This window comes from Phoenix dactylifera, chromosome 15 (genome assembly GCF_051530095.1).
Source record: "Phoenix dactylifera cultivar Ajwa chromosome 15, Ajwa_hap1_PhDact_Kaust_v1.1, whole genome shotgun sequence".
Lineage (NCBI taxonomy): Eukaryota > Viridiplantae > Streptophyta > Magnoliopsida > Arecales > Arecaceae > Phoenix > Phoenix dactylifera.
This window is the reverse complement of record NC_143204.1, coordinates 15,255,950-15,326,820: the sequence shown is the minus strand read 5'-3', so window position 1 is coordinate 15,326,820 and position 70,871 is coordinate 15,255,950. Positions and strand designations below refer to the sequence as shown.

The 70,871-nt window shown below is 41.8% G+C and overlaps 4 protein-coding genes across 7 annotated transcripts in view; 3 read left to right on the top strand and 1 right to left on the bottom strand.

Annotated features, from left to right (window-relative positions):
• Nucleotides 1–12,584, bottom strand: part of LOC103707411 (signal peptide peptidase 2-like) — a 13,905-nt gene extending 1,321 nt beyond the window's left edge. Inside the window, exons 1-12 of one of the 3 annotated variants that reach the window (XM_008791884.6) lie at nt 12,396–12,519; nt 12,192–12,294; nt 11,468–11,665; nt 10,827–10,942; nt 10,588–10,739; nt 10,385–10,470; nt 8,494–8,621; nt 7,364–7,414; nt 3,866–3,952; nt 3,689–3,758; nt 1,523–1,659; nt 1,327–1,404 (exon numbers count right to left, since the gene is read on the bottom strand). In XM_008791884.6, the coding sequence (XP_008790106.1) occupies nt 1,327–1,404; nt 1,523–1,659; nt 3,689–3,758; nt 3,866–3,952; nt 7,364–7,414; nt 8,494–8,621; nt 10,385–10,470; nt 10,588–10,739; nt 10,827–10,942; nt 11,468–11,507 (945 nt within the window). In that variant the 5' untranslated portion in view covers nt 11,508–11,665; nt 12,192–12,294; nt 12,396–12,519. Of the gene's footprint in view, nt 1–1,326; nt 1,405–1,522; nt 1,660–3,688; nt 3,759–3,865; nt 3,953–7,363; nt 7,415–8,493; nt 8,622–10,384; nt 10,471–10,587; nt 10,740–10,826; nt 10,943–11,467; nt 11,666–12,191; nt 12,295–12,380 lie in introns of all 3 variants that reach the window. The other 2 variants (XM_008791883.6, XM_008791885.6) reach the window with 2 other exon arrangements.
• Nucleotides 12,585–46,115: 33,531 nt separating this feature from the next.
• On the top strand, nt 46,116–52,562 carry LOC103707770 (protein RBL-like). The gene is made up of 6 exons (XM_039121735.3): nt 46,116–46,238; nt 46,616–46,738; nt 46,897–46,995; nt 50,778–51,868; nt 51,941–52,202; nt 52,305–52,562. The coding sequence occupies exons 2-6, from the start codon at nt 46,720–46,722 to the stop codon at nt 52,526–52,528; spliced, it is 1,695 nt and encodes a 564-aa protein (XP_038977663.1). The 5' UTR covers nt 46,116–46,238; nt 46,616–46,719; the 3' UTR covers nt 52,529–52,562.
• A 1,885-nt stretch (nt 52,563–54,447) lies between these two features.
• LOC103707771 (FRIGIDA-like protein 3) lies at nt 54,448–60,484 on the top strand. Of its 2 annotated transcripts, none has more exons than XM_039134032.3 (4): nt 54,448–54,661; nt 57,614–58,654; nt 58,883–59,040; nt 59,727–60,484. In XM_039134032.3, exons 1-4 carry the CDS (start codon nt 54,481–54,483, stop codon nt 60,282–60,284), a joined length of 1,938 nt encoding a protein of 645 aa, XP_038989960.3. In that variant the 5' UTR covers nt 54,448–54,480; the 3' UTR covers nt 60,285–60,484. The 2 variants fall into 2 exon arrangements, with proteins under 2 accessions (XP_038989960.3, XP_038989959.2); XM_039134031.3 differs by having other exon boundaries at nt 54,503–54,661; nt 57,578–58,654.
• Nucleotides 60,485–62,069: 1,585 nt separating this feature from the next.
• LOC120113233 (uncharacterized) lies at nt 62,070–68,744 on the top strand. Its single transcript, XM_039134033.3, has 8 exons — nt 62,070–62,780; nt 67,065–67,151; nt 67,267–67,311; nt 67,407–67,502; nt 67,630–67,731; nt 68,096–68,182; nt 68,349–68,416; nt 68,510–68,744. The coding sequence occupies exons 1-8, from the start codon at nt 62,190–62,192 to the stop codon at nt 68,589–68,591; spliced, it is 1,158 nt and encodes a 385-aa protein (XP_038989961.2). The 5' UTR covers nt 62,070–62,189; the 3' UTR covers nt 68,592–68,744.
• Nucleotides 68,745–70,871: the final 2,127 nt, after the last annotated feature.

The window sequence follows — 70,871 nt, the reverse complement described above, 5'->3', positions numbered from 1 at the left end:
GGTCCCTCCGCGCGGAGGCTCCCCGGCTTCCGCCGGCCAGCCCCAGCCGACCTCTCTCTTCCTTCCTCTCCCTCCCTCCCCTGCTCTCTCTCTCTTTTCTTCTCTCTCATTCTCCCTCTCCCCCGCCTCTATTGCATCGGTACTAGGCCGGCATCGCATAGCGTGGGGCCATACCAACCCGTGCTGCCGGACAACCGGTACAGCCCAGTATTAGCACAGCAGACGTTATAAGTGATAGTACAAATGGAACACAAATGTCCAAGAAAAAAGAAATGAGATATGAGTCCACAAAAGTGACAAAAAGTCAGATGAATTTATTTTGGACAATGGTGTTCAATTATTTTCATATCACATCCCTATAATCGGCTTTGATTCAGGTACCTTGTGCATAAGACAACCAAGCAATTCACCTCGTCATAGTGAAAATTCTAACTCCAGTAAGTGATGCAACATAGGAGGGAAAGAAAAAGTGATCTATGTAACCTTTCCACTGAAAAAATAATGCAAAATAAATATAAATGGAGCAACTATTATCTTCATACAACACCAATAAACATCATTACTGCGAAGTCCATAGATGGCAGGATATGATTTGAACCTGAAATAGAAGTGATCAAATTCAGATACTAATTGAATACTAGTGATGTGGATTTTTCAACTACTTAAAAGAACTCTTGATATAGCTTTGATTTTGTTTTCAATCTTGAACCTTGCCTGCAAGTTGACTTAGCAGTTTTATCGATATGAGAGTTTGAATAAGTAGTTCTTGCTGATTGCTGAATATTCTACTTAAAAAAGGTTACCTCTGAGAAGTCTAGAAATACCAAGAACAAGTTTAACCTATAACCACCACTCCAGTCATCTGGTGGTACATACATAGAACTTACGTAAGAAGAATCACAGGATAAAAGGCATAGTTGCAGCTTTCAGCTTGCCGGATTGACGAAACTGAGAAACAGAAATCGAGATAGATGGTAGTCCCCCAATCAATGAACATATTAAACTACTATGTTCATTTATACACCTTCAAAAGATTGAGTGCATAAATAGACCCACTTAAAAGCAAATCAACAATTAACAACATCTCTTTTCTATTTAAGTACAAAGATCTTTAGTCAGAGAAACAAATTTAAGCAAATCTACACGCTAATATGACAGAGCCTACACTCCGTTTCTGGCAGGCATATTCAGTTTCACCATTCCAAAAATTAAGTCCCTATACCATTTGCTATTCAAAGGAGTTAAAAGTTTTAGTAAGTCAGTAAAGTGCATCACAGAGAGAGAGAGAGAGAGAGAGATTTAAGAGAAACAAGATAAAGAACAAACCGGTTTTACTTCTCCATTCCACAGGCAGTGAACAGCCATAGATCCAATAACACCAGGTACTATATAAAGAAGAGCAGGCTGCAAGTGATGAAGGCCACAAGGTACAGCAAATGTTGAATATTGAGCCCAAAAATACAAAAAATAATACAAACAGGCATAGAAAGAGATATTGAGAAAGATGATATGATCTATTCACCTGTGCAGCTTGAAACCAATTCATTACAACAATAGTAACGACCAAACCAAGTGTGTATCCAAAAAATGCACTATTAAAATAGCGCTTTTGTTCTCCTCTTGATACGTCAAAGCGCAATGCCAATGCTACAAAAATCCCTGAAGAAGAAAAAGGCATAATTTTCAGCTTAACATTTAGAAAAAAAAAAGTTAGCCACTCTCTAATCCATTTGCTAAAATGATCAAAGCAATTAAACATTAAACATGAATAACTTTTAATGGTTTTCTGGTTCAAGCCCATGGTTAGCTGGTTGACACAGAAAGTAGGAAAATTGACAGTAAATCAAGCTTACAATAGTCACACTCTCATCCACTCCAAAAAAAGAAGAATGAGAGCGTTTCGGTACTACCTAATTCCTTATAGTTGTTAAAAGCAACAATGAAGTATAAATTTCTTCATTTTATATATCCTAATATGCAACATCTCCACTCATGTTTGAGAGTTTCATACTGCTCTGGAGATGCATCATAATGTAACCAAGAAAAAGGGAGACCAAATATTTGATGAAATTTCTGAGAAATGAACTGGAAGAACTTTTTTAGAAAGACTTGCCCTAAGTACGAAAAATTGTAGTAGGATCAATATAACGCCACCAGTTGATGGAATAAAGGTGGTTGTTTTATATATCTATAAGTACAATAAAGTTTAATACATTATGAGAACATGTTCCGAAAGGAAAGGGCTCAACTGAAATAAAGTCCTTGATAACCATGTATATATTTGAGTGGTAACAGTCCAGTTTGCCTTAATCAGATAAAAGGCAGGAGGCTGGGACCAGAATTGGTGCGAAGGACATATTTTAAGTTGGTCACAATTCAAAGTGGTACAAGGAATATGTGCAGAAAAAGAATGACGCAGTTGAGGAATTAGTTAGCTTTATAAATCAATGAGCCTCGCTGCACAGTAAAATCAACAAGCCTCACCACAACTTCTGGAATCTGCTATATGAAAGCTCCTTTATCATTATTTTTCTTTTGCTTTTTCTTTTTTTGAGGTGTAAGGAGGGATAACTATCCTACCATTATATTAGAAGGTTTTAAAATACAAAGTAGGGAAAGAGAAAAAGAAAAAGAAAGGAGGATAAAAGTAAGAAATAGAACAGTGGGGGAAAATCAACTACAAAGGCTCCTGAACAGTTTCCGGGCACTTTGACAACTCAGCTTGGCTTTGCTGCTATCCAACAGACCACTCCTTAAACAAGTGCAGGGTTGTCTTCAATGTGGACTGATGAGCAGAAGATTTCCTCAAGAAAACTGGCATTCCTTTCTCTCCACGGTTTCAACTAACTGCCAGTACTAGCTGGCTTTTTAACTCTTCTATTTTTCCATGCTGTCCAGAAAGAAGGTAAACTTCCTGATAGCATTATTATTATCATGGAAAAATGCATTATTGATGCAAGTCTTTCCAAACCCTTCCTCACCTTCCATGCAGGCTGTTTAGGCGTGTTCTTTCCTATACCTTTTAAATAAAATTGAGCCACTGTTTACTTTTTCCAATCTTTGATGCCAAATGCACTCATTCTTACTCAAGAACAGTCTAACATGTAAATTGTTGAAGGGAAATCTAACCAATCAAACAAGCCCAATCAAGGTAACATTTGGGCTATGGTCAGCTTATCTGGTGCTATCACAACGTTGATCCTGCATGTATTGTTATTTACTCACAACTGGAGAGTTTCAAAGACTTGTTGTCTCATAGTAATTTACATACTATTGAAAATGAACTCACCTTATCCACTTTAAAATGGAGTTAGGTGGCTTTGCATTTAGAAAGCGTAGAAATATCATGATTAAAATCAACAATCCATATCAATTTGTTTCTTAGGGCTGAACAAGCCTGACCTACGTGTTAGAGACAAAATACCAATAAAAGAATCTGACCATAATACAATTAATTATTTTAATGGAGACACTCCAAGTTTCCACTTCCTAGTGGATTCCAAATTAATCGTTTCCCCTCCTTCACCTAAATTCTCTAACCGATCACCTAGACAGCACAACTCCTTTAAGGATGGCATCAATATATAAAACAGAGAAACAAGAAGACAATGTCTTATTGGTAAGATAATAACAATAAAATATTAAGGAACAAAAAAAAGACTATTGTCATAGAAATAAAACCTCTCACCAGGAATCACAATATCACCAAGGCCAAGCATTGAAAAAGGCCGTGCTGAATCAGAAGTTGGGAATAGAAGCTGATGTTGAATGAAATAAAATCAGAAATTTCATATTAAAGTAACCACATAAGCATATCAGCAGTAAATAACTCCACTAGTTCAATCAAATAAGTAGAAAAACTAACCTTTATGGGAGCATCAAAAGATTTAGCAACACTAACCATCACGGGAGTAAAGAACACCCAGAAGATATCATACACAAACAGTCCAGCCTATAATTGAAGAGAATACAAGACATTATAAATTAAACAAACATCTCCTAAATAGCGATCAAATTAACGCATAAAAAATTATGTCCAGTTCATAAATGAATGACCAAAATAATTGATAGAAGCAAAGAGAACGCCAAGTATCCAAAGATCAATGAACATGCCTCATCAATATAAACTAGAAAGTGATATCCTCTACACTTTGATCAACACAAACATAATAGAAACTAAGACAAAATCTTAGGGCCTGTTTGTTTTGTTGCTTCTGGGCTGTCTTCAAGTCCAATTGCAGCAACTTAAAGTATTTTAAACAGTTGGATTGCTGCAGCTTATTGGGATGCAGCAACTCTAGATAACAAAATGGGCTGATATGCCACAAGAAGTACCGCACCCAAATTGGTTGCAGGAAAAAATGCTTCAACTCGAGTCACACGAGCTTAGGGATGGTTGCCCGGTTTCAAGATTTCTCAGCCTATTCAAATCCCCACCCTGTTGCCTCTCCCAAACATGCATCCCATCTTTCTCGTGTTCCCCCTACGCCATCCCCACCCCTCCACCCCCTGCCCCCCACCCCTCTAGGGTGCAGTCCACCCCACCAACCCACCCCCTCCCTCAGCAGACAACACTCTTCTCTAATCCTCCTCTCACAAGTATCATTCATTCCATGCATGCCATCCACTTCTACTCTGCCTCTCCATGGCCATCCCTCAACCACCAACACTTTCCCCACATTCCTGAAGCCTGCCTCCCTCCTTATCCTCCAAAAAGACCGGCAGACTCATGCCCAGACCCTAAAAGATTATGTCTTTAACATTCTTGAATGCAATGCCCATGATGAAATGTTAGATAGAATGCCTGAGATAAATATGATACTTCGACCTCTACAATTTAGCCCATGAAGCATTGGACCTATTCCACAATCTCCAGTTTGCTAGCTCCTAAGTTATAAGGTAGCAATGGTGACATTCACTCTCTTTGCACCAACATGGGTAAGCTTGGGACATGCGCTATGCATGCCTCCATGGAGAAGCACGAGATGGATGGTCGGATCAGCATCAAGACCTACAAAAGGCTGACAAATCCAGGGACATGCCTTCGAATCTAGCCTCAGCTCTGAAATTCTCACCCGCAACGTGCGTGCGGGAAGTGTTCGATAAAATGCCTTAGAAAGGATATGATAACTTCAACCATAATGATTAACGGTTATGTCTAGAGGTGCCAATAAGCCAAGCTGCTCAAGCATATATATTTTTAATAATATTATATTTATTTATAATATATATTATTAATCTAATATTTTAAAATATAATATTTTGTTATATTTTAATTTAATCATATTTTTTAATTATGACAAACGCTCAAATTCGAGCTCGAACTCGAGCTTGAGTATGGTGCGATTGATATTCGAGTCGAGTCGATCTCGAGTGTTGCTTTTTTTTTATCGAGTTAAGTTCGAGCTTGGATATTAAGGCTCGATTGATCTCGAGTTGAGTTTCGAGCTCGAGTATTTTAAATCGAGTCGAGCTCAAGCCTTTAGCTACTCAACTCGGGTCGGGTCGATTGCGCCCCTAGTTATGCCAGGAATAGGTTGACCCACTTGGAATCTCATCCTTTGGATGACCATGATTAATGGGTCGATGATAAAGCAACAGAGTTCTTTGATCGAACGGTCAATTATAATGGCATCAGATCAGATGAGATCATGTTCATCATGTAGCCATGGAGGACACCTACAATATCAATCCATGATAAAGGTATATAAAATATTATCAGTATTTTTTTTCATTTTAATATTTATTTATCATTATACTAATAATATTTTAAATTGGAAATAAGCATAGGGATGGCAGGTAACATTGCAGTCCTAGTCATAAGGTGAAGATATCTCTTCTAGTTGACCAATCATGTAGATTTTTCTATACTAGCAATTCCTAGTTGCAACTTTCCAAACAAAAAAATCAAATATATTCAACTACAAATGCTGCAATTTCTCTTGCATGAAATTCATATTACAATGTATCTCTAGTTGCAAGGAATCAAACAGTCCCTTACTGTAATTAATTAGTTATCGAACCAATCACTACTACAACAAATACTGAGTAACATAATTGAGACTAACTAGGACCATCAACCAAAACCAACAAATCTTACCATGCTCGCATAGGTCAAATTAATGTTAATTTTCCACCATCTATTCTTACATAGTCAAACAGCCTCATTAACAAGCTACAAATTAGAAAACAAATAACCCCCTATAGTTTGTGTACATGCAAGATAATTGTGATAACAGAAAATATTCTGAAAAGGGGAACAAAATGTTGATGATTATCAAGATGGCCACCACCACAGATTACAAATATGGGAGATGCAGAATATCATCCCTCTGCAGTAAACATGAATTAAATGATCTAACCCAGTTAATCATACTTGAAATGTATACTAAAGAAATGAGATGGCAGAAGAAAGATTGACACAACATTAATCATAGCAGCCAGGTCTGCCAGGCAATACTTGGGTTGAAATACCCCTAAACATAACAAATATACCTTTATCAACTACTATGGTCATCCAGATAGTATGAGGAAAACTCTGGACACCCACAATATTTTAACTTATAAAAGATCAAAATAGATTATAATCCATCAGCTTAGGTCAAGGGATGACCCAATATTTACAAGACCCATAATGTTCCAACAAAAAAACATATGCTAATGCCAATGTCATATCCAGACCATTAGGTAGCTAGGCTAGAGTTTATTGTAGGTACAACTGTTGAGCAGCGTCTAACTTTGAAGGCCTCACGGACTGACCCAGACAACTGATATGCCTGAACACTTGCCATATGGTCTATCACTAATGCAGATATTCCATTTCTAGATTATAAATAAAAAAACAACAGTCAGTTCCAACCAAGTGGCTTTTCCCAATAACTCTAAACCTTTGATTACATTAGAAATCATATATGCTAGATACTCATAAATGAAACCTCATAAAGATGCACCTAGATTTTATTAGTATAGATTTGGAAAAATATATATTTATACTCAAAAAAGAAAAATATATATTTATATCTTTATATTAGTGATTAAATACCAAGCATAAGTTGTAAGGTATGTCCATTAGATTCCAAGAATGCCTAGGAATCAAGATGTACATCTAAGCCTGAAAGGTAGAAGGTAATGCTTGAAAATTGATTTAATAAATGTTCTAGATCAAACATAAACAATGATTATGCACAGGTAGGCATAGGAGAAAGCAACTGAACATCAATGCACAAGCATTACAAGATAACGGCAATGACAACAAGATAACTGCAATGACAACAAGATAAGGTGGCAATAAGCATTTCAGGTACATAGTAGGCGAGAAAGAGATGTATTCTTCAACAAAAGATAAAGCTTCATTATCTCTTACCAAGAGAATTGCACCAGTTTTAAAAGAACCCAATGATAACATTTCAATTCCCTACAAAATATAAAATGGTTTGTTAAATGAATGCTATGGATGCAACAAGTTAAAAATAAATGTATTATATAAACCCCTGTAGATCCTTCAAAAAAAAAAACATCCCATAAAGTTTGAAATAAAATGCAAAAAAATCACAACATCTTGTAGTAGATAAGAAAAACAATGATGGAAGGTATGGAACAACCCAGATGGCCACTGCAAAATCTGCGGCTACCACATTGTTTAGAAAGTTATAGCAGATGAATCACATACTTTCTGAAGTCTGAACATAAATATTAGCTTGATATCACACTGAAGATGCAAGGAATGGATAAAAAGGCAATTCAATGTGTCCATGGCAAAAGTTCCATTTGCAAGCAATAATGGGCATGAAAATTAAAGGAAAAGGAACCAGAAGTCCCTTAGACCTGGTCCTTAAGTGATGACACAAAAAAGCCTAAAAACAAATATGGCAAAACCAAAAGCACAAAATCTTAGTCATCTTTTTTCTTGCTAAAACTAATCCTACTCATCTATAAGCATTTTCTGGCCATCTGTGTTGATTCGGACCTTGTATAGGGTCCTATAATCATTTAACTAAGAATGCATCTAGTTGATTAAAAGCTAAACCTTGTTTTAGTTAAAACCAAAGGTTCAACGTCAGTGAGTGGCATTCAAGATATCAACTGGGAAAATAAATATACAACACAAATAGTATAGTACTACAACTTACAGGTGATATTGATGATTCGAAAACCTATCCCTATATAAAAGTACAAAAGAAAGTATGGAAGAAAACATAGCAATAAATTTTCTACTCTAGACAAGATAATGAATTCTACATCTTTTAACATTTCTTTAAAGCGCAGAGGAAAGATAATAAAAATTGTCCACCAAAAACAAAACAAAGAAGAATACAGGCTAAGGGTTAATATTTTGCAATAAATTCTATATAAAATTTCAAAGGAAACATTGGGAAAGAGACAATACAAAACAATAACTTCCAGTTCCATAAGATAATGCAAAAGATTTTAAAAAAAAATAGCAGAATATATCAAAACCATCAAAATTCAATTATTTGGAAAGCTAAGGCTAACCTGAATGCAGAATGAAATCCCCAAAATATTGTTAGCAAGCCAATGCTTTTGTGAAGCATACCACACACAGAAAAAGGTTCCTGGAATTGAGGCAACAATCTGAGACCTGGTGAACTCCACTGAAGCAGCTGCATGAAAGGAATATTACAAAATAAGCATCATTCCAAATCAAACTGACACAGAGAAGGAAAAAACATAACAGCTCAACCTGCTGATTAGAAACAGGGGGCAAATATCAGTATTAGATCCTTCAAAATTTTTATCCATCCTAAACTTTCACCACATTTTACCTGAGCTTGGTGCAACAAAAACATTCAAGCATACACAGAAAGAGATACCAAAGAGCTCATGCAAACAATAAATATCACAGAAACTTGAAAGAAAAAGCTGATCCATGGACTGCACAGACTCAAGAAAGAGAGTAGAAATCTGGATGCAATTAGACCCACCTGTATAAGCAGAGATACAAGAAACCATGGATACAATTAAATTTCATTGGTGCAAACAAACTGGACTAATGGGACTGGATCGATGCTTCTTTTTTTTTTTTGCGGAGAAGGGGGGTTCTGCTGGTGGTATCTTAATTCACTGGGATTCTAGCTGGTTGAAATTGAAAAGATCCATTACAAAAATGTTTTTGATTTTGGTAGAGATATAAGATTTAAAACACACAAGGTGGTTTGGATGTTTATGTGTGTTTACAGCCCAAACGATCACAGCAAAAGACAAGAGGGAGCTTCATTGGACCCTAGCTTATTAGAGGGGATTTTGACCTTACCAGGATTTCAAGTCAAAGAAGAATGATCCACCAAGGGCAAATTTGTTCAATTTTATCAGAAATTTGGATTTGTTGGACATAATGAAGAGAAGAGACTTTACTTGGTCTAACAACAGGGACATTCCTTCTACAGCTCGCCTTATATATTCTGATTTTGGAATGGATTACTGCTTTCCACTACCTCTTCAAGAATCACTGCCTCATCCATGCTGAGATCATGCCTCAGTTAGGTAAGCACCTGCTATGAACAACAATAAGAATTATATTTTCCGTTGTGAGAAATGGTAGTTGAGAAGAAGGTTGTGTGGATTTAATTCGGGAGTCTTGGCAAAATGTACCGAGTCATGATAATGTGACCAGAAATTAGGTGGAGAAAATTAAAGCAATTTGCAACAATCTTAAGATCTGGAGCAGGAAAATGAAGCAGGAGAAGCTAACCTTAAAGATGGAACTCTTGAGCATTGAAATGTTATACGTTAAAAAGGAAAAATAAATCTTACAGAAGGAGAAAGAAATGACAGGAGAAAATTGAAAAGGCTATTGGATGAGATTTACAGCAAAGAGGAGACTTACTGGACAATAAGATCAAAAGTTAAATGGATTGCTGAAGGGGATAAAAATACTCTGTTTTTCACAAAATAGCCTAGTCATCGGAGTAGTAGGATAATACCTTAGAAAATCAAATGCTTTCTCAGAATACTTTAGAAGGATGATTTCCCTCATAAAGAATGTAGGATAAGTGTCGACAGGGATAGATTGTATTCAAACACTAATGCTGATATTTATATGTTGGTAGAGCCTTTGATAGATTTCACTAATTTACTAAAATGGTTGATGCCAAAATTGAAGTAAATGGGAGTTTTAACCCAAAAAAAACATTTTTGGTTAATTTTCATAAAACTGATTTAAAAACACAAAAGCCATGTATAAGTTCAAATGAGATGTGGACCTAAGAAAGTAAATGTACAAGATATAAGATGCTGACAGAACAGTGACTAGATAATGGAGAAGACCCTGAATAAGGATTGAGGAAACGCGAGACATTCAGAACAAAAAAAATCTAATATTTTGTGCAAAAAATATGTAAAATAGATTAAAGAATAGCATGCATACAATGGAAATACGGAGCACGCCAAACAATGAGGTCTTCATTCCAATGTTTTGGAAGAAAATGCTTTATCGAAGGTAACAATGTTGCCCTGCACATACAACGCAACAACATATTAGATGCTGCAGCAACTGATTCTAGCATTAGTTATAATAATTTATATAAAAGAGAAAACTTCATTTCAATAGACATGGGGAATAGTACATACGAAAGAGCGATGATCCCAAGGACAAAGAAGTAACATGTAAGAACAGCATTCACCAAATCTTTTGAGACAAATTTGAAAAGCAAAAACAACGATAAGAGCATTGCACTCCCAACAAGAGGAAAGCGCATGGCATGTTCATTTGACATTGTTTCCTGCATGAAGTACAAAGGAAAATGATGGTGATGTAGGTCTACCAAGAAAAAAGAGATATTGCAATTCACAAAATTAAGAGCACTTACTGATGGTGGTGTTGGTTTGACTGACCGAAAGCAGCCCACATAAACAGTTAGGCATGCAGTCAAAATTACATTCCAGTTGGGATTTACCCTCAGAACAAGTGGTGCAAATGTTAAACCTACAAAAAAGTGAACCTGAGTGATAGACTGTCTCTCAATAAACTCTATCCATAAAAGGAAACAAGACCAACTATGTCATGAATTGATTTCATAATTTTCTCTAAAGCAAAAGTAAATAAACAAATCACAAAATACCTGCAGAACAAATGACAAACCTAAGGCATATATACACGAAATATAAATGAAAGAAATATGCTATAAAATATGTATGTTTTTGCTTTTAAACATTAAAAGACCAGCTAAGCTACAAATAAACAACCATACATGTCCTTGGCTGAGGTAACAAATCAGTTCTCACCAACAAAATTTACTTATCACTATATACAAGAATCATGTAATTAGCTGCAAGAAATTTTTATTTCTTGGAAGGAGGATTGATTTATTGACATATACCAATACTGCTAGACTGCTTTCTCATTTTCAACTATAAGAAACAGCTCTTCAACATATTTACATTCTTTGCTTAGCAATTCCCTTCTAATATGCAAGCTAAAAGCTTTTTAGATAGTACAAATAAAACGCACCTAGAAGAGCAAGATTTGCAGCACGTTCATGAGTCTTCATATCAGCAGACTAGATAGAAACAGAAGAAATTTGCAAGAACACAATAAAGCAACAGCAAAATTGGATATCTATGAAGGACTTGAAAACAGAGACAAAATTCTCAATTGCCTTCAACAATCCAGAGATGGATCACGCGTATAAACCCAACCAGCTTAAACCTGCCGAAAGTGCATAACAATATCAACAATCATATGAAGAGGGATAGACCAAACAAACTTCCAACAGATCATAAAGAATAAATATCAATATTCAGATAATTCAGAGGAAACAGAAAAGTGGAACGAAGACAAGTCTCAGAATACGTAGGAAAACATATCACATAGGAATCCTTTGCACAGAAAAGGCCATATCTGTAGAACATGAATATCTAAACCTTTTTTGGTGGGGGAAAAAAACTCTTCTTGTTCATGGATAAAAGGGAGCGCTTTGTGATGAGAATTTAAAGGAAAAATGCTATTTTCATTTATGTACTAAAATCAAGCAGAAATGACCCTTCCAATACATGCTGACTCCCCAAAGAAAATAAAAAGAATAGGTAACAGCCTTCAAAATGATCAAAACATGAAAAAAGTTCCTCAATATGATACCAATGCTTCTATTAAGAGATGAAGAGCGACTTTAATTATAATCTACTTCAAACTTTTTGCTCCTGCGGACCGCAAACTACATCAGATTTATGTATACCTCCGATATCTATAGTCAATTCGTAAACAAGATCGCCGATCGACGCCCATAAACAATTTGTCAACCTAAATCTCGTCCTTCAAAAACCGTAGAACCTCAATCCCTAGTTCCGAGCCGCAGAGCAAATTGAGTAGAAAAGAATTGAGTGAATAAAGAATTAAGAAAGAACAAATCTACGAGGATTCGGACCGTATCTTTTCTGACCTAAAACCGAGGGAGGTCGGAAGCCCCCGGATCCGGGACGGAGATATTTGGGATTCGACCTCCAAAAAAATCCTAGATCGCGTACTCTTTCTCGCCTCTCCTCGCTCGAATAACTGGTGCCAGAGGTTTCGCACGTGCGCATGCCGTTTCATTCATACGCGGACTCAAACGTGCCGCATTGGCTGTTTTGGACACATGGAAGAAGGGCCAGCAGAGAGTGCGTGCGCCGTCTCGGCTCGGCTCAAGCTTGCCGTGATTTGGGTCGGTCCAGACCTCGACCCTGGCGAGTGAATGCCAGCCCATCTCATTTGGTGCTGTGCAAGTTGCAAAAATTTTCCAACCCGTGCTATCACGTTTTCTCAGAATGAATTGCGACGGTAGTGTGAGCGAGGACAGAAGGGGGTCGGACGATATTTGACATCTCGGTCTTTGGGGCCGAGATCAAAGTAGCATGAAAGGAAGTCACCTATGTGAGACGGGTTCTAAGGACGGACTGCATCCTTCTCGAGAATGACTCGGCCACAGTAGTTGAGTGAATTCGGGGGCGGGGTCGTGATGCCAACTTCAGACTGCTGCTACGCGACATTCGCAGGCTCTTAGTCGAGTCTGGTCTATATGGAGCCACATATATCTACAGGGAGAAGAACAGTGCGGATGAGTGGGTGCATTCGCCACCTACCATGCTGGAGGCTTCATCTGGGATGTTCGTGCAGTGGTGCCTCACGCTTTGGGTTATTTTCTTTCTTCTGATTTAGTTGGCTGCTCCCATGTAGGTGAGCTATCGTTATATCAAAAAAAAAAAAAAAAAAAAAAAAACAATTCAGTCACGCATAGGCCAGGAATCGAGTCCAGTTCGGGTTGGGTGTAGTTTCTTTCATATCCTCGAACAATTGTAATTAAAAAGATTTATAAGGATATAGGATGGAACTCCCCACTCCTCTAGCATCTCATAATCTTTTCCCTAGGGAAGCTATCCGTCTCTCTCCATCCATAGCTACGTGATATACATTTGGAAAATAAATTATCAATTGATCCAATATAAAGTTTCTAGCAAATCGATACATAATTTCTAAAATGTGGTTATACAGTCCATGGCCACACGGTATGTACTTGAGAAATTAGTCATTCGGCGACCTAATATATACATCCAAACAAATCAATGCAAAGTCTTTAGAATATGGTATTTATCAGCACACCGTTCATAATTGTTGCCACAGAATTTCGGATCGGGGTCGGATCTCAGGTTGGATAGCTTTAAGGTCAGTGAGAACCAAACTGTACAGGCCAGCCGAGGTGTGGAAGAACAGGTCTCCTTCGGAGAAGACCTGCAAAAAGTCTGCTTGTCGGAAAGTTTTCGGTGGGGGACCTTCCAATGCCTAAGTCAGAATAATAGGCAACAATGTGAAAGAAAGAAATTTTTACAAAAAAGAGTCTCTGAATGAGCTTACTTGAAGACCTCGGACTACCTCTTTATCTAGGGTAGTCAATCGATCCGTTACCTGATTTGGCGCAACGTATCTTTAATGGCCAAGCAACGTCCAGGTCCACATTTACAACATAGAAAACGTTCTGCGTAGGCAGCGTACGGTGGTAATCACGCTGATCGTGCGTTGATAGCAGTGTTGCCATAATTGCCGGTCTTTATTAGGTCATGCAGATTGGCTCCTCGGCTTTTGCCAAAGTTGCTTACCTTGGTTAATACTGAGGTGAAGAAGGTTGGTCTAATCCGAGGCCGAGATGTCCAATATTTCATCATCACTTTCCCCCTACTTCCAAGGCCAAGCTGCATCTTAGTTCGGGTGACGGAAGTCATATCATTATCTCGATCGAGGACAAGGCTTCTAGAAGGGAGCATTAATGTATCGATTGATCTTCTCGAAGTATCACCATATCTGGGCTATCCCGAGGCGCTATTATTGCAGTGATCTTAGTGAATCGCTCATGTCGCATCTCGAGCTGACATGTAGATAAATCAGCTCGAGTAGTTGAACCGTTGCTTTGATTAAGGTTGTCCATAGCTCTATATAAAAGTAACCCCCTCCCTCATTTCGCACTATTGCTTCTTTTGCAAATCTTTCCAAGTGCTTAAGCACTCTCTCGAGTGGTACTCCGGCGAAGCTCCCTTTTTTCAGCTCAAGCATCCTCTGTGCTCCTATCTTTCGGTGGGTGTCTGCTCTTGGCTGCTTAGATTCTTTTTTTTTGCTTCCTCCTTCGCCTCTTTTCTTCACTTTTTCTGCCACCTTGAATAATGTCAAAGTCAACACCTTGGTGGGGAGTTGGTCGTTCGACAATTCTCCTCGAGCTCAGCAGTCCTCACCTCCAGGAGAGGCTGAACTGGAGGTCCGTTCCGGGCTAGACTATAAAGTGTCTGTCCTCATTTAAGAAGAAATGGGCTTCATCTAAGCTCAACACCTCATACCTTCCGAGTTCACTTTTGAGCTCACAGGTCCCGATGATTGGGTAATAAATTCTTCTCCAGCTCGGCTTGGCGTATATGAGGAAACTATCAGGGTCGGGCTGAGATTACCTCTTCACCCTTTCTTCGTTCAGTTGATGAAGGTTTACAGCCTCATTCCGACCCAACTGGTTCCGAACTTCTAGCGGGTCATCATAGGTTTTCTTTCTCTTTGTTTTATTTTGAATATTTAGGCCTCGGTTTTCCTTTTTCGAGGATGCTTTACACTGAATGATATTTTTATCCTCAGAAAGGTCGTTAATTGATCCGAAGTACTTTCTCTTCCATTCATGGATGGAAAGAAAGATTCTTTTTTATTCTCTAAGCAGCCATGGCGGTTTGAAACTCTATGGAGGACACCTCGAAGATCTTTGAACCGACCCCGAGGTTGTCTAGCGATGATCAAAGATTCTTGGACACTCTTCTTAAAGCCAAGATTCTTGCTTCGCAAGAATTGTTGTCTAAAGAGACACTAATTAATGTCAGTCTGAGCCCAGCGACCCTCAGGGTAAACTTCTTCATAATTTTTTTCTTTCTTTTCCCTTCGGGATCATGTTCATATCTAACTTAATCTTTGGCTTTGTAGCTGCTGCAACTATGAAGATTGACCTTACACTGATTTGGAAGAAGATGCGTAATAGGTCAGCTACGGCATTAGAGGATGAAACTCCCTAGAGAAAGAAGTTGAGGGGAGAATCCTTCTCGGTCCCTACCAAAGCTGCTGCTGAGGCTTCGGTCTTGAAGTCTCCACCAAGGTTTTAGTACCTCGGGCAAAGAATGTGGAGCTTGACTCTAAGGTCGAGATTATATCGCCTATTAGGTCGGCCCCTCCAAATGGAGTCGTCCTTGCCCAGTCGTCCACCATTGCCGCGTCTTCTTGTCCATCATTGTCCGAGGCTCATACCTCGACACAGACTAGCCCAAGTTCGTCTGCTCCAGCCGAGGACAATCCTTCAGCCCCAGCCCACTCTTTCAGGGTCTACATCCCAAGGTTGTCAATCAAAAAGTTTGATTCGGCTTTAACGACCCTCGGGATGACGAGGGACGTGGTCCGAGCTATCCAACTTTGAGCCAACAAGAAGATCATGCGCTCCTTCCCCGTCATTGACCTAATGGATGGGTTTGTCTCTTTGGTTATCTGAGGAAGCTTCGATTTTGCAAATTTTCACCATGTCTTTCACTTCAGTCACTGGTTTTTCTTATTTTCAGCATGCTCATGAGGTCAGCTACATACATGAGGCGATTCTATCGCTCAAGAGGCATGCCTTGACCTCGAGATGAAGTGGCAGGAAAGAGTAACCGAGGTCAAAAGAAAGTCAAAGGCTAACCTCAAGCGGGTGGAGGAGCAGGCTCAGCAAGTTAAGGAGAGGGCAAAGGAGGCTGAGGGTAAGGTCAAGTCGGTGGAAGCTCAAGCCTAGGTCGCACGAACCTGCACCATGATTTCAGACAACCATTTGTCCAAGGCCAGTGAGGCCTTCTTAGCCACTAAGCAGACAGTTGCAGAGCTATCCACAAAGCTTGCTTAGGCCGAGCAAGAAGTTGTCATGGCCAAGGAGAAGGCCGCCAAAGCAGTTGAGGACTATCTTTCCTCGAACCAATTCAAGGAGGAGTCCATCGAGAATGCGACTAATGCTTTCCCGAAGGGCTTTGAAGAGTTCTGAGGTCAAGCCCTTCGACTCTTCTCGGGGATGGACTTCAGTAACCTCCAGATCAACCTCAGTGACAAAGAGAACAATGACGATAAGGATGAAGATAGTGGCGGTGAGGAATGAAGTTTTTGTTTCTTTTTTGTTTTGTTTTTGCTCGGATAAACTGAGCTCAATGTATCTTTTTTTTTTTTGGGTCAGGTATTCCAAGCTCTATGAACAAACTTAAAAGTAATGAATATGGAAAGTTTTCTAAGTTCCTAACTTCGTTTGTATTTTCATGGTTTACTTTCTTTGCTTGAGTTTGGTTCATCATATCGAACTTTTCTTTTAATGCCTCTTCTTAGGCTTAATTCCAACCAGAGGATCGGCAAGGGTCCCCAGCCAATCTTGGGTTCCTCAACTGATTTTCTGATAATTCCAACCAGGACATCGATGAGGATTCCTAGTCAATCTTGGGTTCCTCGTATGATTTCTAGAGTTCATCTTCAAATTTACTTCAAATTCTGAGCGAGCTCGGCTTAAAGAGGTCTCGGACATATCTGATGTGTCTCCATGGAATTAGCCAGTTTTGTTATCGAACTATCGTTGACCTTGGAGGTCTTAGGTCGGGGCCTAGGTATTTTTGGGGTGTTCGTTATTTTATCCGAGTCGAATATGCGTGTCATTATTGTCTGACCTAAAAGATAGATGTTGCTGGAAATTGGACCCGGGGGCTGCCGCGAACCGAGAGGGGAGGAGCTCCGCTGCCGGGACGGTGGGCGGCGGCGCGTCGGCTGGTGGCGTCCTCCTGGAGAATCCTGCAAGAAAGCCGGTGGCCGGGCTTTCCGGCGCCGGCCCTCCGAAGCTTAAGTCAGAGGGGGCTAATATGTGGGGGGTAAAGGAGAATGTTTTGCTTTTTTGTGTCTCTCTCCCTGAGTGTGTCTGTCTGAGTGTTTTTGTCTGAGTGTTTCTGTCTGAGTGTTGTGTTTCCCTTTCCCCCAGGTTCTCTTTTATAGGAAGATATTATGTTACCTGGGAGGTGACAGAAGAATTTGTCTTCTTTTGTGATAATTGGGCACGATCACGCTCATTAATGGCATTGTGGAGAATAGGGCCGGATCAGGCCGGAGTCAGGGAGTTGTCACGGTTGATTGGACCCGTTGGGGTGGTTGAACCGCCGGCCGTGGCGGGCTTGGAGTTCGTAGATGGCAAGTGCATTGATTGCTGAGTGAACCGGTGGTCAGGGAGAGCCATACGCTTTGATGGTTCAGTGATCCGGAGATCATCTTGAGCCGTGTTCATTTAATGGCCGAGTGCATCGGAGGCCTGAGGGGGTCTCATGCATTAATGATAGGGCGTGCCGAATGCCTGCGGAGATCGCATGCCTTGATGACCTAGGAATGGTGGCAGATTGTAGTGGAGTCATGTATTTAGTTGTCAGATCCTTTAGAGGATTAGGTGGAGATTGGATATTTGGCTAAGGTACGGGCCCGGCACGGGTGCCGAGCCGAGCCGGTTGCTTAGCAGAGTATCCTGTGGCGGGGTTGCTTCTCTTGGTCGACGCTCCTTGGTTGAGCGCCTCTCTTGTCGAGCGCCTCTCTAGTCGGCGCTCTTTGGCCGAGCGCCTCTCTGGTCGGCGCTCTTTGGCCGAGCGCCTTCAGACTGGCACGACTTTGGTTTTTCCCCCAACACTACCCCCCGACTTCCGAGTTCCAGCTGGCCACCAGCTTGAGCGCGGAAAGTAGTTTTAGTTAGGCCATTATGAGTTAAAAGGAAATTTTGAATTATCGCGCGTTTCAAATTATCGGGCGCTTCGAGGTGCCTCTAATGGGCGGCGTCTCTTCTTTTCCGAAAATGCCTCATTATTGGGACGCCTTCTCCGAAGCGTCCTCGCGTCGTGGGCTCATGATGGGGCCGCATGATCCGACGAGGCGCTTCTGTGTTCGAAGCGTCAGCCCGAATTAAATGTAGCGCTCCGTCTTTTGGGTCGACACGCGTGGTGATCCGAACGGGGAGCAGCATTTTTTCTTGCTGATCTGGGCCGTTGGAGGGATTTATATAAATCCTCACCTGGCCTTCTGCTGCTTTCTTATTGTCTCCTTTCTCCAGCTTTTCTCAGTCCGAAGTTTCTTATCTCCGGCGTCTTTCACAGGTCCCTCTCTTTTTTTCCTATCCTTCCAGAATCCTTTTTCTTCTTCCTAATGGGTTCCGGTCCGAACGAAGTCGAGTCCACCATGGGTGTGCTGGAGGTCGAAATGACCGAGGAATGGTTTTTTCCTCTACATGGGTTCCGTTTGGAGCCCGCCAGGTGGGGGGATCGGGTAACCAATCCTCCGGTAGGCCGGATTGGAGTGTACTTAGAGGCACTCTGGGCCGGCCTACGATTTCCTCTTCACGGGTTCGTGAACGAGTTGTTGACGGAATACCAGTTGGTTCCGGCGCAGCTCGCTCCGAATGCTTGGAGGACAGTGATCGGTTTCCTGTCGCTGTGTTTAGCGTATGGGATTCCGACTTCTGTCAACGTTTTCCGGCGACTTTTTGTGTTGAAGTCGAATCCGGGAGACGGAGAGTGGCTCTACATTGCCCTTCGGGCGGGCCGGCCACTCTTCCAGGGTGCTCCTTCGTCCATTAATGACTGGAAGAAGAAGTTCTTCTTTCTAGGTTCTGAACGGACATGGGGGTTTGACCCTAGGTGGGGGCCGACCCAACTCAGGTCCGTCAACAAAGTCCCCAAGCTTTCTCCGCGCGAGCAGGGGATCATCGACACCATCCGCAGCCTCGGGGACGGTATTTTACTGAGCGGCCTCATAAGTGAGGACGCTCTAGTGAACGTTGGCCTGAGCTCGGCGCGTCCTCAGGGTAAGGGTAACAGTAGGGTGTCTTTTTCATTTTGTTACAGTTCTGAATTCTAATCCTGCTCGTCCTTGCAGATATCGCAAAGATGGTGACCAAGAGCGAGATTTTATACGTCCGGTTCCAAAAGAGGGCGGCCGAGCTCTCGGGAGAGCCGACCGAGCCGAGAAAGAAGGCGAAGGTCTCGGCGACCACAGCGGTCGAGACGGGCGCTCCTCGCCCTGCGCACTCCGAAGCTGGTCGGAGGGAGGGCGCGGGTTCTAGGGGCGCGGGTTCTAGTGGAGCTACGGCGGCGCTCCCGTGCCCGGCGCCAATTTTACAGATTCCTGGTCGTCAGGAAGCCCCAACTGCCGACCAGGGAGGGAGTTCGGCGGGTCTGGCGCTTGCGCGCCCCGCCTCGGTTGTGCGGCAGTCAGATCGGCCGCCTGTCCGACCCCAGCCCTCCAGTTCCGAGCCGGGGAGCAGCCAAGGAGCTGCGGGGTCGGCTCCGCCCAGGTCAGCCGAAGTCGGCCTTCCGGACCCGTCGGGCTCACGGGAGCGGGTGCCTTACGCTCCCGTCTGGTCGGTCTTCGAGGGCGATTCGGCCCTCGATAATCCCCAAGTGGCGCGCGAAGTATTCCGGGTCGCGCTACTTCCGGCCGACCAGGCCAAAATACGGTCCATGAACTACGGCACCTTCATGGACTCCACTCTTTGCTCTGCCGTCCGGGTAAGTTAGTCTTCCTGTTTGTACAGTTATGCAAGCTTTATTTAGTTTCTCACGTCTCTTTACAGCATCTGCACGAGACGGAGACGCTGATGCACATCGTGCAAGACTACCGGGAGCGAGCCCGGAGGCATCAGCAGGGGCACGAGGAGGCCGAGGCAAGGTGCCTGGCGTCCGAGGCCGAGCGCCAGGCGCTCCAAGCAAGGGTGGGAGCGGCCGAGGACGAGGTTCGAGCTCTGACCGCCGAGCTCGAAGAGGAGAAGGGCGCGCACACGTTGGCGAGATCTGAAGTGCGCGCCGTGGAGGCTCGTTTGGCCGAGGCCGAGCTGGCGCTGGCCACCCGCGAGCAAGAGGTGGGGAACGCCCGCCTCAAAACCTTGGAGCTCGAGCTGGAAGTAAAAAACCACGAGCGGAAAGCCGCGTACCACGAGGCTCGGGAGTTAGAGGCTCGGGAGCAGGCCCAAGATGCGGTTAGGCTCTTCCGCGAGTCGGAGGAGTTTCGTGACCTTCTGGAAGAGGAAGGCGTGAACGGGCTGATTCAAGGCTTCAAGGACTTCCGCAACCAACTGCGGCGGCTCCTTCCGGACTTTGACCTGAACCTGCTTAAACCGGGAGCAGGGGTCGAAAGGTCGGAGGCGGAGGCAGAAGCTCCGGGGGCCGACCAGGAAGGTCTGGCCGAGGCGGCCGAGGCTGTCCCCGAGGTCACCGAGATGGCCTCCGAGGCTGTTCCTGGCGCTGCCGAGGAAGAGGCTTTGATCGCAGAGCCGGTCATTCCTGAAGTCGCTGAGCCCGAGACTTAGTATAGTTTTTTTTTTTTATTTTTTTGTGTGTAAGTCGGGATGGCCTCTATACTTGTTAAGGCCGAGCCCGAGCTTTGTACTTAGCCTACGGCTTTTTTGAAATGAATATTCATATTTGTCATAACTTGCGACTTGACTTGTGCTTTAATTTGATTTAGATTTCTTTCACTTGGACCCACTTTTAGGCTCCAAGGGATTGGGCTCTACGGCCCCAACTTCGTTCGCCATATAGTTGGACTTGCGTTTAGGCTCGGCACAGCCGAGCTTAGGTCCGAGTTTCCGTTGCTCGGTCCTAAGATCAGTAATATAGCGACGCTTATGTTTAGGATGCGCTTGGGCTCGGGGGATCTTTTCGAGCTTAGCTCAGAATTCGACCGAGCCCTAGGACTAGGGTCACTAGATTTAAAATTCCTAGTGAACTTTGGGCCCGGATCTCGGGTTGCCGAGGCGGATGATCGGATTTTTTCCGACATACGAGTTAAACGCCTGTCAGCTTGAGATGGAAATTCATCGAGCTGACGGCACAGACTAAGCTTGCCATTGAACGGTGTACGTAGGAGGGGTGAGGCCGAGCGATGATTGGCCCGACCAGGTACCTCGACGATGGTCGGGAGTTCATTCAGGTAGTTAATTAACCAAGAATGAAAATAAATGAGAATGTAAAGACATTAATTGAATGGGTACCTGGTACCGTGAGCGTTTTTATGCCGAGGCTGTGAACTTCGCCTGGCGACTGAAGACGCTCCTCTACTCGGAGTCCGTTCTTTGAGGACGCCGGCAAGATAGAAGAATCCAAGAACGAAAATAACCGAGATTATGTAAAGACATTAATTGAATGGGTACCTGGTACCGTGAGCGTTCTTACGCCGAGGTTGTGAACTTCGCCTGGCGACTGAAGACGCTCCTCTGCTCGGAGTCCGTTCTTTGAGGACGCCGGCAAGATAGAAGAATCCAAGAACGAAAATAATCGAGATTATGTAAAGACATTAATTGAATGGGTACCTGGTACCGTGAGCGTTCTTACGCCGAGGCTGTGAACTTCGCCTGGCGACTGAAGACGCTCCTCTGCTCGGAGTCCGTTCTTTGAGGACGCCGGCAAGATAGAAGAATCCAATAACGAAAATAACCGAGATTATGTAAAGACATTAATTGAATGGGTACCTGGTACCGTGAGCGTTCTTACGCCGAGACTGTGAACTTCGCCTGGCGACTGAAGACGCTCCTCTGCTCGGAGTCCGTTCTTTGAGGACGCCGGCAAGATAGAAGAATCCGGTTTGTTGTCAATCACGGACTCTTCGTTGATCACGAACAGGAGATTGAGTCGAGCTCCATGATCGATGGAGAACGAGCCGGGCTCGTTGGTTGATGGAGTCCGCATCCCGAAGTATCGGGGCATCCCGACCGTGGTCGGGGTAGGAGAACGAGCCGAGCTCGTTGGCCGATGGAGAACGAGCCGAGCTCGTTAGCCGGTGGAGACCGCATCCCGAAGTATCGGGGCATCCCGACCGTGGTCGGGGTAGGAGAACGAGCCGAGCTCATTGGCCGATGGAGAACGAGCCGAGCTCGTTGGTCGATGAAGACCGCATCCCGAAGTATCGGGGCATCCCGACCGTGGTCGGGGTAGGAGAACGAGCCGAGCTCGTTGGTCGGTGGAGGCCGCATCACGAACTCACGAACATCTTCAGGGAGTCCACGTAGGTACTCCGTCATCCCGAAATATCGGGGCATCCCGACCGTGGTCAGGGTAGGAGAACGAACCGAGCTCGTTTGGCCGATGGAGAACGAGCCGAGCTCGTTGGTTGATGAAGACTGCATCCCGAAGCATCGGGTGTTGCCCAGTAGATACAACCCAAGAGGGGGGGTGAATTGGGTCTTTCAAAACTTTTATGCTACTTCTAAAACTTTTTGATTAACTATGCTAAGTTGTATAGATGCACAGTGAAAGTTAAACTTAGCAAGGGTTTGATGTATAGACTTCGACTTGATTAAATATGCTTGCAACTAAAGGATGTGCGGATAAGAATTAAGCAAGCAATTTATCTAAGTAAGTAAGTGTGTTAGTTAGACAATAACTAGAGGCATTACAAACACAAAGGACATATAGTGGTTCGGTGCACCCCAGCACCTACATCCACTCCCCAAGACCTCTTGGGAATATCACTATAATCCTACCGATTACAGCCGGTTGTTTTACAAGCTCACAACCCAACTTGTTGTTTTACGAGCGCACAACGAACTCGGTCGGTTTTCCCAGGCTCACCGACTAGAACCAACCCCGATTGTTTTCCCGGGCTCACAATCAAACCCTTACACGTTGGTTTTACCCTCGGCTCACCAACAAACCTATCTCCGTTGGTTTTCCCCTTTGGCTCACCAACAAACCTAACACAGTTGGTTTTCCCTTTGGCTCACCAACAAACCTTGCACAGTTGGTTTTCCCTTTGGCTCACCAACAAACCTTAACCCCTTGATTCAATCCCTTGATTGAATCAAGTTACAAGATATTAAAACAAGGTATAAAACAAAACAAAGCTTCTTAAACAAGCAAATATGACAATATAAACAAATAGAGTAAAGAGAAGCCCTCAAACGAGTTTTGAAGATGAAGGAGCTCGGCTTCTTCTTTACTTGACCCTCTTCTGATTTGGCACGAAGTAGAGGATCACCGAGGCAGCACACGGATGGAGAGGAAGCTTTGGGATTCACTTGGATGCTCTTCTTCTCTCTATTTTCCTTTGAATGGCGCCCTTTTGTGCTTATGGGAGATTTTCCGTGTAATCTCTCTGGAATCTTTTTCCTAAATGTTCTCTCCCACTTCCATGAGTTCTCCCCTAGCTCTCTTCTTGTTTTTATAGCTTTAGATGGAGTGGAAACAAGAATATAGCCGTTAGAGACAAAAATATAGCCGTTGGAACCAGTCTGCACCTCCTGACAATATTACCGTTGGGATCGGAGTCGACTCGCGCGATCAGGAGTCGACTCGGCTGTAGCGGGAGTCGACTCAAGCTTTTCCGGAGTCGACTCGGCAACTGTTCCAAATTTGAATTTTGTCCACTCGAGTCGACTCGACTATCCTGGGAGTCGACTCGAATCCCAGAGTCCGAACTCCCGATCCTCTGTCTTTTGGCTCGTCCAGTCTTGGAGTCGACTCGAACTTCCTTGGAGTCGACTCGGCTCTCAGTTTTCGAAAGTTGGTCTTCTGCCATCTTAGTGTAGTGCTGCCTTGGAGTCGACTCGAGCTGTCTGGGAGTCGACTCGAATCTCAGAGTCGGAAAACTGATCCTCTGTATTTTGGAGCCGCGCTGCCTTGGAGTCGACTCGACTTGTCTTGGAGTCGACTCGCCTCTCAGAGACGAAAATACCGTCTTCTGTCTTGGGGTTGCGCTGTCTTTGGAGTCGACTCGGACTTTGTGGGAGTCGACTCGAATCTCAGTGTCCAAAAACTGCTTCTCTGAGTTTTCCCTTGTGTACCACTGAGAGTCGACTCTCGCTTTCTTTGGAGTCGACCCGACAACCATTGGAGTCGACTCGCATTCCTCAGGAGTCGACTCGAATCTCAGGGTCGAAAATCCCTCTCTGACTTTTCTGCCTTTTACACCCTGGAGTCGACTCGTTCTACTCTCGAGTTGACTCGCCAAGCATTGGAGTCGACTCGAATTCCTCAGGAGTCGACTCGAAGACTATTCTTTTAAATTTTCCTTGAATTTGCTCCTCCAATTTGAATCTTTTGAACTTGAGACTTGGGCCAATAACTTGTAGCTTTCTTCCAACTTTTCTTGAGTGCTTTTAGAGGCCTTCTTGTGTTCTTCCAACTTGCTATGTTCCTTGCAACATAAATATCTTTCTCCTTGCAACATAAACATTAGTATCTATACTTCAAGGTTTTGTGATCATCAAAATCAATCTATGAATCAATCTTTGGGTCATCAATCTCCCCCTTTTTGATGATGACAAAACTTGGAGTATATGCAATATAAAAGATATTGTTTTCTAGAAGTAATACATAGCTAAGTTGCATGAAGTAGAAAACATATATATTTGAAACATACTTCATGATACTGCTTTAGATTCAATCAGCTTAACACAATCAATTTAAGCTGATTTGTACTCAATACAAAAAGCATTATAAGCATATACTTAAATATTTCTCCCCCTTTTTGACAACATCAAAAAAAAAAAATAGGGAAACATTAAGCACAAATATTTCTTTTCCTTATTGTACTCTGATTTGAATGTTGAATTATTGCAAGAATATGAATCATATAACTCAAGGCAATAATATTGGAATCAGATTAGTGAGCACAGATCAGAGCCAATTAAGATAATTTCAGAGCAGAACACATTGAATGTGATTTCAAGAAGTTTTCTAATTTGATACCACAGATAGTTTTCTAATCAAGTGTGGGTGGAATCTCTCTTAGGTTAATTCAAGAAGTACCACAAATGATATTCAATGAAAAGCACGAATGGAAGTCTAACATCTCTTCAATAATAAGTATGAAAGCTTGTTCATTTAAGATCTTTTGCCCAATCTATTAAGTGTTTTATCAACAGGAGAGCAATTTAATTAATTTTCAGAGTAACAGGTCAAAACCTATATATGTAAAAGACACATCATCATGTTGGATCATTAAGTCTTAATAACTTCAAAGTTCTTTAATGATAATAAGATCATTGGGGCACAAACACCAAAATATGAAATCATGCAACATGATTTCTTTAGAGACTTTCTTTTATCTCTGTAGAAAGTAAGCACAATTTGATACATAACAATATGAATTGGCACACAATTTAAGTTCTAAAGTTCAAGTCAATTACACGTTATTCTCCCCCTTTTTCATTAAGTTAGAGGCTCTCAAGATTTGTAATTTGGTTCATGAGTGATGCATAAGATATACTAACCAAATAACACGCCTCAAGGTGTATCATAAAGATTTTCAGATTTAAATTTCAGATGATACATATTGGAGAGTATTAGGATCACTTTTCATTTAGTATTCTTTCCCTCTCCTATAGATTCATGTAATTAAGTTCCATAAGACCTCTCCTTCTGAAATTTTCTTTCTCCCCCTCAATTGATCATTCCATTTAAGAGTTTAGAATCCTAAGATAATGTTCAACAAAATTGTCAATCTCAAAAATATATTTTCTATAAGTTTCAGCTTATTTTCATAAGACTCAAGGTTTGAGATAAGACAACCTTTATAGAACTCATCTCAAGGTAATTAAAGCATGTCTTGCAATATAAGGAGGTTCATCAAAATCAATCCATAAAGTTCAAAGCATGCATCAAAATAAAGTGTCTTTGGGATAGGATACTGAATATCTAAAGCTCCCCCTCAAAAGATGCATTCTTCTTTAATCATTTTAAATTGTTGAATTTCAGATTATAGTGATAAACGTGAATAACACTGAAATTCTATGACATCGAGAATGTAGAGTAATCTAGTATTATTCAAAATTTGTAGCAATTACTCTTTCTAATCCTTTAAGAACAAGGTATGCTTCCTCTTCAACTTTGAGAAAATGTACTGAAATATTAATCAAAAATGATTCATTTGAAGCTCAGTTTCTTTCAAAACCATTTACATTTTCTTTCTTTTAGACTCATTTGAGTGAGGTGAAATATTTCTAGGCTTTAAGATCATTCACTATATTAATGGAAGTCTTTTATAATGTAGGAGGGAAAAACATATAGATGATCATTGAGGTATATATTTTATAAACTTCAATTTCTTAATCACAGTTTTTCAGCTATGTACACATGAAGCTCAATAAAATTTTAAATATTAAAATAAAGTCATATATTTAAAAATATTTGCTTGTAATCAAGATCATTGAAAGACACACCATTTAGACCAATATGAGTACACTTTGAAGATAAGAAATGATATGTTTCGGAAGTGTATCGGAGCGATCAAAATAAATTCTGTTTTTCTTACATTAACATTTTATTTAGTAATCATATGGAGTTTAAACTTTTATACAAAATCATATTCTGAATTTCATAAAGATTTTCAATAGAGGCTTTTTAAGTCATAGTTTGAGATATGTATCTTTCACATTGTGGCTCATCTTAAATTATTACAAAATAAGGATATTTTAACAAGTATTAGAACATTATGTATCAAAGTTAGGCAATTAGAAAGATAGATCAAAATCAATTTATTTTTCCTAAATAGAGATACTCTTCTCTTCTCCTTTCTACAATTTTATTCGACTTTCAGATTTTAGAGATGATTATGAATGACAAATCTGAAATTTCTTTTCAATAGAACCAAACAAAAGATGTTATGTAGCAATTCAAACATTCAAACAAATTGTCCAAGGATGAAGCATTACAAAACATTGAGAATCAATAAATCAAGACATCATACCATATGCAAAATATACCATGTGTTAAGTCATGCATTAAAATACTAAGTACAAGAATGTCAAGGATCAAAATCAATTCTTTTCAAATAAACTCCCCCTATTTATATATAATCTTGCACTGAGTTCATCCTTAAAGTATGTTTTCAAGTGTTTAAAAAATTGACTTGATTCTTCTTATATACTTTTATTAACTTTGTCTTTCATTTTTACTTTCTTATGCTCTATACTCTATTTGCTCCCTATCCGGTGGAGTTGGGAAGGGGCACGAGGTACTACCACTAGCCTCCCTCTTGTGCCGTCCCTAATATGCCCTACACCGAATAGTTGGGTCAAATAGTGCCGGGTACTACCACTAGCCTCCCCATTGGCACCATCCCTATGATGAGCAATATAGAAAGGTTAAAATATTCACTCCAAACTCTCCCTGTTTGAGTGTAATTAATTATAGATTTTATCCCTTCCAAATGTGCCGAATATATTATGCTTGTTTTGCTTTTCCTTAAGATTGAAGTACTTGCCTTTACTCAGATTTTTCATCTCTTGAACAATGTCCATTTTCTTTTCTTTATCTCTCTCTCTTTTTGTCATTCTCAAGTAATTTACATGAAAGAGTAGAATAAAGAGATAATCTTATGTATCATATAGATGTATATTATGCAAACAACATTTTCATTGTGCTCAAGGATTCATAACTTCTCACAAGTTATTTTACATCAAAATTTTAAGCATATACTTGTGTATTTCATGGTTATGATATAGGCAAAGATATATTTTAATTTGGGCAAACCATGAAATAATTTCTAAAAGTATAAGTCAGTCACTACACATATAGACATGATATCAAAAATTAATAATTAAAGAATTTAATCATGCCATAATAAGGTTTAAGTTACTGACTTTGCTCAACTAATTTGTGAGAAAGGTATCTAAATTACCTATTCATTATATGTTCTTCAAGCCAAACTAGATTTCTTATGTGTGAACTTTTGGCTGAAGAAGATCCTCTCTCTTGTTTGCATGTGAATCTTTAGTGTATCTTACATGAAGATATCCTTCAAGTTGAAATTTCTCATTTTTCTTTCTTGAAGGAAGGTCATTAGTTTCTTTAAGATACAAAGCATTCATCCAACATATATATTTTTAACTAGATGACTCAATATAAGATATGACAATAGTTGCATGTTGAGTCACTTTACTCAAGAGATTGTCTAAATATAAGCAAGCACATATCACTTGAACTAAAGAGATAGATTCATTAACCAAGATAGTTCAAGGACAAGCATGTGAGGCAATAGACAGATTTATCAAGGTCAAATCAATTTAGTTTAGATTCTATTTGCTTAAGATAATTATCAATAAGATGTGTTAACTAAGTTTTAATCAACTTATCTTAAGCGTTTGTTTCTATCAAAATTCAGATTATGACGTATTTGTTATCAATAAAATATGATTAATTAAAGTTAGATTGAAGTCTTGCACAAGGTCACATAATGAGCATACAATCTGGTCTACTAGCTGTATGATAAAATAATTATTCTATCATGCTTTAATACAGCTTTAAACAATAGATCTACTTTGCTCATCCTTTACAATTTCTACAAGATGGGGTCATAGATATACCTTCTTCACGCCAATCTTCCATAAGAGTTTTCTTGTGGGCTAACGTTGGTCAATGAAGATCCCCTTTCCTGTTTGTCTTAATTGGAGTTTGAGAGAAGATGTTAATTCATTCATCATATTTCAAATTCACTTTGCAATATAACTATTCATATAAATTTTCATTGGTAGAACAAAAATGATGCCATCAATGTGTGCTATGAGCAAGCAAGATATCATAGATTCTTCTTTTTGATGCATAGATTTATCACTATTACTTTCTATCAACAAGGTTACCTAAGCTTTTATATATCAAGCTTTTGATGCTTGTTTTAAATCACATATTGCTTTATCATATATGTAATGTGTAATTTTTAAATATGGTGGTTATCTAACATATATAAAGTAAGCACATAGAAGTCCATTCTACACACTCATTTGATAGGATATAACGTTTATAAAGCAAACAAATGATAAAGGTGATTTTTACTTCTAATCATGCAAGAATCTTATCAAGATCTATTTCATCTTTTCTTGATTTAATCTTCTAGTAGTCATCATTAAGTGTATATCTGAAAAATCCAATTTGGTTCTAATTAACAAGTTTTTCAGATTGTTATATGTAAAAGATTTAACCATATAATTTGATTTTAGTATTTTGATAATAGATCATTAGTCTCATAAAGAATAAAATGAATTGATACTTCTACAACTAGAATTTTTCATGAATGTTCTATATGCATTGCTTGATGAATGATATCCAAGGATAGAAATATCTTTATTAGATTTGGCATTATTTTTCAAGAGAACATATCAAGCATAACATGTACGACTGAAAAATATGAAAGATATGCAATGGTTCATTTTCCATTTTTCAGAAGATCAAAAGGAGTTTTCATCAAAAATAGATCTAATAGAAATCATATGTATGACAAGCAGTGATGATAGTTTTTTTTTTTAAAAAAAATCATTTAAGTAGATGACTATCATACACAATTGTCTTTTTCATTTCTTCAAGAATTCTATTAATCCTATTTTACTTAAGGTGTCCTTGGTGCTGAAAATATTATTTTTCTGTGCACAACTTAACACAAAATTGGTTTTTAATCACTATGCCATGATACTTCTTTTACTTTCATAGTTTGCAAACCTTTTTCATTTGATCCCTTTCACAAGATTTAGCAAATGTAGAAAATACTTTAATTTTACTTGCCAAAAACAAATCCAATGTAAGCTTGTGAAAACTTAGTGATGGAAACAACATCTCTAGATTTAGAAATTATTTTTGTTTGTTTCCTTAGTTAGCATGCATAGTAAAACTTTGACCTTTAAGAGGATAATCTAAGTAATCCTATGGCAAGGTCTTTTGAGATTAAGTACATACTAGCATGAGCTGATTTCATATGCCAAATATGGTTTCTTTAATCTTGGTATTCATAGTGCATATATTCAAAAGCATACCAAGTACACATTATCATATCTATGATCAATAAACAATAATGCCATAGATAAAAACTTTCAATCAAGCATATAGAGAATTCATAGAGTTATTCTTAATAAGTTGATTAATCATTTAGCACCTTATCCACTAGTGAGTAAAATGAAATGATTTGATTATATTTCCAAAAGTATTTTCTATATACAAAATTGATCACTACTAGCAAATCATATCAAATACTAAAGCACAAATAATGATGAGATGCAAGAATTACTGATTTCATTATTATTTTTTTTGTTAATAACTTTTTAAGTTTCTTTATGTTCCATGGGTACCTTGGTACACCTATGTGTACATCCTCATTTTCTCATTTTGGGTACCCAAGCTTGCTTGAGTCCTTGAGAGTTAGGACATATGGTTCCTTTTGGAACCCATATCTGTTTAATAGTAATAACTTTACCATTTGATTTAATTATACTAGAACGATAGGTAAAGTTGTTATTCCCATCCTTTTTATTTTTGAAATAAATTATCTTATTTAATGGTTTGCTTGGTAAATTGATAACCTTTTTCTCTAGAGATTTATGGCTAAGTGAAGGAGTCAAGCTAAATTTTGATTTATCAAAATCAGCATGTTGGCTTTCAAACATCATTTTTAATCTTTCTAAGCTTACGGTGAATTTGTTAATGCAAGATTTTAATTGATTAATTTCTTCGCTTAAGTTTTGATTTTCTTTAATTAAGCTATGATTTTTCTGAATCAATTCTTCTGAAAATGACCTTAAGCATTCATTTTCAGAATTTAGTTTCTCTTGTATTTCATCATTAGAATTTCTTTCTTTTGAAATTTTCAGATTTAGTTTCTTAAGATTTTTATTCTTTACAGCTAATTTTCTACATTCACCATACAAATCATGAAAAGCATTTAATAATTCATCATAAGAAAATTCTTCTTGAAAATTATTTGATGTAAGAGTAGATTCAGTTTTTACCTTGTCTTCTTGTGCCATAAAGCACAAGTCAGTTACCTCTTGTAGTTTCTTGGAGCTAATATCATCATTGTCGCTCCTAACTTTTATTTTCTGGCTTGACTCTTTCTTGGTCAAGGCTTTCTTCCTTTTTATCTCTTTCTTCCTTTCTTCTTGCTTCCTTTTCTTCTTTGTCTTTAGGAAGCTGATTTGCCTCGGAGTCGACTCGGACCTTATTGGAGTCGACTCGGTGAACTTGAGAGTCGACTCTGAGATACTTGGAGTCGACTCGACTGAGGGAGATTCAACACCCTTTTCTGCAGTCTCATTGTTAGTATATATTTGAAGCACATGTGAGCTAGTCTGAGATTTATCATAAATATTTTCTAAAGTATCCCAGATCTCCTTAGCAGATAAGCATGCAGAAATTTCATTAAACTTCGTTTCTTGAATAGCACAATATAACATGTTCATAGCATTAGCGTTCAATTGTGCTAAGTCCTTTTCATTAATAGTTTGTGAGAGTGTGTGAAGGTCATTTGTTATGATTTTCCATAAATAATAGTTTTGTGATTGAATAAAGATGCGCATGCGTATTTTCCAATGTGTATAGTTTATGCCATTAAATAGTGGAGGTGTATTAATTGATTGTCCTTCTCCTAGAAAACTATCTATTTGAGTTGTCATGATCTTTGGCTCTTGATCGTGAGATCAATGATTAAACTTAGAGCACCTGCTCTGATACCACTTGTTGCCCAGTAGATACAACCCAAGAGGGGGGGTGAATTGGGTCTTTCAAAACTTTTATGCTACTTCTAAAACTTTTTGATTAACTATGCTAAGTTGTATAGATGCACAGTGAAAGTTAAACTTAGCAAGGGTTTGATGTATAGACTTCGACTTGATTAAATATGCTTGCAACTAAAGGATGTGCGGATAAGAATTAAGCAAGCAATTTATCTAAGTAAGTAAGTGTGTTAGTTAGACAATAACTAGAGGCATTACAAACACAAAGGACATATAGTGGTTCGGTGCACCCCAGCACCTACATCCACTCCCCAAGACCTCTTGGGAATATCACTATAATCCTACCGATTACAGCCGGTTGTTTTACAAGCTCACAACCCAACTTGTTGTTTTACGAGCGCACAACGAACTCGGTCGGTTTTCCCAGGCTCACCGACTAGAACCAACCCCGATTGTTTTCCCGGGCTCACAATCAAACCCTTACACGTTGGTTTTACCCTCGGCTCACCAACAAACCTATCTCCGTTGGTTTTCCCCTTTGGCTCACCAACAAACCTAACACAGTTGGTTTTCCCTTTGGCTCACCAACAAACCTTGCACAGTTGGTTTTCCCTTTGGCTCACCAACAAACCTTAACCCCTTGATTCAATCCCTTGATTGAATCAAGTTACAAGATATTAAAACAAGGTATAAAACAAAACAAAGCTTCTTAAACAAGCAAATATGACAATATAAACAAATAGAGTAAAGAGAAGCCCTCAAACGAGTTTTGAAGATGAAGGAGCTCGGCTTCTTCTTTACTTGACCCTCTTCTGATTTGGCACGAAGTAGAGGATCACCGAGGCAGCACACGGATGGAGAGGAAGCTTTGGGATTCACTTGGATGCTCTTCTTCTCTCTATTTTCCTTTGAATGGCGCCCTTTTGTGCTTATGGGAGATTTTCCGTGTAATCTCTCTGGAATCTTTTTCCTAAATGTTCTCTCCCACTTCCATGAGTTCTCCCCTAGCTCTCTTCTTGTTTTTATAGCTTTAGATGGAGTGGAAACAAGAATATAGCCGTTAGAGACAAAAATATAGCCGTTGGAACCAGTCTGCACCTCCTGACAATATTACCGTTGGAATCGGAGTCGACTCGCGCGATCAGGAGTCGACTCGGCTGTAGCGGGAGTCGACTCAAGCTTTTCCGGAGTCGACTCGGCAACTGTTCCAAATTTGAATTTTGTCCACTCGAGTCGACTCGACTATCCTGGGAGTCGACTCGAATCCCAGAGTCCGAACTCCCGATCCTCTGTCTTTTGGCTCGTCCAGTCTTGGAGTCGACTCGAACTTCCTTGGAGTCGACTCGGCTCTCAGTTTTCGAAAGTTGGTCTTCTGCCATCTTAGTGTAGTGCTGCCTTGGAGTCGACTCGAGCTGTCTGGGAGTCGACTCGAATCTCAGAGTCGGAAAACTGATCCTCTGTATTTTGGAGCCGCGCTGCCTTGGAGTCGACTCGACTTGTCTTGGAGTCGACTCGCCTCTCAGAGACGAAAATACCGTCTTCTGTCTTGGGGTTGCGCTGTCTTTGGAGTCGACTCGGACTTTGTGGGAGTCGACTCGAATCTCAGTGTCCAAAAACTGCTTCTCTGAGTTTTCCCTTGTGTACCACTGAGAGTCGACTCTCGCTTTCTTTGGAGTCGACCCGACAACCATTGGAGTCGACTCGCATTCCTCAGGAGTCGACTCGAATCTCAGGGTCGAAAATCCCTCTCTGACTTTTCTGCCTTTTACACCCTGGAGTCGACTCGTTCTACTCTCGAGTTGACTCGCCAAGCATTGGAGTCGACTCGAATTCCTCAGGAGTCGACTCGAAGACTATTCTTTTAAATTTTCCTTGAATTTGCTCCTCCAATTTGAATCTTTTGAACTTGAGACTTGGGCCAATAACTTGTAGCTTTCTTCCAACTTTTCTTGAGTGCTTTTAGAGGCCTTCTTGTGTTCTTCCAACTTGCTATGTTCCTTGCAACATAAATATCTTTCTCCTTGCAACATAAACATTAGTATCTATACTTCAAGGTTTTGTGATCATCAAAATCAATCTATGAATCAATCTTTGGGTCATCATCGGGGCATCCCGACCGTGGTCGGGGTAGGAGAACGAGCCGAGCTCGTTGGCCGATGGAGAACGAGCCGAGCTCGTTGGTTGATGGAGAACGAGCCGAGCTCGTTGGTCGATGAAGACCGCATCCCGAAGTATCGGGGCATCTCGACCGTGGTCGGGGTAGGAGAACGAGCCAAGCTCGTTGGCCGATGGAGAACGAGCCGAGCTCGTTGGTTGATGAAGAACGAGCCGAGCTTGTTGGTCGATGAAGACCGCATCCCGAAGTATCGGGGCATCCCGACCGTGGTCGGGGTAGGAGAACGAGCCGAGCTCATTGGCCGATGGAGAACGAGCCGAGCTCGTTGGTCGATGAAGACCGCATTCCGAAGTATCGGGGCATCCCGACCGTGGTCGGGGTAGGAGAACGAGCCGAGCTCGTTGGCCGATGGAGAACGAGCCGAGCTCGTTGGTTGATGGAGAACGAGCCGAGCTCGTTGCTTGGTGGAGATCGAGCTAGGCGAAATCTGGTACCATGAGACAATTAGGAGAATTGGTGAGTTCGAACAAGTGCACATAAGCCGTCACAAAATAAAATTTATGATCAAGAAGTGGGGAACCCCTCGGGGTTCTACTGGTAGTACACGCGGAGATTTTCAGAACTCCAGCTTCGTGGAATGGGAGTCCCATCTAGAGACTCTAGCTTGTAAGTTCCGGGCCGGTGGATGCGCGTGACTCGGTAAGGCCCTTCCCAATTTGGAGCCAGTTTCCCACGCTCGGTTGGTCGGGAGGCCTCGGCTCTTCTGAGGACAAGGTCCCCTGCTTTGAAGGATTTGACTTTGACCCTGGCGTTGTAGTACTGTGCTGTCTTTTGCTGGTACCTCGCCATGCGAACTCGGGCGGCCTCCCTTATTTCCTCGATCAGGTCAAGGTTGTTCCTGAGCTGTGAGGAGTTGGAGCTGGCATCGTGATGCTCTACCCTTGGAGAAGGGAGTCCGATCTCCAATGGGATAACAGCTTCCATTCCATACGTTAGATTGAAAAGAGTCTCGCCGGTGGGGACACGGAATGTAGTTCGGTAAGCCCACAGGACATTGTATAGGTCTTCGACCCACTGTCCTTTAGATTTGTCGAGCCTGGCTTTGAGCCCTTGCAAAATAGTACGGTTTGTTATCTCGGTTTCTCCATTCGTCTGAGGGTGCGCGATCGAGATGAAGCGGTGGTCGATGCAAGCTCGGAGCAGAATTCTCTGAAATGGAGGTTGTCGAACTGGCGGCCGTTGTCGGATATGAGGATACGGGGGAGCCCGAATCTGCAAATTATTGACTTCCAGACAAAATTCTGCATCTTCTGCTCGGTGATCCGGGCAAGAGGCTCGGCTTCCACCCACTTTGTGAAATAGTCGATGGAGACGACCAGAAATTTTCTTTGCCCGGTAGCCAAGGAGAATGGCCCTAGAATGTCAATTCCCCACTAGGCAAAAGGCCAAGGGGAGCTGATAGAAGTTAAGGGAGCCGAGGGTCGGCGTTGGACATTGGCATTTCTCTGGCATCGGTCGCATCTTCGGACGAAGTCCACAGCATCCTTCTGGAGTGTCGGCCAATAGTATCCTTGGCGCAAAATTTTATGGGCCAATGCTCGTCCTCCCAGATGATTTCCGCAAATCCCTTCATGGACTTCGCGCATTGCATAATCAGCCTCTGTTGGGCGGAGACATCTGAGGAGGGGAGAGGTGAAAGATCTCCGATAGAGCTTTCTCTCATGCAATATGTACCAGGTGGCGGAGCGCTTTATTCGGCGAGCCTCTCGTTCATCACTGGGGAGGACTTCGTCTTGCAGATAGCTGATGAGCTCGTCCATCCAGCTTGGCTCAGACTCAATACAAAGGGCCCGCTCGGGCTCCTCCGTACTGGGTTTTTGGAGGTACTCCAGTGCCGCCGTTTTGGGGAGCTCGCTCATGCGAGAGGACGCCAGCTTTGACAGCTGGTTGGCCCTAAGATTCTCCGACCTGGCAATATGTTGGATGTGGAAAGAGTTCAAGGTCGAGGCGAGATCCCGTACCTTCTGAAGATATTTCTGCATTGTGGGGTCTCTGGCTTCGAAGTCACCCAGGATTTGGTTGACGACGAGCTGAGAATCGCTGAAGGCCTTGAGATCCTTTACTCCTAGCTCTCTGGCTAGCTTGAGCCCGGCGACGAGTGCTTCGTACTCCACCATATTGTTGGAAGCAGGAAACTCGAGGCGTAGGGCTTGCTCAGCTACCACCCTCTCCGGGCTAGTGAGGATGAGACCTGCTCCGCTACCCCCCGAGTTTGAAGAGCCATCGACATGCAAAGTCCATGCCAAACTCGGGGTCTGCTCCGTTGGTGTAGGCTCAGGTTCAGGCTTGACCTCGTCCGGTATGGTGCACTCGACTATGAAGTCGGCGAGTGCTTGCGCTTTGATCGCCGGTCTGGGTCGATACTCGAGGTCAAATTCTCCGAGCTCGATGGCCCATTTAGTAATCCGGCCTGCGTGGTCTGATTTTTGCAGGATCTGCTTTACTGGCTGGTCCGTCAACACGGCCATTGTGTGGGCTTGAAAATAAGGCCAGAGCCTCCGAGCTGAAATGACCAAGGCATAAGCAGTCTTTTCCAGCTTGGAGTATCGGGTCTCAGCATCCCTCAAGACCCGGCTGGTGTAATACACTGGTTTTTGGAGCTTGCCCTCCTCTCGGACCAGGACCGAGCTTACTGCTACAGGGGAAACAGCTAAATACAGGTAGAGGAGTTCACCCTGTTGAGGCTTTGTGAGCAGGAGAGGGGAGGCCAGAAGGTGCTTGAGTTCTTCAAAGGACTGCTGGCACTCGTCCGACCATAGGAAGTTTTTCGGCTTCTTAAGAGCCGCAAAGAATGGAAGGCAGCGCTCGGCTGAGCGGGAGATGAATCTCCCGAGGGCTGCAACTCGGCCCGTAAGCCGTTGTACCTCCTTGACTGTCCTCGGAGGCGTCATCTCCTGAAGTGCTCGGATCTTTTCAGGATTGGCCTCGATTCCCCGTTGTGTAATAATAAAACCAAGGAATTTGCCGGAGGTGACTCCGAATGCACATTTGGCTGGGTTGAGCTTCATTTGGTACCTCCGGAGTGTGGAGAATGCTTCATCAAGGTCGGCCACATGGTCTTGCGCCACCTTGCTTTTCACTAGCATGTCATCAACATAGACCTCCATGATTCGGCCTATTTGATCTTTGAAGATCCGGTTGACCAGCCTCTGATAAGTTGCCCCGGCATTCTTTAAGCCGAATGGCATTACTTTGTAGCAGTAGGTTCCCCCATCGGTGATGAAGGCCGTTTTTTCTTCATCTTCTGGCGTCATGCGGATCTGGTTGTATTCGGAGAAGGCGTCCATAAATGCTAACAGCTCGTGCCCCGAGGTGGAGTCCACGAGCTGGTCGATGCTGGGGAGTGGGAAGCTGTCCTTTGGGCAGGCTTTATTCAGGTCGGTGTAGTCCACGCACATGCGCCATTTTCCGCTGGCTTTTTTGACGAGGACCACATTGGCGAGCCACTCCGGGTAGGATATCTCCCGGATAAAGCCAGCCTCAAGGAGTTTGTCGACCTCTTCAGCTGCTGCTCGTTATCGTTCTGGGGCGGCGCCTCGCTTCTTTTGTCGCACGGGCTTGCAGGTTGGCTTTACTTGGAGCCGGTGGACCATGATCTCTGGATCTATCCCCGGCATATCCGCGGGTGACCAGGCGAAGACGTCCATGTTGTCTCGCAAGAAGTTGACGAGGCGATCCCTTTCGCACTCATTGAGGCCAGAGTCGACCTGCACGGTTAGCTCGGGAAAGTTTTCGCGCAAAGGAACTTGGATTAGTAACTCACCAGGCTCTACCCGCTTTTTCTGAGGGTTGACCCGTGCCTCCAGAGTTTTAGTTGAAGACTAGTCGGTTGCTGGGACAGGCACCTGGGCTGGTCGCTTCGCTTCGTGGGTCGCCATGTAGCATCGTCTCGCTACCGTTTGGTCCCCACGAACTTCGCCAACTCCTTGGCTGGTGGGGAATCGCATGAGCAGGTGGCGAGTCGAGACTACCGCTCGGAGGGCGTTGAGACCTGGTCTTCCGAGAATGGCATTGTAGACCGAGGGCAGGCGTATCACAAGGAAGCTCATCCCCACGGTACTTTCACGGGGGGCGAGCCCGACCGTGACCAGGAGGTCGACCTCGCCCTCTACTGGGACTGAATCCCCAGTAAATCCGACCAACGGAGCATTCATCCTCCGTAGTTGCTCTGCTGTCATCCCCATTTTACCGTAGGCATCAAAATACAAAACATTCGCCGAGCTTCCATTATCGATCAAGATGCGTTTTACATCAAATCTATTTATGATCATGGAGATGACCACAGCATCATCGTGGGGAGTTTCAACTCCCTCCAGATCATTGTCTGAGAAAGAGATGGCTTCCGAGGCGCGTAGGCGCTTCGAGGAGGTTCCTTCCCCTGAAGCTTCTCCAATCGAGGCCCCGCCTCGGATGGTGTTGATGGTGCCGGCGATGGGCCTGTTGGCATTTGAACCTTCAGGCTGTGCGGCTCCTTCGGCTGGCTTCTTTTCTTCGCGCCGGCCTCGCACGAATCGATCGAGTACCCCTCGGCAGATGAGCGCTTCGATCTCGTTCCGGAGCTGATAGCAGTCCTCAGTATCATGGCTGTGATCCCGATGGAAACGGCAATATTTCCGGAGATCACGCCGAGCTCCGGAATCTCGTTTCGGAGGTGGGAGCCGGATGCAATCCTGACCCTCAATCTCCATGAGGATTTCGGCCCGAGGAGCGGTGAGGGGAGTGTAGTTTTCATACCTCCCTTCGGGTGCACGGGCCCGTGGTGGAAACCTCGGGCGGAATGGTGACCTCTGCTGAGGCGGTCCCCGTAGTCGGGGTGGACTCTTTAGGCGGGGCGGATTTTTGACTCGGCGCGGGGACGGGCTTCTAGGCTGGCCACGCTCCTCGCGGCGTCTTTTCTGTTTCTTGGGGGTCTGTTCGGCCCCGCTCCGCCTAACAGCCACGGCTTCCTCAGCCTTGGCGTACTTCCATGCCCGAACAAGCATTTCGGTGAGGTCCGCAGGAAAATTCTTCTCGATAGAGAAGAGGAACCTGTAAGACCGGGCTCCAGTCTTCAGTGCTGACATGGCGATCGACTGGTCAAGCTCCCGGACTTCCCATGTTTCGGCGGTAAACCGGTCCAAATACTCCCTGAGGGACTCTTCCTCCTTTTGTTTGATGTCAAGGAGGGAGTCCGATGTCCGCCGCTGGGGCTGGCTGGCGGCAAAATTACTGGCAAACTGCCTGCCGAGCTGCTCAAAGGAGGAGACAGTACTCGGCTTCAACCCGATAAACCAAAGCCGGGCCGGTCCTCGAAGTGTTGCTGGAAAAGCTTTACACATCATGGCCTCCGAGGCTCCTTGTAGGGCCATTAAGACCCGATAACTTTCCAGGTGGTCAAGGGGGTCAGCCCTGCCGTTGTAAGGCTCCACCTGGGGCATCTTGAACCGCGGCGGGACTGGCTCGTCTTCAATCTGCTGGGAGAAGGGGGACTTTGTGGTGAACTCGAAATCACCATCATGTCCCGGTTTCCTTCCGTGGAGTGCCTGGATCTGGCGCTCCAACTTCTCGACCTTCTTGTCGAGTTCATCATTCTGGGGGATCGCTGCAGCGGTTCGTTCTGGTGCAAGTTGCCCTGGAACCGACTCAGCCTCCGAGGGTTGTGGCCAGCCACCAGGGCCTCTAACTGGATGTTCTCTCCAGAGGGAGGCCTGGACTTGAGAGTCCTGACCTTGAAGGGGAAGTCCACTTGTAGGAGGCTCCGGTTGAACTGGAGCCGGAGGGAGCGGTGCCGTCAGGATGCCCCTGGGTTGCAAGCCTTGGACAGCGGTAGCCAAGGCCTGCACCTGTTGCACCAGGGCATCAAACTGCTCCGGCCGAACCTAAGAGGTTGACTCGGCCGGAGGCGGCGAGTTCTGGACAGAGTGTCCAGGACTAGGTGGAGGACGTCGAGAGGCATTGGAAGCCCCCTTACTTCTCAGTTTCATGGCAGCAACTCGGGCCCTTCCTCTAGCGCCAACTGTTGCTGGAAATTGGACCCGGGGGCTGCCGCGAACCGAGAGGGGAGGAGCTTCGCTGCCGGGACGGTGGGTGGCGGCGCGTCGGCTGGTGGCGTCCTCCTGGAGAATCCTGCAAGAAAGCCGGTGGCCGGGCTTTCCGGCGCCGGCCCTTCCGGCGCCGGCCCTCCGAAGCTTAAGTCAGAGGGGGCTAATATGTGGGGGGTAAAGGAGAATGTTTTGCTTTTTTGTGTCTCTCTCCCTGAGTGTGTCTGTCTGAGTGTGTCTGTCTGAGTGTTTCTGTCTGAGTGTTGTGTTTCCCTTTCCCCCAGGTTCTCTTTTATAGGAAGATATTATGTTACCTGGGAGGTGACAGGGAAATTTGTCTTCTTTTGTGATAATTGGGCACGATCACGCTCATTAATGGCGTTGTGGAGAATAGGGCCGGATCATGCCGGAGTCAGGAAGTTGTCTCGGTTGATCGGACCCGTTGGGGTGGTTGAACCGCCGGCCGTGGCGGGCCTGGGGTTCGTAGATGGCAAGTGCATTGATTGCTGAGTGAACCGGTGGTCAGGGAGAGCCATACGCTTTGATGGTTCAGTGATCCGGAGATCATCTTGAGCCGTGTTCATTTAATGACCGAGTGCATCGGAGGCCTGAGGGGGTCTCATGCATTAATGATAGGGCGTGCCGAATGCCTGCGGAGATCGCGTGCCTTGATGACCTAGGAATGGTGGCAGATTGTAGTGGAGTCATGTATTTAGTTGTCAGATCCTTTAGAGGATTAGGTGGAGATTGGATATTTGGCTAAGGTACGGGCCCGGCACGGGTGCCGAGCCGAGCCGGTTGCTTAGCGGAGTATCCTGTGGCGGGGTTGCTTCTCTTGGTCGGCGCTCCTTGGTTGAGCGCCTCTCTTGTCGAGCGCCTCTCTGGTCGGCGCTCTTTGGCCGAGCGCCTTCAGACTGGCACGACTTGGGTTTTTCTCCCAACAATAGATATAACAAGAAAAACTTTATTAGAAATAAGCTTAGAATACAATGAACCTTACTGATAATAGATACATAGGTTCTTGGAGTTCCAAGTCCATGGAATTGGAGTGCTATCGAGATGCTTCAGCTTATATGTTCCTAGTAGTATTGCTTCGGCCACTCGATATGGACCTTCCTAATAATTTGGGCTCAACTTTTGAGCTCTCCTAGTTGCAATGCTTCAATCTTTCTTAAGACGAGATCACTAGGTTGGAAAAGTTTACCCTTGACCCTTGAATTGTAGTACCGAGCTCCTCTCTATTGGGATGTCGCCATACGAATTTGAGCATGCTCTCTAGTTTCTTCCAATAAGTTAAGGTTAGCTCATAGTTGATATGAGTTTGTGTAGTCGTCGAAGTTTTCTACCCGAAGTGACAGAAGTCTAATCTCTTGTAGAATCACCGCCTCCATTCCAAAAGCAAGGTTAAAGGGTGTCTCTTCGTCAGAAATTTGATACGTTATTCGATACGCCCATAAGACATTATAGAGCTCTTCAGTCCACAATCCTTTTGCTTGGTCTAATCTTGCCTTTAGCCGTTGTAGAATTGTTCAGTTGGTCACTTCGGCTTCTCCATTAGTTTGGAGCGGTGCTACCAAAGTGAACCAATGATTAATTCTGAGCTCGGTGCAAAATTCTTTGAATCGAGCATGGTAGAATTGACACCCATTATCTATGATGATTATCCAAGAAAGTCCGAACCTATAAATTATGGCCTTCTAGACAAGGTCTTGAGTTTTTACCTCGGTTATCCAAGCTACTAGTTCGGCTTCCACCTATTTGGCAAAGTAATCCATAGCCCCAATAAGAAACTTGCACTGCCCATTTACCATTGGAAAGGGTCCGAAGATGTCGATTCCCCATTGTGTAACTGGCTAAGAGGCATTAATCGGTGCTAATGGCACTACTGATCATCGTTGGATACTCGTGTGGCGTTGACATCAGTCACATTGCTTGACGAAGTCAGCCGCATCCTTCTATATGGTCGGCCAATACTATTCCTATCGCAAGATCTTATAGGCCAAAGATTTGCTCCTATGGTGCTTGCCACAAATTTCTTCATGTACTTTCCGAAGTACATAATCTGGCTCGGTCGAACGAAGGCATTTGAGGAGCAGTAGGGAAAATGATCTTTGGTATAGCTTGTCATTAAGAAGAACATAATAAGAGACTTGATGCTTTATTCGGTGGGCTTCAGCCCGATCTATTGGCAATATCTCATCCTTCAAAAAATTGACGAGAGGATCTATCTAGCTTAGTTTGACAGTGGTGTTCATCACGACCTTGGGCTCATCGATGCTTGGCATCTCTAGAACTTTGAGATATGTAGTTTTAGTCAGGTTGGTAGTCTCTAAGGTGGCTAATTTTGACAACAAGTCAGCCCTTGCATTTTCTATTCGAGGAATCTATTGTATGTCAAAATTACGAAAAGTTGAGCTGATATCTTTTATCTTTTGTAGATATTTGATCATCGATAACCCTCAAGCCTCGAACTCTCCTCGTGCTTGGCCGACGACTAATTATGAGTCACTAAAAACCTTCACTTGTTGAACACCGAGCTCCTTAGAAAGCTTGAGCCCAGTAATGAGCATTTTATATTTAGCTTTATTATTTGAGGCTAAGAATTTGAATCGTAATGCATACTTTGTAATCACTCCATCTGGGCTGGTCAGTATGAGTCCAATTCCACTGCCCCCCGAGCCTGATGACCCATCCACGCATAAGATCTATAGCCACTTAGTAGTCTTATTTTTTTTTTGGGAGCTTAGTAGAATCTTCATCGAAAATGGTACATTCCACCAGAAAGTTCATCAGCACTTGTGCTTTGATTGATGGCCGAGGCTGATACTCAAGGTTGAACTCCCCGAGCTTAAATGCCCACTTCGCCAACCGACCTATATTTTTAGGCTTCTGCAAAATCTGCTTGTGTTGTTTCCCATTGAAGCTTTCTTTTGTCTAAGCTTGGTTTTAGCTGCTTTGTTTTCAACCTTGTGCATGGTTAGTGGCATTTGTAGATTTGTAGTCCTTGCAAACTCTATTCAGCCTAGTATTTTTTTCAAGCAGTTGTGCTTTTAAGCATGGTATGTTCTGCACTCATAGTTGGTGTTTGATGTCTGCTCTCACTACATGAGCTGATAGACATCCTATCCCTATGAGTTAACCTTAAGGGCTCGTTTGGTTCGCAGGAAAAGAAGTGGGGAAAGTGTGGTCAACGGAAAAGAAATGAAATGCCGCTTGTTCGATTGGAGTTTTCAAAGGAGAGAGATGGAAAAGTTGTATTCTCCTGGGAATATGATTCCCACATTTCATGGAAAAGTCTTTTCCATGAAAAACATAGAAAAGTTACTTTCCCATGAGGCGAGAATCACTCCATCTTTATTTTTTCCCAAAAAGGCCCTTCAGTATTAAAAAGGCATTAAAGACCTAATTTTTATTAAGGGTATAATAGGAATTACACATAACTTTCCCAGGAAAGTGGATGGTCAACCAAACATAAGCACTCTGTAAATCTGTCACTTTCTCATGTTTAACCAAACATGCCAAAAGTATATTTTCAGGTATTCTCTTTCTAAGAATCTTTTTTTCAGGAATCATATTTCTAGGAGGAAAAATGCTTCCCACAAACCAAACGAGCCCTAAATGGATCAACTGAAACAAGCATAATTTATACTTGAGTCTCATATTTAGACTAATACTTTTCTTGGCCTTATGTCTGCTCTACAGTTACTTGTGACTACTCTCTTACTCAAAAAGGTGATACCCTATCATAAATTTTTGTATCCTTGCTACTATTTGTCTCAACTGTCAAAGCTTTAACAAAGGTGGCCAAATTGGGCAAAGCTATTGACATCTAGCTCTAACATACAGAAAAAGGCATCCTGGTTTTATTTCTGCAAACGTTCTGCACCAAAAAGTGGAGTAAAGGTTGGGTTCCCCCTGTGAAAATTTTTCTTTTTCAATGACTTGAATGGGGCTGTAATGGCAGCTCCTGAATCACTGCTAGAGAAAATTTTACCGTTGACTGTAATGGCAGCATATTGATTGAAGAACTGTCTTCTCTTGCTATTTTTTTAGTTTTCTACTTGAATGCTTCCCAAAACAAAGTAGTAAAATAGATCACTTGACAAGTGTCAAAGTAAAATCTACCACTGGAAGTTGCGGATCATGGTAGATGCCAGTTGCGCTTGAAATTTTTTTTTCCCCATGGCCTTATTTGCAATTTACCTTTAGGAAACAGTGGCTATTACCCAAAATCTTACCTAAAATGGCTAGTAAGGTGTTATTTTGATTTCTTAGATTTATATAATCTTTCCAATGCAAAACCAATATTGGACTAAACATCGCATATAGGTTCTCATGTGCTTCTCTATTTAAACCTATCATCCTTGCTTTGCTAAGAATTTAAATTTAGTCAAGTTCAATCATAAACACTGTGAGGACATGTAGTATAGGGTATCCCTTGTTATATATAAACCCAAGTAATATGTAAGCTCTAGGTATGTGTTTAATTCTGCATCAAAGATATGCAGAGAAGATCTTATGCACTTATATAGGGTTAAGAAATCTAATTAACATTTTTTAGCTTTTTTTTTTTAGATGATAATCCCGCATCAATTTTATGTAGAGAAAATCTTATGAACTTACGTAAGGTAAGAAATCCAAATAACATTTTTTAGCGTATTTTTCTTAACGATGTTCTCGGTTTTTACAATTCTCAAACATCTAAACCATAGCAGGATCACAAGTGAGCTAAAATCTACTGTGGAAGTGTCACCATAATGCCCGAGAGAAAGTACCTCCCAACAGCTCAAATCAGCGACAACACTGGTGAGCTAGAACCTGCTAGAACTATACATAAACTTGATTCTTAGTGGTGAGGTAAAACCTGGAAGATCTACACAGAATTGATCATGTATATGAGAAAAAGTACCTCCATCAACAAAAACTATACATAATTGGTGATAGAAACTTGATTCTTGTGAAGGTACCTCCATCAACAAAAACCATAGTGGGACTGATCACAGAAACTGGCTCAAAACGCCAGAACCATACAGAATTGATCACAGAAACTTGATCCTTAGCGGGACCATTGAAAACATCTTACTGAAAAACTGCCAAAAAATGCCAAAAAAGAATCATGTTTTGACTACAAATTACTACAAAAAAAAAAAAAAACTTGCTGGTAGAAAAGTCATTGCAAAAAAAAGGATATATAGTGAACATGTCATCACAATGCATATCAAAGAAAGTACCTACACCAATGAAAACCACAGCAATAGCACTGGCGAGATAAAGCCTTTTCTTCCCCCCATTGTGGCTTACATAAACATGCAAGCACTCTGCAACCTCATTACTATCTCTTCGCAAACAATATATTTAACCTTGAACCACACTGTAAGGACTATGTTCGCAATATGTTCAGGTCCTCTACATTTCCTTTTTATGGTTTAGTATTTGCACCAGCACCATCACCATCACCTTCGAATCGAATTGAACTTTATGGCTTTCAATAAGTCGAGGCTAGAATACTTATTTATTTCATTCAGGAATGCACATCCAGCCACCTATCAATCATAGAAACCATCTGGATGCAAATTGAAGCTTCTTGCCACGGCATCGGCCGATAACTTACTGGATGTGCAGACTTGGGTAGCCATGAACTAAAGATTAATCCTGAGTACACCAAAGAGTCCAAAACTGAAAGAATTAGAAAGAAAGGTTGTAGATGGCCTTCATCCTTCTTGCCCAACTTTTGGCAACAAAACGGATTCAGAACCAAATTTATTCTGCCATACTCTCTCTGCCAGTGCCACAGAAACTCTTGAGGAAGGTGGTCATATTTTAGCCAATCAATCCTCCACTTGAAAGCTTAATAGAGACTCCCTTCAAAGGACATTATAAGAATTATATATACAAAATTTGAAGACCAAATCTACTCCCTGATGGCTATGGAGGACCCTGTTTGTGCCTCAAAGGTTGGAGTGAGGCCAAACTCTGGCCATCGGATTGAGTGGACTCTGCCAAGGGCCAGAGATTGAACGGCTCTGATGGGTGATGTCGCTCGCCATCTCCATGCTAAAAGCTTTTTTAGCCTCCTGGAACGTGGGTAGCAAGAAGGATTACTTAGTGCTATTCTCTTATCTTTTAATTCTAAGAGGCCGAACCTAGGGTTGTCTTTTTAAGTTTCCTGCTTAAATTTCGGCATTCGAGAGTTCGAAACGGAGTCGGAATTAGGGTTTTCCTTGTTATATTTGGGAATTCGAAACCAAGGTGAACTTGGATTGGGACTCCGGGGCTTCTATTAGGCTTTCGTCCGCCCCTCTCTGGGGAAGAAAGATCTTGCGGTCTCGATCTCTTCTCCTGCGTGCGATTTTGAATCCTTTTGCTTCGCGCGATTGGAGAGGCGGCGGACGGAGGCCGACGGCGCCGGAGATTTCTCAGTCTGTCTTGATTTAAATCTTTCTGTCTGTCTGTCTCAGTGTGAGCGCGCGCGTCTGCTTCGATTCGGGTGGAGCTAATGCAGTAGAAAGCCTCGTTGGGGGCGGATTCTTTTAACTCGGAGTAGCTCCGGAGGCCGAAAACCATGAATGTCCCAATTATTGGTAGGATTTTGTTTCTTTCTTTGTTTCTATTTAGCAATCCAAGGTGAAAATTTTTCCCTTTTTTCCTTCTTTTTTGTGTGTTAATTTGGAGGAATTTTGGAAAAGAAGTAACTTTGTTTCTCCTTCGTTTGGGCTTTTGGGGATTTGGGTGGGTGAAGATCCGTTGCAGGGGGATTTCCCGGAAGTGATAGAGGAGTATTTGCAGCATGGGAACATGAAATGTATCGCCTTCAATCGCAGAGGAACTCTTCTTGCTGGTAACTCCCTCTTTCGCTTTCTCTTTTCCTTTCCTAGTTGCTCAATGTTATCTTCTTCTCCTTCTGAATTGAAAGTTGATGGAAGGAATACATTTTGATCTGTTGGTCTGAGTCCTGGAGGATCGCATGGACAATGCCCGGTCTTTCCTGGAAAAAAAGATCTTTTTTTGTGACATTTAATTTTCAAGCACACTGAATCCCTTCCAAGAAACATATCTGTTGCTTGGCATGAGAATATGAAACTCTATACCTTGGTAGCTTTCAGACTGGTGGTCTAGTTTTTGTAGAGCCAATTCTTGTGCAAGCATCATGGATGGTTCCCTATTGTTTTGGTAGAACCTGCGAAGAGAGAGAGTGCACCAAATGGTAGAATTGGTAGCAGTATCTTGTGGTGATACAAGAAACCTGGGTTTAACCCTCCTGCATCCTGATAATTGGCCAGATTTCCACCTGTCCTAGTTAGAGTGAAAAAATGTGGAGGAATGGTTGGTAGAAGAACAGCACTGCTGTGATCAAATATGCCTTACTACCATCACCATCCATTTTGGGTTTGCAGTTGCCGGGGTTGGGGATCTAAACCCTTTCCAACATTAAACAAAATGGTTCTAAACATAGTAAGTAGAGAGCTGTATCTTAGTTGTTGGTAGGAAATCTATATATAAAAGTTCAGGTAGTGGTAGAGTCTCTTTCAGCTGTCTTTTGTTAAGATTCCAGAGGCCAATTTCATGTTGGTTCATGAACCCAGGTGGTTTCGATCACTGAAGTCTATGATTGCCATATCTTGACGGGTAGAAAGGTAAGAAAAAAACATGTTTGCATTTAATCCACCTTATCGTCAAAATTTATTGTCTTGCTTCTAGTGGTAGAGTCTCTTTTAGCTGTCTTTTGTTAAGATTCCAGAGGCCAATTTGATGTACATTCATGAACCCAGGTGGTTTCGACCACTGACGGCTATGACTGCCATATCCCGAGGGGTAGAAAGGTAAGAAAAAAATGATTTATTAGGATAAGCATTTAATCCACCTTATTGTCAAAATTTATTTGTCTTGCTTATAGTTTCATTTGCTTCCGCTGCTAACCTTTAGGTCATTAGATGTCATATCGACACATGCTCATCAATATCATATTGTTAGACTGCTGATCAATGGCTTTGGGTGGTGTTAAAAACTTGTTATGCACTTATTAATTTGCTAGTGATTTGGCTGTGCCCTTGAGGGTGATAATTCGGAACTATCTGTGCCTTATGCAAGCCATATAAATAAAGTTTGCTCGAGGGATAACGGTAAGTATACATGATTTTTCCAAAAAGGCATGTTTCCTCCAAGTGGATAAACATGTTATTAAGTATATTAGGATATAGTTTGGTTGGCACTACGGAAAAAGGCAAGTGAGGAACACATTGAAGTTATTGAAGACTTATTCTGAGGTAGCAACCAGTGCCAAGTAGTGCTGAGTTAACTGAATTTCTAGTCACAATGGCCTTGCACCAACAATAGCATTAACTAGTTGCAAATAATGTTTAAATTCATATTTATGAAGATGCATAATGGTCTATGGCTATTTATAGAAGGTAAAATTTTAATTAGTAATAAGACAAGAAGGCTTCATTGTAAATTGGAGTTATGGAGGAATGAATTATACAATAAGAGCCTATAAATAACTAGAACAGAAGCCGAGTATGTAAAATATTTTTATCAGTGAAAGAGGAAATGAAAGATGATGCCAGAATCAGAATTTATGGCTGAGCGATACCATAGTGTGAGGATTAGAGTTTGGTGCATGAAGTGGACAAGTGCATTTAAGATGCTATGTAAACAACACATAGTTTGGGTATTTAAAGGAAAACTTTTGATAAATGGCAATAAGATGGCAACATTCTATAGTTCAGACATCAAAAATTGAGCAATGGAAAAGGCTCAAGCAAGCAAGATGAAAGTGGAAGAGCTGAGAATATTGAGATGAATTTGTGGTATAACTAGGAATGACACTGAGAAATTAGTATGTTGGAGGAGGCATATGAGCTGAACATTGGACGCACTATTAAAAATCAGATGAAATGTTATGGACAAGTGAATTTAGTTAAAAGATGCTTCAAAAAGGAGAGATGTGCTCAATTTGGTGTTGCATTTAGGAAGGAGGGGAAGTTTTTCGTTGCGAGAAGTTTTCTTGCTTCAGGACCTCATGATTACCTATCTTATATCATCTGTTGTATCTAGAAGGCCCATATCTTCTCTATTAGTTAAAGGCATGATTTATGGCTCCTCAGTGTTGTGGACCGCAGAGATAAGTACCAGCTCTCCAACTAAAATGCATTAAAGAAACACTATCAGAGGAGCATAATCTTTTCTTGTGATGGTTGTCATGCCATGATTCTTGCAACTAATGGACCGAAGAATTGGTCTGATAGTACACTCATGCTGCCTGGGAATTAGCACAGATGGATTATCTATATGAACCAGATTATTGGTGATTAGGCTGTATTATTCTCTCAATATTAATTACTTGTCAGCTCTTTATATTCCCTTTGCTTTATGTATGGTTATATGAATATCATACCAATGTGGATATTCATATATTCTATGTATTTTATAAATCTAAAAATTACAATAGTTGCTAATTAGTTGGCCCTTTATGCAGCTATGCTTTTGTTTATCACATTACCTCATGTATAGTGCATGATGTCCCAGTTCATCCATTCCAAATTAATTGTCAAATTTGTTTATGATGGTGTATTGAAACTTAAGCACTCTGCTTTTTGAACTCTTCATATATGCTTCTCTACCATATTTAGCTGATGTAATCGAGTTATTTATGTTAATATCAGCAACCATCGTTCTACCATTCTAATTTCCTAACTTCTTTAATATTTTAGATAAGGAGCTTCCAAGCAACTTTGCTTCTCCCTTTTAGAATAGGTATAATATTGCTCCACAAGGTCAACTTATTTGAGTGCATCATATGTTCACATCTTAGTGACCCTTTCTGCATCTGCATGTGCTTATGTCTAGATACGATCTCCTAGGTGAGGTGGAGGGCTACATGAATTGATTACATCACCTTCATTTCGTCCAGCATTTGTTCTTCGTGCCCTAAAAAAAGTGTCCTTGGACTTTACTCCTACGAGCACGACGTGTTAACTAAGTCTTTGTTACAAAATATGGTCCAATTTCCATCCAGTAGCACCAGAGACAGTGTTGTTGAACATCATGACATGCACGAGATCTAGAAGAGAACCTTTAACCCTCCACCTTACACGCTAGAAGATGTAAGTCTGAAACAAATTAAGGGAAGTACATTCTCTCTCTCTCATATCTGCTTCAATTGAGTGCCATATTGTGACCGTACAATTAGGGCTATCATATATATTGATATTTTCACATCAAAATTCAGAATTCTATAAAAGGTTCTAGTCCTTGATGGCTTGTGAGTTAGGCCTTTAGGTACCTCAGTATTGAGACACTATTTTAAATGCTGTATATTTCTATGAGTATCGGTTGTCAGGATATGTTTGTGCCTATGTTCGTTGTGAAATATTTTACGTGGTTTTGGTTATCCTTTAATTTATCTGAACTAAAGTAAAGATGTTAGCCAGATTGGGCCCTTAAGCTATTGTTTCCAATTTCTGATATCTTGTGCTTTATAGTTATTCTGCATCATGTTTTCTTTCATTTTAATATCCCAAATTTTACCTGCTTATCTATGGAAAGCTATGTAGTTCTTTGTAGTATTTATTATTTGTTCTTCAACTTTCTGATTAGAACTGAATTGTTTACATTGTTCAGCTGGCTGTGCTGATGGGAGCTGTGTCATATGGGATTTTGAAACTAGGGGGGTTGCTAAGGAGCTCCGGGACAAAGACTGTATTGCCCCCATAACTAGTGTTTGCTGGTCCAAGTATGGTCGCCATATACTAGCTTCTGCTACCGACAAGTCATTAACACTTTGGAATGTTGTTAATGGGGAGAAGATGGCTCGTGTGACTTTGCAGCAAACTACTCTTCATGCACGTCTCCATCCAGGGTCTTCTACTCCATCATTCTGCCTGGCTTGCCCCCTCTCTTCTGCACCTATTCTTGTTGATTTGAACACTGGTAGCTCCACTGTTCTGCCTGTTTCAGTGTCAGATGCTGGAAATGGCACTACTGCTCCCCATCCACGCAATAAATTTTCTGATGGTTCTCCACCCTTCACTCCCACTGCAGCAACTTTTAACAAATATGGAGATCTAATATATGTTGGGAACTCCAGAGGCGAGATACTCATCGTAGATTCCAAGAACATCTGGGTACATGCAATAATTCCTATTTCTGGGGGTTCTGTAGTCAAGGATATTGTTTTTAGTAGGAATGGACAGTATCTGCTCACAAATTCAAATGACCGAGTCCTTAGAGTATATGAAAACCTTCTTCCTCAGAAATTTGCAGCAAAAGAACTTGAAGCAATAAGCAGCAATGATAATGAATTTCAAGGTATTGAGAAGTTGAAAGTAGTTGGATCTAAGTGCCTGCTCCTATTTCGGGAGTTTCAGGATGCAGTTACGAAGATACAATGGAAAGCACCATGTTTCAGTGGTGATGGTGAGTGGGTTATTGGTGCTTCTGCTAGCAAAGGGGAGCATAAATTATACATATGGGACAGGGCTGGGTATCTCGTGAAGATCCTAGAAGGACCTAAAGAAGCTCTTATAGACCTAGCCTGGCACCCTGTTCGCCCTTTAGTGGTCTCTGTTTCTGTTGCTGGTTTGGTGTATATTTGGGCCAAAGACCACACAGAAAACTGGAGCGCATTTGCTCCTGACTTCAAGGAACTCGAGGAGAATGAAGAATACATTGAAAGAGAGGATGAATTTGACTTGATGCCTGAATCGGAGAAGGTAAAAATAACTTTCCCATCTGGGTGCTAATCTTCTTAGATGTCTGATGTTATCTAATATGCTTATTTGCAGGCAAAAGATTTGGACATCAATCAAGATGAGGAAATTGACATTGTGACCATAGAGAAAGATTCAGCTTTTAGTGACTCCGATGCATCACAGGAGGAGCTATGTTTCTTGCCTGCAATCCCCTTGCCAGATGTTCCCGAACAACAAGACAAATGCCTTGGAAGCTCATCAAAGTTGGAGGATAGCAATCATTCTGGCTCCCCATTTTCAATTGAAGCAGCACAGAATGGTCAGGCTATACTTCCTGCTTCTAGTCCACTGGAAGGTAATGCCATTAGGAAAACTCTCCAACTATTTTGAACATGCAATGGGACATTTTTTTTATCTCAGAATCTATTGGAGTCTAAATGGGATTGTTCTTTTGCAGTAGTGGGTAATTCTACTGCAGAAGAGGCTGTGGAGACCTCGAGCTTAAAGAGGAAGAGGAAGCCATCAGCGAAGGGGATGGAGTTACAGGCAGAGAAGGGCCGGAAACCCTCAACAAAAATCAAGCTGTCGGGCAAATCCTCGAAATCCAAAAATAAACATGGGGATGGGCTTGACACAAATGGCTCTGTACTTGAGGATGATGTAACTGATGATTACCTATAAACAATTCTAATTGATTCCTTATTTATTTCTGGCATATCTCATGTTTGTGTGCTGCAGTCAATGATAGAAATGTTCCTGGTAAAGCAGAGTTATTTCTCATTGCACTGAGCAATCCCTACTTGCTCTGGAAATTTTAAAGATTACAAATCATTTCTCACCAATAGAAAATAGGGATGGCAACTGGGTCGGGTAGGTCAAAACTTTATCAACCTAAACCCAATCTATTCATTAAATGTGTCAAAAATCCAAATCTGAACTTGATTATTTTGTTAAACAGCTAATGCAAACCAATCTATAACAGGTTAAATTAAGTTAAACGGATAAAACAAGTCAGGTATTGCCACTATCAGAAAATCTTTTATACATAGCCCTCGTCGCCATCAAGTGGATTATGTAGATGATAATGTTATTGTGGACGCCTGGAGATTTACCATATTACTTGGGTCTCATATTTTTACGATTTAATGTTCTGTTCGGAAGCTTCATCAGGTAGATCATAGCCTAGTGACAAGGCATTCCGAAATTTGATTGGGAGGAGGGGTATGGAGACTTGGGGCATGACGTGGGGATCCGGTGGAGGTTGGCCCCTCTCTCACTCTCTAAACCCGAATCAAGCATCAGCTTGGGGCCTGAATAACATGCTAAAGGGAAAGTCATTCATCCATGCTGCATTATGGTCAATAGAATCATGGTTTACAATATTCTTTGAGTTATTAAAAAAAATTAAATTATTATTACTTTTCTCTTGGCCAAAATTATTCTCCATAAATGATTGAATCTACAGCTATTCAATTATTCAGGACTAATTTAAGAAATATTTATACATCAAAAAGGTAAAATATTATATTTGCGAATTGAGGTTTGTCTCAAAGGTACAAAATTTGGGTGGTGCATTTCCAAAATTCTAAGACTTATGTAATTATAAGTTGGGTAGGTCTCCCTCGTTTTTCAAATTGCTCTGCATGCATCACCTAGTATTTAAACAATGCAAGAGTTATGCGACCATCTGTATATCATTTATCAATGATATGAATCTACAGTTATCCAATACTAAGCGTATTATAAAATAGGCTATTGGACAAATAGCATAACATAATTTAAAGAAAGTAATGCATTGCCTACTTGGATCTACATATAGCTTTTTATAAGATTTCTTGGGGAAGAGATGTTTGTTGTTTACATTTGAAGGTTGGTGTGAAAAGTCACATGAAGGTAGAAAATAGATGTAAGAATAATTAGATGAATAATAAGAGGCTTATCGTTAACTCCTCATTTCACCTCCCTCTATATGCTAATCGCAGTTGTTGTTATCATTGTGAAGACCCATGCGGGTGTGTGTTTTGTCCCACATTAATTATTCACTGAGCAAATTTTGAGTACTTATAGAGGATCAAGAAATCTAAATAATGTTGTAAAAATAATAGATGGAAAGAAGGAAGAACTTATTAGTTGAGGCGTAATTTCACTGTCCTTAAGAATAGATCGCACCTCTCGGAGAATGAAGGTAGAAAGTAGATGTAAGAATAATTAGATGAACAACAAGGGGCTTATCGTTAACTCCTTATTTCACCTCCCTCTATATGCTAATTGCAGTTGTTGTTATCATTATGAAGACCCATGTGGGTGTGTGTTTTATCCCATATTAATTATTCACTTAGCATATCTTGAGTACTTATAGAGAATCAAGAAACCTAAATAATGTTGTAAAAATAATAGACGGAAAGAATGAAGAAATTATCAGTTGAGGCGTGATTTTACTGTCCTTAAGAATAGGTCGCGCCCTTCGGAGAATGAATCTCGGTGTAGCAGGTAATGGCGGCCTATCTTTTAAGATACAACAACTAGATTACTCTAAGTGTACACTCGCAGATGCAGTGATTCTGTCGAATAGGACCGAACGGAGGAGAGTGTTTCTGGCCGTCAGATTAGGAATCCTATTGAGCGACCTCGATATGTCAAACGTCGAGCCCGCGGGAACACCATATCCGTCCTCGCGGCCGGGATTCAATACCCCTTCGAACACCATATCCGTTCCTGGAGTTCGTAAATCAAGCAGGTTTCTCTCCTCCGCTTCTTGCCGCTCCGATCCATCGAGGGTTTTCTCCACCTGGCCTCGTTCTCGAGTCAACGAAGGTATGGGCTTTCGCTTCTTTTCTAGACGACTTCGATCTACTTTTCTGAAATCAGGCTTCCTCTCGAGGCATTAATTTGCTTTTGAATCGCAACAAGTTACCCTAGTTTGCATTCTGTGGGAAGTTTCTCACTTCCTCCAATTTACATAAAAAAGGTCATCCTAGTTTACTGATTTTTGGCCCCACGAGCTCAACTCCATCTTTCTTTGATGAAATCTAGGACGGGAATCAGAGTTTTCTAGCGTTGTATACTATCATCGGATGAAATGATGCGCCGAGAAAAGATAAATCTTATTGCTTTATCTTCTGGGGTTTTTCTAGACGTGCGATTATTTGTGATATGGGCACATGTTAAAATTGTTTTTTTTAAAAGAAATTCATTAGAATAGTAGCGTAGAAACGCGAATTTGTCTTCCTTTGCTTAAATATAATTTTTTAATCATAGAAGTGGCACGGAAAAGTGAAATTTTTATTTTCTGACTGAAAGCTATTTATTTATTTAGATCTTAGCAGGAGCATGAAAAGTGAATTTGTAGTTATTCGCCTGAATGCAATATTGACTTGCTTTTTGTTTTAGTTTTTCTATTTTAATTGTGCATTTGGTAAATGACTTTGCAACCGGGGAAAAAGAAAGAATTTTATATCTCTGGATATGCAACTATTGTGTCTATAAACCACTTCTGATGTGTTTGGCAAAATGTAAGACCTAAATTCACGAATATCTTTTTGTCTTTGATACAATCTACATTGTTATCTGAAGATTTTAGATAGTGTTCTGTGGAGAAGAGGGAGAATAGTTTTTCTGTTGAGGTTGGAGAATGCATGGATATGAGTGTGTGTGTGTGTGTGTGAGTGAGGGCGGGCGGGCGGGCGGGGGTGGGTGGGTGGGTGGGTGCGTGCGTGAGTGACGCGTGCGGTGGGTGGGTGGGTGGGTGGGTGCGTGCGTGCGTGCGTGCGTGCGTGCGTGCGTGGGTGGGCGCGTGCGCGCGTGCGTGGGTGGGTGAGAGAGAGAGAGAGAGAGAGAGAGAGAGAGAGAGAGAGAGAGAGAGAGCTTTTTATAAGCTAGTTGTCTTAGGTTTTTGTGTTGGGATTTTGCCCAAATGGATTAATCTGGAGTTAGGAAAAACTGGATTTGATCTGAATTAGCTGTAGGTTTGGGATCTCCTCCCATATCCATGTCATTCCCTTTATGAGTTGGCTTTAGAGATGCAAAGTGGCCGGCCATGTGCTAGCTCTTTGATAGTTGTGTTGGCTCCACTCTGAAGCTAGTGGACGGATATATTTATTTAGGTCAGGTTGATACTGATGAGCCAATTTAGGTTAACTCTAGGTTTATGGACTAAAGCTGAATCTTAAACTGTTCCCTGTTTTGCGTAGTAGATTGGGTCTCAGGTATTAAGTCCAATAATGTAAGAGCCATGTCTGATCTCATTTAAGAATGGGCCTAGCTTTGGGTTCCATACCATGGGTACAAGTTTGGGGTTTGGGTCAAGTCTATCTTGGTTCCAAGTTGGGCACTTGACCCACTTGCAGCAGTTACTAAGTTATTCATTGACTGGTGGGAATTGCATAGTTTGGGCATTCTTATTTATTCAAATTAAGATATAAGGAATTTTTACAACAAATTAAAAAAAAAAACTGAATGAAGACTGTGGCATTTATCTTACAGCTTTGTGCAAAATATGAGACTTCCAGAAAGCTGATTTAGAAGAATCTAACTTTTAGGACCTGTGTTATATGCAAACAAGCCACTTGCAGCAGTTACTGATTTATTTTATTGACTGATGGGAATTGCATAGATTGGACATCTTATTTATTCAAATCGAGATAGAAGGAATTTTGCAACATATCTTAAAAAAAATCTGAATGAAGACTGGACAGCTTTGTGCAAATTCTCGGATTTCCCAGAAAGCTGATTTAGAAGAAAATTCTAATTCTAACTTTTAGGACCTGTGTTACATGAAAACAAGCTGTTATACATTTACCTTTTCCTTTGATTATGGTTGGCTATTCATTGGTTATCCATTTTGGCTTAAACTTGGAATGAAGGAATGTTGATTCAGTTGATTCTTGTCGCTTGACAGCTCTTTCTCTGAACAAATTAGAGAAATAGCTGTGATATCATTTCATTTCCCTTCTCGTAAACATGAGACTAGTGTTCTGACTCCAATAGCGTTGTTATACCCCAAATCTTGGGGTTCAGGAATGGTGGAATTGTTGCAAAATAAAGGTTTTTTTTTTTTTTTTTTTTTTTTTTGTTGGGGGGCTGCGCGGCGGGGGGGGGGGGGGGGGGGTGCAAATAATGTTGTCGGTTCAACCAAGTCAAAACTTGTAGAGGGTGTTGAAAATTTGAGGTTTGAAAACAATTGTGTCTTTCACCAGGAGTTTGCCTTATGGTCACTGAGCTGTGAGAAAATATCAGAAGGGTTGGTATTGTCTGCAAAAGACTAGAGCTTCCTCCGAAGTGAAGCTAATAGTAAGTGCATAGTAGGCTTGGGAAGTAACTGACATGTCTATGGAGTTTGTTGGCTAAGGTTTTTTAGCATCTTTCTCACCAACCTAGCTCCACCTTCCCTTTCAAACAAAACAAAACAAAGCAAAATACAATCATAACATGAATATCAAATGCTATTCAATCAGCAGTGCTCTTAAATGACAACATCTTATCTGTTGGGCATAGTTTTAGATTCATTTAAAGTTAAATGATGTTTAACCAGAGATGCTATTGTAAACTTCTATGATATGTTTTGCGGTGGTTAGGAATTAGTTACTTTGTGTCTGATATTATGCCTCCTTTTATGCATCTGCATCATTTTTGTATGTTGTCTTAATCTGTTGGTGTGAAAATAATTGCTTGTGCAGTATTCGTTTATTTTTCCCCTTTTTTTGGCCTTACCATGTATGATCTGTCCTGCAGACCATTTAATTGATAACTGCAAAATAACCATGGCAGAGACTGAAAAGCTCACTAAGGGTATTGAGTCAGCAACAGCTTTGCTGGAACAGCTTGGAAAAGCATTCGAGGAACTGGAATCCCTGAGAGAGTTGTTTTCGCAAAACAAGATCCAGTGGGATGGCATCAAAGAATATTTTCACAACCTTGAGAGATCATTAAAGAATAAGAGTGATGAATTAGAAGAGAAACAAAGGTTGTTCGAGGAAAAGCAATCCAAGACTCATGCATTGATTGCAGAAAGAGAGGCTGCTGTTGCCGCAAAAGAACAAGCTTCATCGAATAGCCTTCAGGGGCTGAGAGATATTGCTGTTTCTGCCATAGTAGAGGCATGCCAGAAATACAAGGTGGCATCTCCTGAGACAGTTGACGTCAGGGGAAGCAAAGCAAAAAAGGTAAGCACGTCTCTCAATGATCCTAATGCACCTCCTGCACCAGAGGAGAAAAATCCTGATAATGGATCAGGTGAATTAGCTGAAACTGTGATTAAGCTGTATCCTCAATTGAAGCAACTTTGCGAACAGATGGATGCAAAAGGCCTTCTGAAATTTATTTCAGAAAATCGGAAAAATCTTGTCACCCTACGTGGGGAACTTTCTGCTGCATTGAAAAATGCAAATGAGCCAGCCCGTTTGGTGCTGGATTCCTTGGAGGGATTCTACCCTCTGGACCAATCTATTTTACAAGGGAATGAAGACAGTGCCCTACAGGGCCTGCGCAGAAGCTGTCTTGTATTGATGGAATCTGCAGCCCCTCTGTTGGGGATTGCTGAGCCAGGTGTCGATCACCCTGTTAGCTCTGAAATTAAGCAGCAGGCCAAGGCAGTTGCTGATGAATGGAAGCCCAAGTTGGCTGGTGTGGACATAGATGCTTCTAATGGATATTCATTGGAAGCACAAGCATTCCTACAGTTGCTTGCAACATTTAGCATTGCACCAGAGTTTGATGAAGAAGAACTTTGCAAGCTCATCGTTGCTGTCTCTCGTTGCAGACAGGCACCTGAGCTTTGCTGCTCTCTTGGATTAACACAAAAAATGCCAGGTTGGTATCCTACAAACTGACCATAAGGGTTCCAATGACTCAACCATTTCTTTAGTTGAGGGTGCCCACTAGATATGGGTTTAGAGGAGATCTAAGGATGGTTGGTTAGTGCAATCAAAGGTGAACTACAAAGAAGTTGAAACTACAAAGAAGTTGATCATCTAGTGAAATACACTATAATCTATATTTTCTTGGTATGCTAATTATGGGAACCTTGTTTTTGTGCAGGTGTGGTCGAAGATTTGGTTAACAGAGGGAGACAGATTGATGCTGTTCATTTTGCACATGCTTTCCAGCTTACCGAGAGCTTTCCACCTGTGCCTTTGTTGCAGGCTTACTTAGAGGACCTGAACAATGCCAAAAATAATGGGAATGGTGATGTGCAGGTGAGTACATCTGATATGTTTTTAAAATTTATGTGAATGTGTATTGTTCTTTAGAGAAGCTCAGGGACAAACCCTTGAGTCACCCTTGGTGGTAGATTTCGAAACCATCTGCATGCCCCTATAATGCAATTTTAATTAGTTTTGGTATACAACATTTTCTTTTAGGACTCATTTGGTTCGCGGGAAGAATTTTTCCTCACTGAAATGTTTTTTCTATGAAGATGATTCTTAGGAATATGATGTTTGGAAAAATGGTTTTGGGATGTTTAGTTGATCATGGGAAAGTGGCATATTTTAGAGTGGCTTATGTTTGGTTGAACATCTACTTTCTTGAAAAAGTTGTATGAAATACCTATTATACTCTTAATATATGGAAAGATCTTACCTATGCTTTTTGATAACGTAAAAATATTTTTGGGAAAAAAGGGACTCCAATTCTCAACCAATGAAAAAATAGCTTTCTTATGTCCTCTATGAATTTTTCTTTTACATAAAAGATAGAAATTTTATTTTCATGGGAATGCTACTTTTTCATCTCTCTTCTTTGAAAACTTGAACCAAATAAGAGGCATTTTTTATTTTTCCGTTGACCACACTCTCTCCCTTCTTTTTTTTTTGCGAAACAAACGAGTCCTTACTGTCACTTATCTTTTGTTCTGATCAACATACTTACCCAACTCTTTCAGAATAAACTTGCGCAGAAGGATCCCAATGCTCAGGAGCTTGGAGCACTAAAGGCAGTCATCAAGTGTATTGAAGAGTACAAGCTCCAAGAAGAGTACCCTATTGAACCTCTCCAGAAACGCATCGCTCAGCTCGAGAAAGCTAAAGATGATAAGAAGCGAATGGGGGAATCTGTCAAGCTCCAAACCAAAAAGCCTCGAGACACCGGGGGATATGCCCCTCGCAGGCCTGCTTTCGTTGCTGACCATAGGCAGCTCCTACCTACAGCTTTCGATGAGAGGCGACTGTATGCAGGTGCTGCAGAAAGGTACCCTTACAATGCACCACCCACTGATGGGCAACCTGCATATGCTGCCTATGCTCAACCGGCGAATGCCAGAGTTCCATTTCATTACCCAGATGGGAGATTCCCTGCTGCTCCTTATGATGCTGCATCAAATTATTGGAGCTATACAGGCACTGGACTGCATTCTGCTCCAAACAGCTACGGTAATTATACGGGCTCTGGAAACCCGTCTTATTCATCCAACTTTGGAGGCTATACAGGCAGCAGTTTGTAGTCATCTCACCAATCTCATGTAATGTGAGCTTGAATGACTGTAGTTTGCCTTCGGCTACTAGGTGAGCATGTGAGAATTTGGAGGATGTATTTGAATTAAGGCGAGTGAGCAATGCTTTATTTAGATGGGTAACTCAAATTCATTTTAACTCCAGAATCCATTCTAGCATATTATCATGCTCGCTTGGTTACAGTTTATCACATTCTGTATTGTGTGTTAGTGTCTTGATCTGTGTGAACAATCAGATCGCTCTCTACAGGACTCTGTGCACTAAAAATATAAGACTGGGAAAAAATATGAGATGGAGCACGCAATCCCTACATCTTAAGAATACTATAAATTAGCATTTTAGCAAAATATGTTATCCCGAATAACCAAGGATAATCTGATTAGCAACTTCTCCCCATCATCAAACTTGTCGCTGTTTCAATTAGTGTGTGCGGTTATCTGTTGGTAACAAACGAGGGCATGTAGTGTGATGTATAAGCAATACTTGGATTGGAGATTTTGTGGCATTGCATGTCTTCCAAATCATCATGTGATATACTTGTGGGCGCATCCTAATAGAATTTTAGTATGATGTATGAGCAATACCTTGGTTGGAGCTTTTGTGGCATTGCATTGCATCGGTGGTCAAATTATCATGTTAGGGCTGAAATTGAATCGGATATTAGCATATCCTCGTCTATATTTATTTTATTTGATGAATACATATATGGATACAGATGTTAGTCATATGCAAAAATTTATATTGTATTTATTTTAAATGGATATAGATATAAATCGGATACTAAAAGTATGGATATAAATACGGATATCAATTGGACAATTAAACTTTATGATCGCATAATCAAATATATTACTAAGTGAGTGATAAATTAAGTTAATAGCATGTTCATATGGTTATGTTTTCTTAAAAGTTTATGAGTGTTATATAAAATTCAATAGGATTACAAATGGAATCAGATATTCGAAGACATATCGGATAATTATTTCTCTATATTCATATCAATTTTTTTTAATGGATATAAATACGGTAGATATTAGCTGGATGCTCAAATTTTTATCTATATACAAATATATTTAGCTACATAAATGGATCCGAACGAATACTAACCAATCCACTCTTACCTACATTCTCACCTACATCATGTGGTATACTTGCACCAGGTGCAGGTGGCAAAACATGTCTGGTATGTAAAATTAAAAATGAGCTCAACTTTGAGATGTTTGACTCTTGCTGTCGGTCCAATCCCACTAAAAATTATGTACATCTAGATACTGACCATTTCAGTCGCTAGACAATAAATACGTTATTTTTTCCCTTTTATTTATATGATTTTATTTTATATCTTTTAACTTAGTCTGTGAGATTAAAAAAATTTAAGCTACATGAAAATTTAACCACTTTTTAATCAATGCTCTAAGATTTGACCTCCGCTTCAGTCCATGGTCCACAGTCCACACCCATTGACGACGTGTGGACAGCAAATCCAGTCGGCTTACACTCACACACACCCTGTTTCTATTGATTTTCTAAATCCAGGGGCTCCCTAATTCCCAGCCCGTCGAATTCACGTGGAAATAATCAAGCGGCCAATCATCCGCACAAAGGTCCTCACGTAATCATCTAAGCGAACTACCACATCCTCCTTCCATTCCCACCCCAGACGATCTCAACCGACCAAGTCCTACGATACCTTGTCCTAACGTATTCCTATGCGGCCTCCGGCACTAGGTTCTTCCTCTTCCCACCCAAATTGCCCCCAGATTTAAACCCCCAAACCCTGAGCCTGCGGTGCCGTGACCGCCTTTTGCGTCTCCCTCTTCTATTTGTCCCCGCCCGCCTCTCCCTGACTACCTCCCACCACAAACAGTTACAGGAAAAGAAAGAAGAGCGAAACAATGCAGGCGACGGCTTCCGCTCACTGCCTCCACCTCCTCTCCTCCTTCACCCCCGCTGCCTTCACCGCTGGGGGAAGCGCGTGTCGTCGCCGGAATGCCGCCGCCCCGGCCACCGTCCGCATGGCTCTCAGGGAGGACGGCCCCGCCCTGGCGGTGGTCGGCGTGACCGGCGCCGTTGGTCAGGAGTTCCTCCGGGTCCTATCCGACCGCGACTTCCCCTACCGGAACCTCCGCCTCCTGGCCAGCCGCCGCTCCGCCGGGCGGCGGATCGAATTCGAGGGCCGCGAGTACGTGGTGGAGGAGCTCCGGGAGGAGAGCTTCGCCGGGGTGGACGTCGCGCTCTTCAGCGCCGGCGGGTCCGTCAGCAGGGAGATGGGCCCCGCCGCCGTGGAGCGCGGCGTTGTCGTGGTGGACAACAGCTCAGCGTTCCGGATGGACCCCGGGGTGCCGCTCGTTATACCGGAGGTGAATCCGGACGCAATGACTCACATCCGGCTCGCCGGAAGGGCAAAAGGGGCGCTTATTGCCAACCCGAATTGCTCCACCATCATCTGTTTGATGGCTGCTACACCCCTCCATCGCCATGCCAAGGTACTCTGTTTTGTCTCAAAATTCCAATTTTAGTCTCAATCTAATCTTGGTATCTTTCCCGGACAATGGCCATTGCTGTATGTGGTGTTCATGCTTGTTGTCTAGGTGTTGGATTTCAGTATCTTTCTTCTTCGCTTAGGTGATTATTTGGCTTCTCTTGATATATTTAGGGATAACCACAGCCAAAATTTACTGATTGAAAGATAAAATTGGACCTTTTTTAAAAATGAAGTTTTTGTTCATTATTGATTATGAGTTATTTATTTGAGAATACTATTAAACCAATAAGCTATTGTATTTGTTTAGAACAGACTCACATTTTCACATATAACACTCATATTTTACATGAACGTATAGTGAGTGTACAGTATATAAACTAAAGTACAATGTAGAAATAAGTATACAAACAACAAATATATGCAATCCACTGACTGGCAACGCCTTAAAATCTGCAGTGGAATATGTATTGCCAGGTAATGTGCAAATAACTGTGTTCTTCCCATTGAGCAGCAGACAAGTTGCTTGATGGATTGAATGTAGAGTAGAGAAAGAGTGTGGATGGAAGCCGTATGGAGAGCAGAATCCATCTTACTATAATGATTCTGCTTATCAAAGGCCATACTAGCTGCTCAGAAAAGAGCCTGCTGAATTCTTAGATAAACCTTGCTGATTTGTCTGGTCTCTTTTCTCGATGGAAGTGTTGCTTAATATTGGCTACTGTCATGCAAAACTTCATTATTGAAATTACCACACCCTATGAGGTTGATGAGATGATCTGATCCACTTGGTGAATGTTTTAGTCAATCTCACACTGCTCTGTAGAAGCTATGGTTAGGGAATTAAGTAGAAATCCCATGCCCAGTTACAATCTTAGTTGAGCAAAAGTGAAAATTTTAAAATGAAGCAATGAATCTTCTAATAGGTGTTAAGCCAATAGGCACATTGCCGGTGCTCAAATCTTGCCTGACCATGTTTTGATGATTTGGAGGCATGAAGGGCGCATATCTGCTCGATCCATGGTGGTGGAAGACGGAACGCCAACTGCCATGGAGAGTCGCGGATTTGCACACAGAGAAAAGAAAGGCCGGTCGCGGTGGCTATGTCTGAGCCTCCTTCGATGCTTAAGTCAGGCAGTGCTTTAGAATAACATAAAATAGTGAGAGAGTAAAAAGCATCAAAGTAGAGTAATCTTCTTGGATCGTTCGCCCTTAAGTGTCTGGCCTAAGGATCGATAAACTGGTACTGTTAGGCATACCAATTGGCGCCGGTACGGGTTCGGATAGGTATGAACCGGTGCCGAACTGGTACCATGAGTTCGGCCTGGTTTACGCATCCAAAAGTCCAAAAAAAATTGGAACCGGTTTGGGCTGATACTGACTGGTACGGGCCGGTACCGATTTTTAACACCAAATCGGACCGGTCAGAGCCGGTATCGGTTCGATACATGCTGAACTAGTGGTACGGGTCGGTTCAGCATTCTTTGGTCTGGCCTGAAGTACTTGGCCTGGAGTGCTCGACAAGGAAGCACTTTTTAGGAGCTCGGCATGGCTTTAGTTAGTGGACACGCATCTTGGTCTCTAGGGGCTCGTGTCTTGGACTCCAAGGATGCGTGGATTGGGAGTACAGACTAGGAGCTCGGCTTAGGAGATTGGCATGGCTCTGGTTGGATGTTGTGCGTCTTGGTCTCCAGGGCTAGCGTCCTGGTCTCCAAGGATGCACGAACTGGAAATATGAACTAGGAGCTCGACCTAGGAAATTGGCATGGCTTTGGTCAGAGGTTGCGCATTCTGATGTCAGGGGTCATGTCCTAGTCTTGGAGGATGCGCAGACTGGGAGCTCGGCATGGTTCTGGTCAGAGGTCGCGCATCTCGGTCTTCAAGGGTTCACATCCTGGTCTCCGAGGATGCGCAGACTAGGAGCTCCGCATGGCTCTGATCGGCGGTCATGCATCCCGGTCTCCAGGAGCTTGCATCCTGGTCTCTGAGGATGCGCAAACTAGGTACTCGGCATAGCTATACTTTGCAGACGCGCATTCTGATCTCCAGGGCCTCACGTTTTGGTCTCCAAGGATGCGCGAACTGGCTCTAGTTGGCGGTCACGCATTCCGGTTTCTAAGGACTCACATCCTGGTCTCAAAGGATACGTGGACTATGAGCGCAAACTGGGACTTCTGCATGGCTCTGATCGATAGGCGCGTGTCCCAATCTCCTAGGACTTGCGTTCTGGTCTTCGAGAATGCATGGATTAGGAGTGTCGACTGGGAGCTTTGCTTGACTCTAGTCGGCGGTTGCGCATTTCGGTTTCCAAGGACTTACATCCTGATCTCCAAGGATGCATGATTTGGGAGTTTGAACTGGGAGCTCAGCATGGCTCTGGGCGGCGGTTGCGCGTCCGGATCATCAAAAACTCGCATTCTGATCTCCATGGATGTGTAGACTGGGAGCACAGACTGAGAGCACGACATGGCTCTGGTCGGTAGATTTGCATCCCAATCTCTTGGGACTTGCGTTCTAGTCTCCGAAGATGCATAGACTAGGAGCACGAACGGGGAGCTCGGTATGGCTCTAGTTAGCGGTCACGCATTCCGGTCTCTAGGGATTCACATTCTGGTCTCCGAGAATATGGGTCTTATACGTATGGTGCTTGGATCTCTTGTGGCACAGAAGGGCAGTGTTACAACCTATGACCTCATCCAAAAAGGCTAATTGGAAGGTATTTTTTGGGTTTCTTAGTTCTATATAAGTATCCAAGATTTTCTCGGCGAATAACCGATTTAGGACTAAATACACGCCCACAGGGGCCCTTACATACTCCCCTCGTTTAAGCCTTGACATCCTCGTCAGACTAATGGTTTATATCCATTCAAATCTAATCACAAGTACCACGATCAACCCGTGGTTAGACCTAATAGATCTGTGTTATAGTGTCCCCTAACCAACATAGATTATGAGCCAGGTCCGCTCTAATACCATTCTGTCACAACACAGGACTTCACTCAAAATGGTTGGCCGAAAAGTATTTTTTTTAATTGTTTACTCCTGTATAAGTATCTAAGATTTTCTCGATGAATAACCGATGTGGGACTAAACACACATCCGCATTGGTCCTCATAGGCAGCCTCCAACGACTCACATCCTGATCTCTAAGGACGCGGGTTCTGTACGCACGGCGCTCGGATCTTGGGTAGCATGGAAGGGCGACCTCCAGGGACTCGCATTCTGGTCTTTAAGGACGTAGGTCCTGTATGCATAGAGCTCGGATCTTGACTCACACGGGAGGGCGGCCTCTAGGGATGCACATTTTGTCAAGAGAGGAGATAATGTGCATGGACGACCATGGAAGAGGAGTTGGGTGTAGAGTTAGCTGCGAGAGCTTCTTGTCATGAGAGCTTGTTACTATGAGAGCTCGAGAGCTTCTCCTTGGCAACTTCTCGCAGTATGTGCTTGATAGGCTCTGGCTGCTCCTCCATCTTTTAGAGTCCCTTGGCCTTATTTATATAGAGGAGGGAGGATGGATCCGTTTTGATTTGGAGGCGAAATCAAGGGATTGCCGTAGCTTCCTTTCTTATCTGGATTTAAATCTGTCGTAATCTCCTTCCTTGTTTGGGCCTACCAAGAATTCAAAATTTTGAACTTCAAATCTTTTCAAAATGCTCTCCACATGTCGACCCATGATGGGCAGATCAAATTTAGGCCATATCACACATATAATTTGGTTTCATCTTATAATAGATATGCCACTACATTTTGGTGACGGTTTGGCAAACTACACCCAAGTCACCAATGCATAGAGGTTGCCGAGATTGTCCAAGCCACTGATGAGTGTGCTCTGCTAACATATAACTTTTAGAAATAAGTTGTTTCTATGCTGCAATATTGCAATGAATCCACCAACAGGCAGCAACCTAATCTATAACTATTTTAGTAGGCTGTGGTCCCTCACATGTAACACTCATCTATTTTATGAATTTAGGGTGTCTATACATACTAGAAAAACTATATACCATCCATACAAAATTTCTAAATATTATTATATCTTACCAGAATAGAAATTATCAGAAGTTTCTGAATGGTGAGTAACTACTTCACATATTGTTTCATATAGACCAACAAATCCTTGGATATGCGCTAGGTTATGTTTATTCTTCCTCTCCTCTTCACAATTTTCTCACAATTTTCATATACACCTTATTCTTAATTTTCCATGGGTCTCAATTTTGTCTTATAGATTTGAGTGTTTGTCACTGTAAATGAGCCCTTCAGCTGGATTCCCTACCTGTGGCAGGTTGTTCGAATGGTTGTCAGCACCTATCAGGCCGCTAGTGGTGCAGGTGCTGCAGCAATGGAAGAACTTGAGGAGCAGACACGTGAGGTTATCTTCTGTTCTTTTATATTTCCATCGCTATTTTTGTTTTTCCCTCATATTGTTTTCTGTCTATTAAAGTGTTGACCATATAAAATTGATGCTCTTTCCTGTGGGCTTATAGGTTTTGGATGGCAAGCAACCCACGTGTAAAATATTCAAGCAACAGGTTTTTTTCCTTTGGAATTTATGCCATCTTATACTGGGCATATTACAGACAGAAAGCTAATGCCATAATATATTGCTCTATCTCTTCTTATGCAGTATGCATTTAATCTTTTCTCACACAATGCACCAGTTCTTTCAAATGGGTATAACGAGGAGGAAATGAAACTAGTGAAGGAAACAAGAAAAATATGGGTAATTACTTGTAGTCGTACCCTCGTACTTATATTTCCAAATTTCATATTTTATCTTATTTGAGTTGCTACAAGTCTTGCAACTATGACTAAAATCTGGGTCATGTTCTAATCGTACTTCAATGTAGAATGACAAGGACGTCAAGGTGACTGCCACTTGCATACGAGTTCCAGTGATGCGTGCGCATGCTGAAAGTGTGAATCTTCAGTTTGAAAAGCCTCTTGACGAGGTGAGGTGAAAAGTTGTGGGCTATGTTTGATGTTCTTAAACTTACTTTCAAATGCAAAATAATTAGTGGTGATTTTGGGCTCTACTTGCTTTGTTAGTTAGAAAATGCAGGCGACTTCTTTATCAACTAAAGTAACAGAATTAATATAGTTTAAAGCTAAACTTCTATAGATGCATGTTAGTCTACCATCTTGTTGAATTTCATTAATTGGAATCTCACTTCTACATATTTGACAGCTGTCGTCTGCAACTTATTGTATATTTTCCTGATTTGCCATCCCTTTTTTCTGAATCGCATGATGTCCTCTATTGTATTGTGTTAGCATGGCTAGGTTCTGAATTCAGTTCGTGCCTTGTTTGTCCAGGAGACTGCACGGCAAATTCTCAAGGGAGCTGCTGGTGTGGTTGTTATTGATGACCGGGCATCCAATCACTTCCCTACTCCATTGGAGGTCTCTCTTCATCTTCTCCTTGTCCTCCGTAGTCTACAAACAAAATAGAGAGGATGATAAAAACTATAACTCTCCATAAATAACAATTTGTCATCCTCCAATTCCGCATGTGAATTACTGTGGTAACACTTGATGCCACTGCTTACCATTTTGTACCTTCTGACAGGTTTCAAACAAAGATCATGTTGCAATTGGTCGGATTCGTCGGGATTTGTCTCAAGAAGGCAACCTTGGGTAAAACAAACTAAAAACCTTGTGTTATAAATGGTTTTTGGTACTCTTTACCATGTCAATATTATATTTATTAATGGAAAGTTATTATGGCAGATTGGACATTTTTGTGTGTGGAGATCAGATACGCAAGGGAGCTGCACTGAATGCGGTCCAGATTGCTGAAATGTTGCTTTAGTTCATAGAGAAGTCCTTGTTCTACATTCTGTTGGATGCTGCTCACAATAACCACCTTTGATGGGAGAGAAGATGATAGATTTTGTTGTGTTTGAAATTTATGTACTACAGACTTCTATTTGAATGAAGAAAATTTTTGAGTGATACTTTATTATTTGAGGTGCTTATAATTTGCGTGTCAAATAGAAAACATATTACTGCTTTTTGTTCCCAATTTATGCGTTGGTAGCAATTTCTTGTTGATGCCTGCTGTTCTAATTGTCTAATGGTGGATAATATGACATTTTGCGTACTGGAATTACAAGTTAAAACTGGCATTCAGTGTATACACTGATTTTCTGAAATGCAGCTAGCTGTCAATGATGAGAGCGTTTTCTTTAGAATTCTTTGCTTTGGTTTTCTTACTTGTAATTTGTGCTTTCATTGAAAGTTGTGATAACTCTCCATGAAGAGTGGTTATTTTTCTTGTCTCTCGTGTTAGTTGAACTCCTAATCTTGTAACATATGACTTGTTTCCTCACCAATCCAGTTGCTGACAGATTTGGAACTGAAGGATTTCCACACACCCCCTTCTTGTTAATGTTAAACTTACATGCTTAGAATTTCTGGATTTGAAGCTTTTTGTTCTTCAGTTGTCATTTGCCTAGAGGATGGAAATATTAATACCTAGCTCCCTGGAGGAGGTATGCTTCATTCCAGGTCCCTGTCTACCTGAAGGTGCACTTCCTTGCTCCTGGTTTTTGTGTTGTATCAAAAATTGATGTTTCTTTTCAAAGACAAGTCAACATCGCTTCCTTTTTTCTGGTTCTACACCCAGGACTGTTTTGGTTTTCTTTTTCGCAAAGGAGATAGCAACAAAAATCATTCAAAAAATTTTTCACCATTATAAATACAAATGGTGAGGAGCTTGATCTTATTCAGATGACACTTTTCTGAATAATGATCAAGCAAATTTTATAATTCTCGAATATCATGCATACAAAATCTTCTAATTACAGGCTAGAGATGTATGTTTATAACTCTCTCTTTTTTTGGGCAAAATGTGGAGCAAACTGCTGCATTAATATATAATAGTAGCAACTTATGTTTATAACTCTTTTAAATAGTAATGAATGCCCTCCATCCTACAAGAAACTATAACAAGAAAAATTATCACATTTGACTCAATTTGAGGCTTTAACTTAGTGATTTGTTTTTCTTTGGTACAGATAACTTAATGATTGTTCAGAGTAATAGTGGTGGAGATGGACGGACCCAGACCAATGTAAGATCAGTTTCCAGCAGACAACACAAATACTTACATGCAAGGATGGAAAAATCAAAACCATTCGATAAAAAGGGTAATTATATTGGGTGGATTTCCCCTCTCTTTGCCTAAAAGAGAGGAAAGGGGCTTAACTGATTGTCTGAGTAATTTAGCATACCATAACTGATGCAAAGGAGCACAAAAAGCATCTCTATCTTGTCAAGATTAAGCACAACGATCGATAGTCCGACACCATCCAACCTCCTCAAAAGCTTTATTGTCTGATTCACATTTCTTGCTTATTGTGCATCAATTCATGAGCAATATAGGCACCTTGCGCACCACAGAACAACATATTAGACCTACCTAATCACTTTGCTCAATACACTTTATACTTGACATTGAACTAGGCTGAGCTTTCAAAGCACAAATATTAGCATTTTCCAAAGGTGCTTAATTTAGTATTGCAATTTTCTTGTGTAGCCATCCGGGCTTGCTCTTGTGTAACATGACACTCTCAGGAAATGTTGAGGTGTATGATTACATGGATTTCTGCTGTTCCTCTTGCCTATTGGCCAACAAAGGTTAACCAAGAGGCTATGATGGATTTGAAGGTTAGTGATGCGGACACCAGTACCGGATCGCCTGTTATGCAGAGCCATGGTTGTCGTAGGAGGATGGTCCAGCCAGTTTCGTTGTGGCTGGATTGATTTTATGTTATTTTATTTTGTTTATTTTATGTTGACTGGGTTTATTTGTATATTGTCATTTTAGGACCTTTTTAGAATTGTTTTCTTTGTGGAGGTCTTTTTGTTATTTCTTGGCCATATATATATGGGTCAGGGGCGGCCCAATGCGTTTGGGGGCCTAAGGCGAACTCAGTAAGAGGGGCCTTTTTTTTTTAAGTATGAAAATTTTTTAATAAGTGCAATGAAACCCAAAGACCTCAATCTTTGATCAAAAAAGTCCAATCTTTGAAGAAACTCTTCAGGAGTAAGCAACAAAAATTGCAAGCAAAAATTGCTTGTTGGAACT

Coding starts and splice junctions, on each gene's coding strand:
- LOC103707770 (XM_039121735.3), top strand. Junction 46,996..50,777: donor CAGAGGAACTCTTCTTGCTG/GTAACTCCCTCT, acceptor TACATTGTTCAG/CTGGCTGTGCTGATGGGAGC. Junction 52,203..52,304: donor TGCTTCTAGTCCACTGGAAG/GTAATGCCATTA, acceptor GTTCTTTTGCAG/TAGTGGGTAATTCTACTGCA.
- LOC103707771 (XM_039134032.3), top strand. CDS start 54,481: ATGTCAAACGTCGAGCCCGCGGGAACACCATATCCGTCCTCGCGGCCG. Junction 54,662..57,613: donor TCGTTCTCGAGTCAACGAAG/GTATGGGCTTTC, acceptor TAACCATGGCAG/AGACTGAAAAGCTCACTAAG. Junction 58,655..58,882: donor ATTAACACAAAAAATGCCAG/GTTGGTATCCTA, acceptor GTTTTTGTGCAG/GTGTGGTCGAAGATTTGGTT.
- LOC120113233 (XM_039134033.3), top strand. CDS start 62,190: ATGCAGGCGACGGCTTCCGCTCACTGCCTCCACCTCCTCTCCTCCTTC. Junction 62,781..67,064: donor CCCTCCATCGCCATGCCAAG/GTACTCTGTTTT, acceptor TACCTGTGGCAG/GTTGTTCGAATGGTTGTCAG. Junction 67,503..67,629: donor AGGAAACAAGAAAAATATGG/GTAATTACTTGT, acceptor ACTTCAATGTAG/AATGACAAGGACGTCAAGGT.